The sequence below is a fragment of the Cetorhinus maximus genome, chromosome 8 (assembly GCF_964194155.1).
Source record: "Cetorhinus maximus chromosome 8, sCetMax3.hap1.1, whole genome shotgun sequence".
Lineage (NCBI taxonomy): Eukaryota > Metazoa > Chordata > Chondrichthyes > Lamniformes > Cetorhinidae > Cetorhinus > Cetorhinus maximus.
Genome location: NC_135886.1, coordinates 89150892 through 89222980, shown reverse-complemented (window position 1 = coordinate 89222980; position 72089 = coordinate 89150892). Strand labels below are relative to the sequence as shown.

General features: G+C 45.5%; 1 non-coding gene across 1 annotated transcript; it reads left to right on the top strand.

The window, feature by feature from the left end:
• The first annotated feature begins 43169 nt into the window (after positions 1-43169).
• LOC144684116 (U6 spliceosomal RNA) lies at positions 43170-43276 on the top strand. The gene has a single exon (XR_013577401.1). It is a non-coding gene; the product is annotated as a U6 spliceosomal RNA (small nuclear RNA).
• The last annotated feature ends 28813 nt before the right edge of the window (positions 43277-72089 follow it).

Below are 72089 nucleotides of genomic sequence, written 5' to 3'. Positions count from 1 at the left end.
ATGCAACGAGGGGCATACAGCACTTTGGAACTTTGCCTTGAAATACGTTATGACCTTGTTTGCACATTTGTTTCAATAATAACTTTCTTTTGGGGAAATTAAAGGATTAAAGTGCACAAATGATTGCTCACAGATAATGGCCGAAACAGAAGCACATTGGTGGTTTCTGTCAAAAGGTAGGCAAGTGGGTGAAAAGCCAAAACAGGATCCAGTTATATATTTGATGCAACTAGATAGCATTTCAATTGAATCTTGCAGTATCCCTTGGAACTGCTTGAGAGTTCAGAGCAGAGGTGTGGCCTTCTCTGTTTCTATTATTGCAATGCAGATATTACTTATAGATAGTACACCTGAGCAACAACCTCCCTACTGGAGCAGTCTCAAAATAAACTGGTCTTCTGTCATGTCCAGATATATGAGAATGGGAATGGGCCATTTAGCCCCTTGAATGTATTCTTCCATTCAATTAGATCATGGCTGATCTATATCTTAATTCAATTTACCCACCTTGAATCCATATCCTTCACACTTAACTAACAAAAAATATCAATCTCAGTTTTAAAATTTTCAATTGACCTAGCGTCAGTAGCTCTGGGCAGGGTGGGGGCAGAGACGTACTGCAGCAGATCTTTTGACAAGGTTATTTTGTTCTGTAATTAATGTGCCTCCGATGCCTCATCTGCTCCTGGGCGAACCTTTTATACAACTCCCACTAGATTATGAAGTATCAGATAGTGCTTGGTGCACCCATTTGTGTAATTGGAAATCCTTTGTATCAGTTACTTCTGACAAAGCCATGTTCATACATCCAGGCAGCACTGAGCTTAAAGATCCAAATCTTTCTCTTCATTTGTATGACTAGCTCTCACTGAGAGGGGGAATTCAGGGTTGATTTTTTTTGTCCAAATCTTCCCTCACTGCCATCCTGCAGAATTACAGCAGGCCTTCAGACGGTTCTTCAAGCTTTTTAACAGCTTGTTAGGCTAATTTGATTGCACTTATTCCAGGCTACAAGCAAGACTCTGGGCAGCAGTTCAGCAGCAGCCTGCTATTGTTTTCTACCTATCTCACTCACCAACTTACTGATGCTGACATTTTTGTGCAAATTATTACCCAGAGGAAAATATACCCTCAGATCCCTTCATGCTAACTGTTTTTATATTACTTTAAATAATATCAGCAATGTGTCAAATTTTTAAAAAATGAACTAATCACAAACTAATTAAATAGAAAATGTCTGGAAATAAATTACTTTTAATTATTTCAGTTTTTAATTACTGAGAATTGCATTCTTGACAACTTTAATGACATATCGAGGAAAGGTAAGTCGTTACTGAATTTGCAGGCTCTGAGTTACAAGGTGAGTTTGGCAGCAGTTCACAAGGACACCTGCTGGGGATATATAACTAAATCACTTAAACAATTACATTTATAACAACATCTGTTAAGTTATTATTCAATGAAGGTCAGTACATTTGTTTTATGGTCATCCTTGCATTAGATTACACCAACACATTCCACACAGATAAGCATGCAAAATGGCTTTTAACTGCATTAAGGAAGGGATTGTGCTACATGTGTCCTTGCTATGATTTTTTTTCTATGTTAAACCTGATTCTTAATGGAAGTAAAAGAAAATTAATAGTGACTGGTTGGCAAAGAATAATGGAGATGGGATACACAGTTCTACTATATCTCCTAAAAGGCAGAGAGCACAAAATGATGCAAAATAGCAACCCTTATTCTCCATTAAGCAGCCAACAATTGCAGGGAAAGTCTTTACCTATGTTGCTTTTGTAACTTTGGTTTTATTTCCTTATCTTTGATACAATGACGTTTGAACTTCTACCAGAAGTTGATAGACATACACAAAGTTACACTGCAACGAAAAAATCAGTACACAAAACATAAGGTGATCTCAACTCTCAAAGGATTAAACAAAATGCAGCATTGTCCCATTGTTACACTTTATCATAACAGTGTGCATACATTTTCAGTGTTATTGCATGTTTAAAAGATGAGTTTTCTCTCTCCTAGCCTTGAAGCACCAGCTCACTTTTGGGACAATTATTCTTTATTTGCTATTTTCGAGAAAAATATGAAGCAACACCACCAAGATCCCATTCCTGATACATTATACTATCAGGTTAGGATGATGGTAATGTTGTTGCACTAATGATCCAGGAGCATGGGCAGGATTTTTACCTTGTCGGGCGGGTGCGGCGAGTGGGCCCAAGAGTGGTGACGAAGCCGCCCGCCGCCCACAATCAGGCCCCAACCTCCACTTCATGCTGGCTGGCCAATTAATGGCCAGCCAGCGTGAATCACGCACTGCAATGCTGAGCGCTGCCAGGGCGAGTGTGGATGTTTGCGCATGCGCGTGGGTGCACGCACTGAAAGCTCCCTGAAGGCACAGAGCTGCCTCAGGGAGCTGAGAATGTTTTTAAAAACACAAATAAAGAATTTTAAAATGTTATAAGCATGTCTCTGCTCATGTGACAGAGTCACATGATGGGACATGTTATAAATGAGATTTGAACATTTTTATTGTATTTTTAATTCCTGTCGGAAAACTCATCCCGCCCATGGATGAAGTTTCATAAAAAAATCCAAAGGCTGCCTGGTCGATTCACCTGCCCGCCAACAGTAAGGTTGGATGGGCAGCGAAACATTGAATTTAATCATGACTTTAACGTCCTTAATAGGCAGTGCGCCTGCCAAACGAAATATCGCGCAAGTGTGTGATGACATTGGGATACTCGCCCGACGTCATCGCACGTCATTTTATACTCGAGCAGGTCGGGCGTGCACCCACCCACTCAACAAAAGATCCTGCCCCATGAGTTCAAAGCCCACCATGGCAACTGGGGAATTTAAAATCAGTTAATTAAATAAATCTGGAATAAAAGTTAGCATCAATAATGGTGACAATGAAACCAATGGATTGTTGTTAAAAATAACCATCTGGTTTACTAATGTCCTTGAGGAAAGAAAGTCTGTTGTCCTTATCCAGTCTGATCCATATGACTCTAGGCCCACAGGAATGTGGTTGACTTTTAACTGCCCTCTGAAATGACCGAGCAAGCCAATCAGTTGCACCAGTCACTCTGAAAAAGTCTAATGAGAATAAAATCGGACAAACCACCCAAGATTGATTCAGGCATCAGAAACAACAAAGTCAACAGTGGCCAGTCAACAGTGCAAAGTCGATCTCATTAACATCTCTGCTAACATTGAGAGGGCTGTTCCACAGATGAGTAGAACAATATAGTCACATCCAATGGATCATGCTTTTCAGTCATAGTCACAGACTCTTCCATCACCATCACTGTCACATTGACAGGGCAGACCCAGTAGAGGTGGAGGCTCACTGGTATACAGGAGGGAGTGGCCTTGGGAGTATGCAACATTGATTCTGGGCCCCATGAATTCTCATGGGATCAAGTGAAACATGAGCAAGGAAACTTGCTGCTGATTACCACCTACAGGTCTTCCTCAGCTGTTGAAAAAGTATTTCTCCATGTTGTACACCACTTGGACAAAGCACTGAGGAGAGCAAGGGCACTGAATGTACTCTGTGTGAGGGAGTTCAATGCCCATTATCAAGAAAGGCTCAGTAGCACCAGTACTAGCCAAATCCTGAATGACACATCTGTCACATTGGGCCTGCAAGAGATGTTGAGATAACAAGAGGGGAAAACTTAGTCTCATCCTCAACAATCTGTCTTTCACAGATCCATCTATCCAGGTGAGTAGTGTGGCCTTTATTATGGTTTGTTTAGGGACCAATAACTTTTGTTTAAAGAAGACAATGTTTGAAATCCCAGTTCCCAGTAGGAGAATAATGCCATGAGATTTCACAGGGCGGAATTTTTCCGTCGGCGAGCCTGGGGCGGGGCCCGCTCGCTGACACAAAAATGATGTGGGATGACATCGGGGGGAACCCCCGGCATCATCCGGCCTGATTTAAATATTCAGGCGCAATCAGCTGTCCGCCCGCCGACCTGTCAATGGCCAATTGAGGCCATTGACAGGGTAGTTAAACCAATTAAAGGCCCTGCCCGTTCAACCTTAAGGTTGGTGGGCAGGCCAGGAGCCTGGGCGGGCTTCTGAAAAAGCATGAAACCTCATCCACCGGCAGGATGAGGTTTCATGACTGTTTTAAAAAAGTTTAATAAAGTTTTTGTGATATTTATTAACATGTCCCATCTCATGTGACATTGTCACATGAGGGAGACATGTTAATAATTTTTTTAATTTTTCTATTTTTAAAGTTTCAAACACTGTCAGCGCTCTCCCTGAGGCAGCACCTGGTCTCAGAGGGATGTGCGCTCTTTCGTGCGCTCTTTCGCACACATGTACGAATGAACACACTCTGACAGTTGTGGAATCCCCCCCCCCCTCCCCCCCTTGCACAGGAAGCGCTTAGTGCTTCCGATCGGGTGGTCCGCTGGGCGGGCCTTAATTGGCCTGCCCACTTAAAATGGCGGCGGGGCCCGTTTCAGTGGTGGCGATCGGCTGCCCGGCTGCCCGCCTGCCGCCGAGCCGGTGGGGCCAGCCTGCCCATCAAGGTCAAAATTCTGCCCAGAGTCTTAAACATCAAAATAAACTTTACCACACAAAGTCAGAAAAGTAAAACACACTACAATATTTATTTTAATAGATAAATAAACAAATAGTAAATAAACAGGCAAACTGTCAAACACATCGCACTGCACATAAGATGATAGATGCAACCAAGACAGAGCCCACAGATTTTTTCAGCAACCCACCCAGATGTCAGTAACCACTGTGAGTCACAATACCTCGTTAAAATTCTGTCTCACTCATGAGGGATTTTACCCTTCACTTTTGAAGATTTAGCCTCTGACTTCCCTTGAAAGCTGCTCTGACTCCGACTACCTCAATGACTGCACACCTCCCGATGGTTCAATCTCTCCTCCGGAGACTACATTTCATGGGATTCACAATATTCACAAAGCTGCACTCCTGCTTCTAATTGCCAGCTCACTTCCAACTCTTTTGCAGGCCACTAGCTTCACTAAGCTGACACTGCCCTTTGATTTCTCTGAACTCCAGTCTCTCAGCTGCACTGGGCTATAAATGTCTCCCAGGTCTTCTTCTGAGCCCTAACCCTCTCCAGCATTGAACCAGTGACCTTCTGCCACCTTCTCCCCTGGACTTCTTCTGAGCCCTAAATACACCAAATGGCTCTCAGGGATTCTCTGTGAGCTGCAAACCACATGAGATCCAAGCTGCAATGCTCAGCTACACTGAATGGCACTTGGGGCAAGGATTTTGCCCTTGGCGGGGGTACTCGGTGGGGGCAGTCATGAAGCCGACTGCTGCACCCGATCACCTCTGCATCGTGATTTCACACGGGTGGGCCAATTAAGGCCCGCCCTGTGTGGATTGCGAGCGGCAGTGTGGAGCGCTGCCTGTGCAGGCGGTGGGGAGGAGGGAGAGCTAGGTCTTGCACAGTTCACGCATGTGCAAAAAAAAGCACTTCAATCTCCCTGAGGCACAGAGCTGCTTCAGAGAGATTGAAGTGCTTTTTTAAAAAATTAATAAAGACAGTAAAAATTTAATAAAACATGTCCCCTCGTGTCACTCTGTCACATGAGATGGGACATGTTTTTAATTCCAAAATAAAGTTTTTATTTAATATTGATTTGCTTTAGGAAACCTCATCCCGCTTGTGGACGAATTTTCCTAAAAAATGTAAAGGCTGCTTGGCCTTTTTGCCCGCCTGCCTGCCAACCATAAGGTTGGATGGGCAGCATAGATTTGAATTTAATTAGATTGTTAATGGCCTTAATAGGCCTTTTAATTCTTAGCGGGCGTGGAGCCCACTCTGGTGCACGCCCACCAAATGAAATATTGTGCGAGTGCAGGATAACGTTGGGACGCACACCCAACATTATCGCGCATCATTTTATGCCCGGGCGTTTCAGGCCTGAACTCGCATGCAGAGTGTAATATTCTGCCCTAGAGCTTTTCTGAGCCTTAACTGCCTGGAGCCTGCTAATAGCTGCCCCTTTTAAGTGTAGCCTCTTCTCCTGCTGCAGGGCATTCCCTCTCCCAGCAACACAGAGGTAAATTTAAATTAGAGAACCTTCTTAAGCTCCACCCATCTCCATGACAACATAACCTTTCAGGGTTCACTGAATGCTTTTAAAATAATTTAACTCAACCAAATCATTTTGTAGTACAGAACTTGAGTATTGCTAAAACAAAGAGACATTTCCTTGTTGAAGCTTTTTGTCTTGCATTCAGGGCAATTCGTCAGAAAATATCAATGTCAGGGTAAACAACATATTCATACTGTATGAGAAGAGAGTGCTGATTGGTTGGCAAGTGGACTCTGATTGGTAGAGGTGTTGCCATGAGAATGCATAAGTTAACGGTGACTGACAGTTAACTGCCAAGAATTGTTTGAAATTTAAACCAGGCAGCTTGACTCTGATTGGTCAAGACAATGCTCTTGGGAATGAACCAGTGAATGGCTGTCACATATTTTGTTTAGCTGAAACAGATGCAATGTGTGTACATGTTTTTTCTGTCTGCAAAGAACAGGGCCCTGTTTATTGATATATGTAGTTCCAAAACAAAACATCTTCCTGGACTGCATTTCTTTGCAAGCAGTGTTGGCATCATGTCTCCAGCTTTCCAGATAAGTAACCTGTTGTTTTAGGGTCTTACCTTTCTAGCTGTTAACCCCTTAAGTCAACATGGCCCTAACCTTTTAAGTGTAATAGACTCCGATCTATTTTAGTCGCATTTATTCCATTTTCTACAGTTAAACTTTAATCTTCCCAAAGCTAAAAATTACCCTAAAGTATTAACATGAAATATGAACTAGCTATTCACAACACCTTGTGGAGAGGAACTCCAAAATTCACACTGAGGATGACCTCCATTGTGTTATGTGGAACTACCACCATGTTAAATGGGATAGGTTCAACGCTCAAAATTGGACATCCATGAGGCACTGTTGATCATCAGCAGCAGTAGGATTGTACTCCACCACAATCTGTAACCTAATATCCTGGCATATCCCTCAGTCTATTATTACTACCTAGCCAAGGGAACAACCTTGGCTCAATGAGAATTGTAGAAGAACCCATCAGGAGTATCACCAGGCATAACCTGGTGAAGTGACAGTAAAGGACAACATTCATGCTAAACAGTGGGAACAACATCCAAAGACAGAGTTAAGTGACCCCACAACCAACAGATCAAATCAAAACCTTACAGTCCTGTCACATCCAGTTAGAGACAATTAAACAACTAATGGGATGATGATGAAGTTCAGAATGCTTAGTGCAAAACAAAGGCTGAAATATTTGCAAACATTTTCAACCAGAGGTGCCAAGTGGATGATCCATTTCGGCATCCACCTGAGGACCTCACATAACAAATTCCATTCTTTCGCTAATTCAATTCACTATCTATGATATCAAGAAATGGCTGAGCACACTGGATACAGCAAAGGCTAAGGACCCAGACAACATTTTGTAGTGCTAAAGACTATACTCCAGAACCAACTGTACCCCTAGCCAAACTGTTCCAGTAAAGCTACAAAACTGGCATCTATCCAATGATATGGAAAATTGCCTAGGTATGTCCTGTCCACCAAAAGCAGGGAATATCCAATCCAGCCAACTACCACTTCATCAGTCTCCTCCCAATCATCAGAAAAGTGATAGGAGGTGCCATTGGAAGTGTTATCTTACTCAGAATTAACCTTCTCACGATAAAAACAGGAAATTCTGGAAAAAATTAGCAGGCCTGGCAGCATCTGTGGAGGGAGAAACAGAGTTAATGTTTCAAGTCTGTATGACTCTTCTTCAGAGCTTTTTTCAGCATTTTCTGATTTTATTTCAGATTTCCAGCATCCGCAGAATTTTGCTTTGATTTGAGTGTTTAATTCACTGCCACTTCTCATCCAGGAATGCCAACCCATTGAAGAAGTAGTTCTCTTCTGTCGGACAGGATTTCTATTTGTCTCTTTCACCCTGTTCACTTTCATTGCTTTCCATTTCCCTCCTGATGTTTGCCAAGGCGTTTACCAAAATGTGCTTCCACAGCCATACTTCCTTCCTCAGCAACTGCCTCCATCTCCGACTTACCCCACGTGCATTCCAATTGAAGTTCCATCCTTCATGTTTCAAATCTACCCAGGATTACAGGTATCTCCAGGACATGCAACGTTCCTCGGGCTGCTGTTATACACATGTTACATGTAACTTTGTAAATAAAGAGTGTAAAGATTGGTTCTAGTTCTACTCATCGCCAAATGGGTTTTCTGGGGATAACAATTAAGAAATACATTATTACGACCAGGTAAGAAAGGGTGAACTGGATCCCCTCTATTCAACCTCCTCAGTTGGTCACAACAATGGTTTAAATTTTTTTTTATAAAGATATGCCTTTTCCAAATCAGAGTATATTTAACTATTTAAGCTGTGAGCAATAAGGAGCCAATCAAACAAGGTTTTCTTGAGTAAAAGAAAGAGCAAAATTGTTAACTTCTAAACCCAAGAAAAGTAATAAAAGTGCAACATCAGGCAGCGATTGTCCTTGAAGCATGGATTTTAAATGTTACAGCTGATTTGGACTAACTGGTTTCTTGGATGCGGTCAGATGTAGAAGATGCAGTGATAGTATGAGATCTCAGTAGGTTTCTGGTAGAGTTGGCTTCTCAAACATATTCCAAAAGAGAGAGCAAGGGTGAGAGGGAGCCCTCCACTTGTTTCCTCTGCTGAAGACTTTCTAGACATAGTCTGTGTCACTTGCAATCTCTCTCTCTTGGCTGACAATCTTGCCTTGAAATTCATCACCCATTGTGTATTTCCATGAGGTTTTGGGTGTGCCTGTCTGTAACAGCCATTGTTTCAATATCCAGTACTTTGCTTTTTTAATGTTTCTTTATTAGGAAGCTACAAATTTCAATGGTGTCTGGGTTATAAGAAATGTCTCTCTCTTCACATTTCTCTGAGGGTGATTTCTTTGTTTTTCACTTATATCTTGGAAAGTGGCCTTGCATTTTTAAGCAATTTGCTCTTTCTCAGTTCAAATTGCAAAAGTTTCAATCAGTTGAAAGTTGAAAAACCATATTTTCAAAAATAAAGTGGGAATCCTCGTGACAACATAAAGTGAAAAATAGGGACAAAAATGATTTGGAAAATCAATTGGAAAATTGACTTGGAAAATTGACAAAGTCTCGACCTGGAAAAAGGTTTCCCTCATCAAGTCTTTCCTAATATCCCCAAGGACCTCATTTGGATTTCATGGAACAGCTAATGTGTGTGACAATGTTTTCCTTAATTCATTCATGGACTGCAGCCATCATTAGCAAAGTCAGTATTTATCGCACATCCCTAAGTGCCCTTGAGAAGTTGGTGCTGAGACGCTTTCTTGAACTGCTGCAGTCCTCATGGTGAAAGTAAACCCATAGTGCTGTTAGCTAGGGAGTTCCAGGATTTTGACTCAGTGATGGTGAAGGAAAGGCAATATATTTCCATGCCAGAGTGATTCTCTGTCACATGGATAAGGTACAGGCAGGCCTCCTACTGACAGATACCCTAAAAATCTTATTTTCCTCAAGCTCCCAGAAGAGACATCCTAAAGGGAACACACATCCTATGTGCAGTGGCTGGTGCAAACTCTGACTGTTAATTGGTGAAAGATGAAAGGAGAAATAATGAAACACAGGAGACCAAACTAAACTGAAATGAAACAAAAACAAGTGAAAGTTTTGTTTTTAAAAAACTACCAAACCTAAAAAAAAAACTGTTTATGAGGTATAAGAAGTCATGACTGGATGCTGTCCGGTTTTTTACACCTCAGTGGAACAATATAAACCTCCTGCTTTCCTCATAAGCCCAGTCACAAAATATCAATCAGTATGCTCGAAGAACATACCGGGCATTTACCTGCAGGTTTATGTCCTCTGGGCCCAGTATGCACCTGTTCTGTCAGTGCATGAGAGCAGAAGTTTACGTTCAGATGCAAAAGTAGTGCAAATTCTGCTGGAGATCTGATTTGGAGTTAAATGCTTAATTCACTCTCCTTGGTGTGGTGTTCAGTTGTTCTGTGTTTCATTAGGTGAGTCTGTTTACTATTGGTGCTCAGCGTGCTTGATTAGGTAAGCCTGGGTGTGAACTCAGAGAAAAGTAAACAAATCGGATAAGTTGCTGGAAGCTAAAGCTGTAAACATGCAGCAGCCATTTTAAAGCACAATGAATAAAACCTGTTACACACATAAAAACTAATGTCACCGATGCATAGCACCAAGATATAAAATATACAACACTTGGTTTTGTGATTCTATGTATAACTTGAATACTTGAGAGATGCACAAAACTATGAGAGGACCTGTTTATTCAATCTATTTTATTTGTGAATAAGGCATGCAAGCTGAGGAAATGATAACTCTTTGAAGGAAATTGAATTGTTTTGTTCTGCAGAAGTTGAATATTGCTTGGAATGTTGTACGTCCTTGTTGAAAGTGGTGTTCCATCCCTTTGGGTCCAAAAGACACCACCCCCCTCAAATTTCATTTCATCTCCTGCTCACAGGATTGCACATAGTGCACCAATTAATTGCTGTGTTTGCCTGCATGACAATAACAATTGCATTGCAGATATGATAAAATGCTAAAAAATTGTAAGAAACCATTCACATTTTATGTACACAGAAAGGTGGTAAGAAAGCTGTAAAAATGGATAGCTATTCCAAGTCTTTGTCAAGGTTTTGTTTCTCTAACTAAATTTCTAGCATCTATTATTGACAATAAAACATGTAAGAAGCCAACAAATTGAAAAAGACAATGTTAAATTAAATTGCATTTTTACTAGACTTTAATGCAATTTCCTTGCACTTTAAACGTTAGACTTTTATTTGTTGCACTAAGCTGGTTATTACACAAGAAATGTGTTTAAGACCTCAGTCACATCTTTGAAGAACTAAGCTTTCAAGCTGTAGATTGTGATAATTTGGGTGGCAGTCAGTCAGGGAGACGTTTGGAACACAGAATCAATATAATCTGCAGATCTCAGCCACTGCATTCAATTCTGTTCATACACTCTATCACCTGGGATTCATTACTTTTAAAACAGCTTTATACAAGGCAATTTGATTTGTAGGAAAGGGATATAATAAAGACTGAGACCAGCAAGCACCTCACACTCTCCACAAATTTAGTTTGTAATACAAGGCAAATAGAAATTAGTGAATAAAAGACAGTTTTTTTTCTTTAAATTCTGTCCTTTACTTTTGTCAAAGTCAGTTTATACTTACTCAGCAAGCTTTCTGGTATCCTGTTGAGACACTTCTATTTCATAGTAAAGTGTTTATCATGAGCATTACAAAGACTAAAATAATACCTCGACAATAGTAGAGATTATGTAAAATATGAAGGTGAGTAGCAAAAGTGATTATAATCATGTCTACTTTATTTTTTTAAATCATATTATAAGCAGGAAAGTATCAAACAAAATACAATATTGAACAAATGGGAAGACATTTATGTTATGGTATCAGCAGCTTCAAATCAAACTTCCTTACTGCTTGACCTTGATGCAAAGACATGAAGATTAGACCTATAGGACTTAGAAAGGGGACGCAGAAACAGGCACTGGCTAAACTCAAGGGGATCAGTAACATGGAAATAGCTATGTTGGATTATGTTGGACAGATTTAATCAAATAGTTTATATGCCTTTTCGCATAAGTGGATTGTGATAATCAGATTTTGTTTCTCAGAATGGCTAAAAATAGAGAGGTTGGGTGATTGTTTCCATATCTGGAGCTGTATAAAGGAGAGACAAAAAAACAGTAACTTGTCCTCTGTCACATTGATGACATGTATTGCCTTCTGATAATATGTATGCCCTGAAGTGGCTCCTGTATGTGTTATCCCCAGACATAGTGTGGAAGTACCCAGGATACAGTCCACTAGGTTTGGTTGCAATTCACATCGTATTACTGAGAGATCACGGGGGTAATCTCTGATCGGCAGAGCTTTCATGTTGGGACATCACCAACAGTCCCTACAGTGGAAGCTAGGAGCACTCAGGTAACTTGGTGAAATGATGTGCTACACATCAGAAAGGAACTAAATAAAAATTCTAAGTTATCAAGAGAGCATTGCAAAAAATAAACTTGGTGCAGAAAGGGACATTAAAAAGAGAAGTGATCCAAGATGTCCCCTCCCCTCTCAGGCTAGTGAATATGGGAAATAGTTTCCCAGGAAATGCAGTTCATTTGGCAATTCTTAAGAACTTTTTTAAAAAGCTGGATAAATATCTGATAAGAAATCACATCAAGGATAAAATCAGACCGAGATAAATGGATACCAATTCCAGAGCTACTATGAGCATAGAAATTTATACCCAGTCCATCACAGGGCACACACTCACACACACACACACACATACACACACAGACACACACGCAGGGGAACAATTTATCATAGCCAATCCACCTAACCAGTACGTTTTTGGATGGTGGGAGGAATTATCCTCTAAAAAGCTGTGGATTCTGGGTCAATTATAATTTTGAAGACTAAAATTATCTCTTTGTTCGTTAAAAGTATGATGTTGAAGTACAGGTTCAGCTGTGCTTAAAATGAAGGGCAGGTCGGATTTGAGGGTCCGAATGGCCAACCACTGTTTCAATATTACTACTTTTATTTATGTAAAATGTATATACACATGACTATGGTAATTTATTTTGTGAAGAACGGTGAGAAACTCAATTCAGCAGTGGGAAATATTCCAAATAAGCTTGAGTTTGTTTGTTTAAACAATTAACTACCAGGGTAGAACAGGATACAACATTGCAGCATTAAATGTTGAAGCACAAGTTATGGATCCAAACAGATACAGAAGAAACAATAAATGATAAATACAAGCAACACAAACTGTTTATGGCCAGGATTTTACCGTCGGCGTGTGGACTCGGCAGGAGCGGGCGGGGGCAGTCGGGAAACCGACCGCCGCCCGCGATCGGCTCCACACCGCCATTTTTCGCAGGCGGGACAATTAAGGCCCGCCCAGCATAAGATGCGACAGCGGCAGCAGAGAGAAGGGGCGGGCGGGAGTTCAATGTCTGCCAGGTCCAATGGCGACCCGGCGGCCAATTCTAATGGGAAGGCTGCCAGTGAAGCAGACGCACCTCATCATGGAGCTAGTAAGTGCTGAACAGGGCAGGCGGGAGGGCAGGTCGCCAGGGCAGTCAGCCCTGCGTTTTTCTGATGCGTGTCTCAATGTCCCCCTGGAGGAGGTGGCAGCGAGGAGAGATCCTTGTCCCCAGGGACGGGAGGAGGAGGCCCCCCCACCTCACCAAAAATGCCTGGGAGGAGGTGGCATCCAGGGTCAGCTCCAATGATGTGGTGAGGCGCACATGGGTGCAGTGCTGGAAGTGGTTCAATGACCTCCTGTGACCGGGGAAGGTGAGTACCGTGTTGGCATGGGTCACTTAGCACAGCAGTTAGGAGTGCCCCCTCCTCACCGCCCCATCACCATCCCCCTGGACCTCAGAGTCCTCAGAGTGTGAGTGGCAAATATCCATGAGGCAGCACCTGGGCAAGGGGCTGAGCCCTGGCTGCTGAGAATGAGTGTTTTGCGGCTTCAGGGTCATGAATCGGCTGAGCCCTGCGAGGTGTTCCTCAGGTGGGGTTGGCTAGGCTGCAATGGCAATGCAGGTACAGGGTGGACTAATCAATGCTCCTCTGTCCTTTCAGGAGAGGACATCCCATAACAATGCCGAGAGGTTGCGTACTTGCGGAAGACCACCCCACTTTCTAATCCTAAGTAGATATGAGCAGGAGACCCTGGAGCTGGAGAGGCGCCATGCGCCTAGGTAATCCACCCGGAGTGAGGTTGGGGTGCCACAGGGAAGTAAGAATGCAGTGCACTGAGGTCAGAATGTCTGTCATTGCAACCATTCCAGTGTAGTCTCTATATTGATGTAAGCCTCGAACATGGAATCCCCATTGATAATAGAAAGATGAGGGCACCCTGATCCGGGTGCCAGGAATGCATAGTAACAATGTAATGACTTCAAATAATCACATGTCCTTGTTCTTCCTTTCAGGTTCACCAGTAGCCCATCGAGGTGAGGAGCCTGATGGCCCACCACCAACCCCAGAGGACAGCATCCATGGAAATGCACCTGCGTCATGCCCTCTCAGCCAAGCAGGCACCAGCGCAGATACCAGCACCTCAGTGGGCATTAGGTTGGCGGATAGTATCTCAGTGCACATTGGTGAGGTCACTTCACACTCACAGCTACTAGAGCAGCTGTGACAACATCTTCTTCCTCCACTGTGTTCCCCCTTTCCAGTGCCAGATTGTGGAGAGCGCAGCATGTAACTACTATCAGTGTCACACAATCTGGGGGGTATTACAGTGCGCTCCCTGAATGGTCCAGGCATCGGAAGCGCATCTTGAGAAGACCTATGGTTCTCTCCACTACAGCCCTTGTGGAGGCATGGCTGCTGTTATACCACTGCTCAGCCTCTGTTCTTGGGTGGCGGAGAGGTGTCATGAGCCACCTTCTGAGGGGATAGCCCTTGTCACCCAGCAGCCATCCATCCAGCTGGGCTGGAGCACTGAAGAGTCTCAGCACCTTGGAGTGTCTCAGGATGAAAGCATCATGGGAGCTGCCTGGGTACCTTGCACAGACTTGCAGAATCTGCATCCTATGGTCACACACTATCTGCACGTTCATGGAGTGGAATCGCTTCCTGTTGACGAAGGTACCCGGCTCACCCCTGGTGCCTTGATGGCCACATGTGTGCAGTCGATTGCACCCTGGATGCAGGGAACCCAGCAATCGCTGCAAAACCTCTGGCTCACTCTGCCTGGCTGGCCTCGTCTGTGTGGTAGTGATTGAAGGTTAATGCAAGACTGATCAGAGCGTCTGTAACCAGCTTGACACAACTGTGGACAGCTGATTGGGAGATTCCACAAAGATCACCCACCGACCCCTGGAAAGAGCCGGTGGCATAGAAGTTGAGGGTTACTGTGACCTTCAGTGCCACTGGCATGGGATGTCCACCCACACAGTTGGAGCTGATCTCAGGTCGATCATCTGACAGATGGAGGTCATTGTCTCCCTTGAGAGGTGGAGCCTCCTTCTGCACTACACATCAGACATATTGAGGTAGCTGCATCTGGCAGCAGGATAGTGGCGTCTTCTGCAGCCTCTTCGGCCTTGGCCTTGTGCCCCTTGTGCTTGCGCCTGTCCTCCCACAGGTAACTCGCCTGGAGGCTGAATATGGACACCTGTCCTCCTCCCCTTTTTGGCCCTCTCTTCCTCCTCAGAGGAGGTGCCTCCAGCAGAGACCATAATCCCCATTCCCAGGGTAAGAGAAGGCTGTCTGATGCCTGGAAGGACCCAAGTGGTATTCTCCTCCAGAGTCCTGAACTGCAGCCTTTTATTTTTATCAAAGCAGAATGAAGTTGTCATGTTTATACAAGCAAGCAGCAGCAACTTATCAGCTAAGGTACAAACAACTCGCATTAGCGAGCCCACTCACCCCTCTTATCCCACTCATGGATGAGGTTTTTGAAAATGTGGCCTACCCGCATGCCCATTGCACCCATGCAATGCCCTGAAAATCACATGGGCTGCATAAAATCACAGACAATTGGTGCCTTAAGGGCCTTAACTGACCCATTAATTAATGGCGGGCGTGCCTCCGTTTTCATTGCACGCCTGCCTTGCGAAATATCTCGAGGGTGCGCGATGACGTCGGGATGCACGCCTGACATCGTCGCACGTCATATTACATTCTGGCGTGTTAGGCCTGCCGCCATAGGTAAAATTCAGGCCTCTGTATGTTTTACAACAGTGAATCAGTTCAGCTTGACAAACACTTGTTACAGGGGACACAACTTGAGAACAAACACAATGAAATTAAATGTTACCATTGAAAAGAATAATCATTGCAAAAGGTAGAATTTGGCATAAAGGTTTAAAACCATGCTAACAGTAAAATCTTTGGGGTCTATCGAGATCGCTCTTTCCATTATTACATGAAAAAGAGTTGTGATTTATTTTCAGATTAATGAAGAAAATAAATAATAAATTAACTGAATGACTTCATACATCATTAATTAAGTGGTTTGACATTTGGGACTCCTAGCTGTCCAAGCAGTAATTTTAAGGCCATTCTCCCTTGTTCAGGATTATCCTACTGGAGGCATTGGTTTCTTTGCATCCACCCTCATGAATCTCATTTTCATTTTAAAATCCGAATGATCTAAATGAATATTGGAACAGGACAGTAAGGATTGAATGATCAATTCCCGTTTCTATGCTCCTATTTTCAATTAGGTAAAATATATATGCACAAGATATAATAAATATTATTGTGCCCTGTGATAGCTGGACTGACAGGATGCTTAAATGAGCCTTGTGTTTCCTGATTAAGCTGTTGATGGTACAAATAGAGGCCAAAACTACATCATAACAGTTAAGATTTACTCAAACCAGAAATCATCTCATGTTTCTTAATGGATTGAATGATTTTGCAGCAGACCTGTATGCAGCAATAGAATCCTGTTACCATAATAATAAGACAGCTAAGAAAGTAGCATAGGGTAAACAGAAAGAGAGATTAGTGAAAAAAAGCTGATTTCGGTGCTTTAGTTTCTTCTGAAGGAGAATTCCAAGTTGAGTTACTTTCTCTTGCAGCCTATTTGACCTAATAAACTACCCCGGTTCCTTTTTAATAACCATTTTGCTTTTAATCAGGAAAAAACAGCTTTCTGGCACATTTTAAAAAAATCATTCTCAAGATGTGGGCATTACTGGCAAGGCTGGCATTTATTGCCCATCCCTGATTGCCCATGAGAAAATGTTGGTGATCCTCCTTACAACCTGGCAGTTTGATACAATTAGCCAACTTCAGAGGGCAAGTAAGTATCAACCATCTTGGTGTGGGGCTGGAGTCACATACAAGCCAATAAAGATAAAGGGTAAGGACATATAAAGATGGCAGGTTTCCTTCCCTAAAGGATATTAGTGAGCTGATTGGGTATTTTACAAAAGCTTCATGATTACTTTCAGTATTACAGTACCAGCTTTTAACTTTCAAAAAAAAACATTCAAAACTTGAAACTGCCAAGATGAAATTATATTTTCTAGGTTACTAGTCCATAAGATTCATAGGCTGGGATTTTATGCTCCCCCTAAAAGTGGGCTGGCAGGCAGGGGTTGCAAAATTGGGTGATATGACAGGGGTGCCAGGCCAGTCACCTAGATGCCTTCACTGGTATTTTACCAGTAGTGGGGTAGGTTTTGGGCAGCTAGTCACCCTTGGGCCAATTGGGGCCCTAGTGGACAATTAATAGCCAGCTATGGGCTTCCTCCCTCCGCCGTGAGTTTTCCAGCAGTGACAGGGACACCCTACTATCTGTTGAAGCTGCCAGGTAAACACTGGCACCCTGGCTGTGGGCTCAGGTGGGTAAAGGAGGGAGAGTTCCCTTCTGTTCGGGCACCATACTCAACAGAGGCCCTTTCCAATGGAAATGGCCATCTTTGCATGTATCCCCCCACCCTCCAACCTGGCCTCCCAATTGTGGTCCCCAACCCCCTCTCCGGGGCCTGCCTGACCGGCCCTAGAGAGTCCACCCCTCTTACCTCAGTCCGTAGCCTCCATCTTTGTTCATTGTTGGGAATTACTGCACTTCCAGCAGTGGCCACCACTCACTATGACGCTGCTGGGACTAGAGAGCTGCCAACCAACTGATTGGCTAGCAGCTCTTGAAGGTGGGACATCCCCTCACATGGGGAGGATGGGGGAGGCAAAGCCACAAACTCAGGCATTTAAATGCCTATTGACTATAAAATCTGGTCAGAGACTGGCTAGCCTCTGACTTTTCAGTTGATGGGTAGCCACGCTCTGCAAAAAAGCCCAGCTGTGGGGTCATAATGACGCAGAGCAAAGCCATTTTGCTCATCGAGTCCATACCAGCTCTCTGTAGAACGATTCAGGATCCATTCAGTCCTAATACCCTACTCTACCCCCATAGCCCTGTTAACTCATGTCCCTCAATTACCCATTCAATTTCTTTTTGAAATTATTGATCAGCTCCAACTTCCACTACCATCATCAGCAGTGAGTTTCAGGTCATTACCACTTCCTGCATTAAAAAAGTTAATCCTCACATCCCCACTGTATCTGTTGTCAAAAGCCTTTTACGTGAGTCCCCTAGCCCTTGTACCATCAGCTAATGGAAACAGCTTTGATTTGTCTCCCTTATCTAAACCTTGTACATCCTTGTACAAATATCCCCTCAATCTTCTTTGCTCCAAGGAGAACAGCCCAACTCCAACATAACCTTGTAGTTGATATTCGTTATACCTGGAACCATTCTGGTAAAGTTCCTCTGCACCCTCTCAAGGACTCTTGCATCTTTCGCAAAGTGTGGTAATCAAAACTGGACACAATAGTCCATTATGGCCGAAACCAGAGCTTTATAAAGGTTCAGCATAACTTCCCTTCTTTTGTACTTTATGAAACCCAAGATTCCATATGCTTTGCTAACCATCTCAGTGAGTAGAATTTTCTGTTCCGGTCCTGTGGCAGGGAGTGGTAAGTTGGAGGGACCTCTGCCACAGAGCATGACAGGTAAGTGCGCCGAATTGCGCGATGTTCAGCTACTTAGTTATGCAGCCATGCAGTTCACACCTAGGCCTCATAGCGAGGTGGGCATGATGTTGGCCGCCCTGTCATCATGTGCGGACACCATATTTAAAAGTCACTTAGACAGGCCTTCACTAATGGCACCAGGACCCTGTAGGAAGATGTGCAGTAGAAGGCAGCAACCTCCTGCACCATGGTTTAGCAATGCCTCCCTGCAAGCTCTCTCCTCCAGGCCATTGAGGAAAGGCAGGACATACTCTAACCAAGGGACAGCAGCAGGAGGCTCTCCTGACCAACCACAGTGGCCTGGGAGGAGGTCACCAGAGTGGCTTAGGCCTCTGAGTCCATTGGAGGACCACCCTGCAGTGTAGGAAATGGGTCAATGATCGAATCACACCGCTAAGGTAAGTGAACCTTCTACTCATTCCAAATTCACATTACCATTCATTTTGTGATTCTGTCATGGGACATGGGCATTACTGTATTGTTGCTGCGTGTAGCTTTAATGTTCATGTATACTCTATCCCTTCCAGGTGAAGGACATCCTGGAGGAGCAAGGATGGGCATCCTACTCCTTAATGCATGCCTACGCATGGAGCCATCGCACTTTGACAAGGGTGCTGAGAGCCATTTGCAAGAAGCCTCCCTCTCACACTATTCTGCCTGCCTTCACTGCCCTTGAGATCATGAGAGAGGCCTTTGTCTTGTCATAATAGAAAGGCTAACCACATGAGCTCATATCAGGCATGACCATGAGCCCGGGAGGACGGAGGTTTGCAGTTGGCAACAATTCACCAGCATTCCCCTTGTGACCATCCACCTCCCTCTCTCCATTCATCCCTCAGTCTGACAGCAGCCGAGGGCTAATGGCTCAGAACAAGCAGCAGCTCAAAACATTGCTGGGATCTCATTGCTTTGAGAACCCTGTGGGCCAGACTTGCTGCCTTGTGGGCTTCACCATACTGTGAGGATTTCAAATGATCACAGCAATCATAGTTCCCATTATTATTAGGGTGTTCCTTTAATTGTCCAGTTGTGCTGACCCAGAGCTCCGCCCACCTGAGAGGAGCCTCCTCCCACCTGACTTTTTTGCATTGGACATCAACTGTGTTGCCTTGTTCCTCAGCTGTCTTTGTGAGAAGATAGTGTGTTTCACTTTTTTCATCCACTCCAGTATCTTTTTCCCTCCCCTGTCACCCACTAATTTCCCCCCATCACCATCGTTTCCCACAACATCACCTTCAACCTTCCCTCTGTAACCCTTGAATCTTCCCCTATCACTAGGACCCTATAACTGTAACCCTGCACATGCCTTCCCTCCCTGCAGGGTCCACACTTGTCACCATTCCCATGCCCACCCTGACCCCTGCCCATTCCCCTTATCTGTTCAACCTTTCTTGTCCCCATCCATGATCCTCCCAACTAACACAACACCTGAGAAGCATGAACCTTTACCCTCCCACTCTACCATGTCCCACTTCCACCTGTGACTATAACTGTCCCCTCTGAACAGCAGCACCCTCAGTTTGTCCCCCAAGACTCCAATATCGGTTCAACTCAACCTGCCCTATAACACACTATACCACCCCTGACCCCTGGACCCTCCACCTTAGACTTTGCCTTCCACACCCACCCCTCACCCTTGGACTGCACCTTCCAACCACCCCTCTGCCTCACTTTCTTCATGTCTTCCAACATCCCCACCCCCGCCACATCCCTTCATGTCTTCCAACCCCCTCTCTTCCTTCGTGTATGTGCCATCTGCTGTGCAAGAGATTGCCCGCACCTGGGAGAAGAGCAGTGTGAATGGGGAAGTTAGCATCCAGTGGGCAACTAAGTCTGAGAGGCCTACCTCACCAAATTAAAAACATATATATATTATTCATTCACGGGTCGTGGGCTTCACTGGCTGGGCCAGCATTTACTGCCCATCCATAGTTGCACTAGAGCAGGTAGTGGTGAGCTGCCTTCTTGAACCACTGCAGTCCATGTGGTGTAGGTACACCCACAGTGCTGTTAGGGAGGGAGTTCCAGGATTTTGACCCAGCGACAGTGAAGGAACGGCATTATATTTCAAGTCAGGATGGTGAGTGACTTGGAGGGGAACTTGCAGATGGTGGTGTTCCCATCTATCTGCTGTCCTTATTCTTCTAGGTGGTAGTGGTCGTGGGTTTGGAAGGTGCCATCTAAGGAGCCTTGGCGAATTCCTGCAGTGAATCTTGTAGATGGTGCACACTGCTGCTACTGTGCATCAGTGGTGGAGGGAGTGAATGTTTGAGGATATGGTGCCAATCAAGTGGACTGCTTTGTCCTGGATGGTGTCCAGCTTCCACAGTATTGTAGGAGCTGCACTCATCCAGGCAAGTGGGGAGTATTCCATCACACTCCTGACTTGTGCCTTGTAGATGGTGGACAGGCTTTGGGGAGTCAGGAGGTGAGTTACTCGTTGCACGATTCCTAGCCTCTGACCTGCTCTTGTAGCCACAGTATTTATATGGCTAGTCCAGTTCAGTTTCTGATCAATGGTAACCCCCAGGATGTTGATAGTGGGGGATTCAGTGATGGTAATACCATTGAACATCAAGGGGTGATGGCTGGATTCTCACTTGTTGGAAATGGTCATTGCCTGACAATTGTATGGCGCGAATGTTACTTGCCACTTGTCAGCCCAAGCCTGGATATTGTCCAGGTCTTGCTGCACTTGGACATGTACTGCTTCAGTATCTGAGGAGTCGTGAATGGTGCTGAACATTGTGCAATCATCAGCGAACATCCCCACTTCTGACCTTATGATGCAAGGAAGGTTATTGATGAAGTAGCTGAAGATGGTTGCCAAGTCAATAACTGAATGGCGTAAATGCCCGTTGGCGGGGTGGAAGATTTCATGGGGGTGCAATATTCCAGCCTGTTGCCTCATTAACGAGCATGCATTAGATGGAAAATACATTCCTGATTTTCACTAGCGGGAACAGCGACCCACAATGAACGTCAGGTGAGGAAGATTCCAACCTGATTTCCCGACATCAAGAAAGTTTTCTGGCCTCCTGCCAGATCTCCTGCTCCTGCCCACCACAATTCCTGCCGCTGGCAGGAATGGAAAAGTCCGCCCAATATTTCCTACCACCTTCATGAACCTCCAAGACCCTCTGTCCCTGCATGCTCTTTAGAACTGTACCATAAGTCTATGTTGCCTTTTCTTAAAGCGCTGTGGGGCAGATTAACAAGGGCCTTTGTCTGCCCCGACAAAGTCCTGCTCTCTGAGCTGTCAGCCAAACAGATTGACCAACAACTCCATCAGTCCCGGCAGTGCCAGGCAGACATCAGTGTCCACCATTGGGACTGCTGGAAAAGAAAGGACCACAAGGCCTTGGATCCCCAGAGCATGTAAGTCAGGGGTCTTGGGCCAGGAGAGTTTGTGTAGGTTAGGGAGAGGGGCAGTTGGGGGAGCAGGGGTTGCTGGAGGGATGGGGGCAAGGGATGATTTAAGGGAGGGAGCAGGTAGAAAGGAAGAGGGGATTCAACATAAGAGGGGGGTGGGGCAATCCGAAATCAGCAAAGGGATACCCATGAAGAGGGAACCCCTTTCTTTTATGCCCTTTAACCATTTTAGGTGAAAAATCAAGGCTTCCCACTCCCACCCGGCTGCCCATGCCAAACATTTTATGGGGTGCACAGCTTATTATCAGGTCGAATTGATTTGCCTAATTGACACTTAATTGTTCATTTACATATGGTGGGCTGATGGGCTGACAATTTCAGCCCTTTGTACCCTTGAATATTAAGCACCCAGTCCTCACCATTTTGAAGCCATGATTCTGTTATTGCCACTACATCATATTTCCATATGGCTATTTGTACCTGTCACTCACCGGACTTATTCACCACACTTTGTGTGTTAACACAGTCATCACTACCGCACCCCAAAGATATGAAAATCAGTGGTTGTCATCCCTGATATTGTTTATTTTCCCATTTGAAATGTACAAAGTGCAAAGTGTTTAGTTCTGTCGGATGACCAGGAGCTAATCTCCGGGACTGTTCAAAGCAGTTAAGCTAATTAGATGCAAACTGATAAACAGGGTGCAATAGCGAGTGTCTGTGCCATGGCTGTCCTCAAGTCCCTGATTCCCATTTCCTTAAGGAGCAATTAGCACTAGCAAGACAACCAAAATCTCTGTGCACAACAAAGTCATTTTCTGTACATTGGGCATCATAATTAATTAATAGATTACAAATTGTTGTCACGGACCATTCCAATTACTGAGATCACCTCTACTGCTCCCTGGAAACTCGAGAGAAGGATTTAACAATGAAGCATTCAGCAAAGAGACAGAGGAGCATGCTATCCTGCTTGTTATGAGGGGATTTCAGTTCCAAGATTGGCATGCAAATGAATCAGAAGATTTATGGAAATTTGATAGAGACTGTAGGCAACAACTGAACAGATGCCAGTGCTCGAGGATGCTTCCTAGCCATGAACAATCTCAGAATTCATTTACATTGTATATCCTGTTTATTTCAGTTGCAAAAAATTGTAGAACTCTATGGAATATATTTTGAGGTAATTTGTTACAGAGTGCCTCCTGAATAGAAAGGAAGTAATTTGTTGGGAATTTTGAGATTTTTTTAAAGTGTCCAAGCACAGCTGGCATGAGATGAAATACAGGTTTTGGAGTACTTGTGCATCTATGTGTTATTTGCAATCTGTTTTGAAGGTATCCATTATTTTACTCCAGATTGTCAAGTGGCTTTGCCAGTGTTTTGATTATTTAGAATTTAAATTTACAGTGGTAAGTACAGAAACTCGTAAGTCGGTGACAGACAGATTTTTCTGTTCCCTGACCTGCCACCATCATACTTACAAATGCTCCCTTCATATCTCTCTACCAATCTCATTTTGAACACATCTCTTCCTTGGTGCTGGTGGCTTTCTCTGCAGATCCCTGGCTATGCTACAAACGAAGACAGCGTTTTTACTCCATTTTCCTCAGATGTTTATACATGTTGTCTATGTCTTAAAAGGAAGTGGGGTAGAGAGACGGAGAGATATAGGGAAAGCATTCCAGAACTTAGGGCCTAGGCGATTGATGTTGCGGCCACAAATGATGGAGCGATTAAAATTGGGGACGCTGAAAATGCCTGAATTGGGGAAGTGCAGATATTTCAGAGGCTTGTGGGGCTGCAGGAGGTTACAGAGATAAGGACGGCTGAGCCTTGCAGGGATTTGAAAATCTCGGCAGAAAATGAGTTGAAGAAGGGGCGAAGATTGGCAATGTTTTTTAGGTGCAAGTAAGAGGTCTTGATGATTGAGGCAATATAGGATTGAAAGGTCAGCTCAAGTCAAATGGATTACCAAGCTTACAAGTGGTCTGGTTCAGCCTCAGACAGTGGTTGGGGGAAAGGATTAAATCAGTGGCTGGGGAACAGAATTTGTGATGGAGTCTGAAGATAATGGTTTTTGTTACCCCAATACTTGGAGGAAATTTCTACTTGTTCAATACTGGATGTCAGAGAAGCAACATAAAAAATCAGAGGCAGTGGAGGATTGAGATGCTAAGATAAAGTTGATGTTGTCTATGCATACATGGAAACTGAGCTGTGTTTTCAGATGATGCTGTGCAGGGTTTTATTTTTAACTTCTTTTCTCTTTACCCTTTTGAGACTTTTTTTATCATCATGTCTCCTTTAATTTCCCTCCTCTAGGGTGTTCTCTTCAAATTTCCTACTCTAAACCTTCAGTACTCCTTGAACTTCCTGCTCTCTTGCTGCCAACCCAGGCTTAACTTCCTCTTAAATAAGCCGTACAGCTGCCCTCCGTGTATCTCTTGACATCCTCCGAACGGCTTATCGAGGCACTCAGCACTGACTCATTATGTGCAGCAACCTAATTGCCCTGTCTTGTCAATGTGAGCCTGCTGGGGGCTAATCTTGCCAATCTTCTTCCTGTCTAACTCACCCCTCCCACTGCTGACACTGTGAACTCTGCAGGTGGTGGCCCAGCCAGTGACACCAAAATCCCATGAATGAATAAAAAATGATCAGCGCTCACCATCCATCTATGCATCTTCCTCCAGAATTGTGAACCAGGCACTTGCTATCCATGAATTTATTTTGAATGACTGCATTGACATCATGTCCATAACAAAAACCTGGTTGAGAGGTGATGACAACTTTCCCCTTCATGAGGTCTTCCCACCTGGCTACGTGTTCCACCACCTGCACTGTAAAGACTGTCATGGTGGTGGTGTGGCGCTTATCACCAGATCACAGTCAGGCCTGACCCCTTACTCGTCTGGCATTTCTCCTTTACACACCTCACCTTTTCCACCCCCTCACCTCTGATTCAAAATCATCATCCTCTACCACCTTCCTAAGTATGATAAAAACATTGGACAGAATTTTCCATTAATGAGACTAAGTGCGGTGATAGACGATTTCGGTAATGCCCACCCGGCTGCGTGGAATGGCAGGAACTTGTGCCCGATTCCACACTTGGAGGGTCATTAATTATTCACAGGCTTGTATCAGTCCAAATCACCTGGCGAGTCAGGAGCTGATTCGTCTGCCCACCGTCAGCTGGCAGGTTCGAAGGGTCAGGCTCCATATTTAAAGACCAGTCCAATGCATACCTCACTCTCTCCAGCCCACCAAAGATGATTTGCAGCCAGAAAAAGAAGGCTGAGAGCCTCAAGAAGAAGGCAAAACCCCGCTTCACCCACCAGGCCTTCCAATCATTGATCGGAGAGGTGCTGTTGTACAGACAAGTCCTGTTTCCCGGGGATGGCTGCAGGAATTGCAGCAGCCTTACCTCTCCAGCCTGGGAGGCTGTCGCATAGCAGAGCAGAGCCCAAAATGCATCCAGTGCAGGAAGAGGGTGAATTATCTCATCCATTCCGCCAGGGTAAGTCATCTTTCAACTCGCTCCAATATCAAACTCTCATCATGGCATCATGCACTCAGACAGTTATTCTCTTCAGAGGTTTCACACAACCATTAGTGGGGGACACATATCAACACTCAATCTCTCACCGAGATTTTCACATCACCACCATCCCATCTGCCATGTTGCTCACACAGGGAGGCCTCACCACACACAGGAGACATGCATCTCACCTAACCTCTGTTCCATCCCTTCTTATCACATGCCTTTCATTCTTCTTCATACAGGCCAAGCTGGTGCACAACAGGCACGAGAGAGGCAGAGACCGGGGGAGGGACGGCCAACATCATTGTCCTCACTGAGTTTGAGGCAGCTGCAGCCGAGCTGGCTGGGGAGCACAGGGATCGGTCCTGTGGGGAAGGGAAAATTGGTCTCTTCCCCCAACAACCTAGTATGGATCACAGCTCCATCACTTCATTAAATCCTGACATTCACAATAAGTCACAAGCAGTCTTGTCTAGCTCATGCTCATTAACTGAAACTCTATTTTCTATTTTTTTGGCACCAGCAGATTGAGGCCCCCAGGCCAGTTAAGCACCAGTGCGAGCACCCAGACTTCACTCATAGAGGAAGCTCCGGAAGAACCGTCACAGTGCTCACAGACACCGTCCACCAGCTCAGAGAGACACACATCGGTGGGGCACAGATGTAGATAAGGCTCCAACTCACTTTCTAGGGAGCGCCTGACTGACACGTCCCCGCAGCAGTCTCCAGCACTCAGAGGGCTGCTGAAGACCAGCCACCCACTCAGTGCGAATTAGAAGATGAGCCTCTGGAAGCAGCCTTCAACTCAATGTTGGAGATGCACCGACAGACGGCGGAACATCAGGCAGAGATTCGACAGTCACCCAGCAGACTAGAACGAATGATGGAGGAGTCCGTTCGGATTCTGTCTGATGTCATGTCTCCTACATGAAAGTGCCTCAAGGTCACCATGGGAAGGCTGACAACCACCATGGAGACCTTGGTCCAGCAGGCCTTGCTGGATTTGCCCTTGACCTGGCACTCCATGGCCACACACCCTGGTGGGTACCATCAAAATGTAGGCGACATGGGGACCAGGCGCACACTCTTGCAGGAGTCAGGGCGGGGCGCTCGGGCACCCACAGGGAGTATGAGCTTCCGCTTAGGACATTCCAAGGGTGTGCAGCCACTCACAGCCCCCTCTGCCTGTGACCCCATCCACTCCAGCTTCTCAGGCCGCTAAGAGCACTTCTACCCCTGAGCAGGTGACCTTTATCAGGCCAGGGCCCTCCAGGCCCCAGGCCACCAGAAAATATCTGCCAAGATGATCACAGACATCAGGACGTAGCAGTAAGCAGACTGCCTCTACCTCTGCTGCTGATGCCGGGGCCGCACCCAGGCATAGCGGTAGAGTTAGGAAATGTATGAAAAATTGATGTCCCTTTTTGGTCATGGGTGTGCTATAAAGTAAAGAAATTGTACTTTTGTGAATACATTTGATGGTTCTGTGAATGTTTCTGGCAATTGAAGGCGTTGTGATTTTGTACTTTGAATCCTCTTATTTCGAGGTTTAGCTTTCCTCTCACTCAGTGATAGTGTCCCACTGTGAGATTCACATTGCTGTGATGTCAGCCTCAGTTAAACTAGTCTCCGCACTTTTGTGTGATGTCAGGGAGATGTGTTTAAATCTTTATTTGAAGTGTGTGATGTAAACGTTTCTAACCCTTCTCCCTCAAGGAACACCATTGAGTGAGGGTAGCTCATCAGCATTGATATTCTAGTGGCATTTGTGTCTCCTCAGTGGCAGAAGGAAAGACATGCACATGAGGAAGAGATCCGTCCACCTGTCCACATCTCAGTCACAGCAGTGTTTGCATCATCAGATGGCGGTGAAGCCAGTGAATCTCACAGCCTGGCTATCTTCGTCCAGAGCAAGCCTAACATAATGACAAGCCTTCCTGTAAAGGGCATCTGTGACCTCCTTTATACATTGATGTGTTGTGGACTGAGAGGTGCTACACAGCTCCCCTGTTCATACTTGGAAAGAACCAGCGGCTAAGAAATTTAGCACTGTGGTCACCTTCAAAGCCACTGGCAGGGGATACCCTCCAACTCCACGTGGCTTCAGGTTTTCATGAAGAATATGGCGTATGTGATGTACCGGATCTCGGGAGAAGTGCAGCCGTGCACGGCATTGCCTGTCATTTATTTGTAAATGGGAGACTCTTCTACGATAAACCCTAGGTCTGATGAGTTGCCCCAGTTGTCTGGGCCTCTCCACCTGATCCTCCTGTTCATGCTGTGACTCCGCTTGACCATGTCCCTCCTGCTGGAGCTGTGCGCAGAGTTGCCTCGCCCTCCTTCGTCTCCTCGATTGAATTAGGACCCTGACAAAAGCAGCATTGAGCCTTGGATCCATATGTGCTTATGTCTTCTCTCTGAAAGGAAACATTGAAGACATTAATGATCCAAGGGGCAAGAAAGTGAAGCTCAGAAGATAACACATTTGGAAACTGTAAGGGTCCATAATTTTTCCTGCCCTACTTGCATGGTGGCTAATGCTGCCTCATCCCTGAGACACTAGCACACATACTGAGGTGACCAAGATGGCATCACAGATATGTAACACCTGGAGCCCTACGTGGGATGTTAACGTCTAATTGAGATGAGCGATCCAATTTCTGATGTGGCATATTAATGACCAGTCGGTTGCTCATGGTCAATGAGTGGATGCCCTTTGACCTATTAGGAGTGTCAAATCTGGTGAACAAGTGGCAGGCCTGCATTGATGGAATGCCTAATATGAAACAGCTGTGCCTCGTTCACTATTGCCTGTATTCCCAAATTCTAAATTCCTTTGTGCTACTCTTGAGACGTAGCGACTGTGATGTGAAGCCACTGAGTTCTGAACAGCCCTTTAAGAGTGCGAATGAAGCCATTGGCTTTCAGTGACTTTCATCGCAAGGATGTCTTCCTTCTTTCTTTCTAAGCAGACTCCTGCTCACTCCTGCGGCAACAAGAGGTTAGAGGGTGATCCAGAAAGGTCTCCCTCGTGTTTGCCCTTCCCCCTCACTGCCGTTCCACAGCCTTCCCTCCCCGTTGCCTCCCTCATGTTCATCATCGCCTCACAGCCCACCCCCATTTGAAGTGCTAGCCTCTAAAAGCGGAGGCCTGCATGAGCACAGCAGCACAGTGGTGTTACTCGAGACAGTGTAGGCAAAGGCAGTACAGCCCCATCAGTGTGGCGTTCATCACAATATGACTGGTGCAGCGCTTTGGCAGATAGGCTATCTATGTTCAACTCACCTCGAAGTTACCAGCAAACTGTGGTCGGACATATGCATGCCACCCCTTTTCAAATGAATTTGAAGCCAGCGTAATTTCCCACTGGCGTGATGCAAGATTGGAAGATGTGACAAGGTTCCAGTGAACAGCTGTTTTAATGAGCACACATGACATGTTAATGAATGCAAATGGCATTCACGTCACTAATCGGCGGCATAACCGACCCGTCATAAACCCTCCATCGGGATTGCAAAACTATTTTTACGCTGGTGGATTTCTGACTTTTTGCCTGCCACTGGATTCTCTGCTCCCGCCCACCATTGAAACCTGCTGTTGGCAGGATAGGAAAATTCCGCCCATTATCATTGAGAGATCTTCACTGCTTTTCTCTCTCAGTCTTCGCACAGCATGAAATCTTGACCTCAATGATTTCAACCTCCATCCCAACTCATCATGCTCTCTCTCCTCTGAGTTCATCCCCCTCCTATCCTCCATAAAGCCTCCATGTAAATTCCCCAATCCATATTCACAGCCAGACCCTTGACCTTGCTATCTCACGTGGTCTTGCTAGTCCCACACGAATTAAAGATAAGGCCACCACTGAACACTTCCTTGTATCCCTCTCCTCCCACATCCCCCTTCCACCCATCAGCCCTGCCTCTTTCTCTATCTGCCTCTGAAAAAATCTTTCTCAATTCACATACAACCAAGATTTCATAATCCAAACTGTCTCGCCTTTAGCTCTCCATTCACCTCAGTAGTTCTGCAGCTATTGATTTATTCAAGCACACCCTCACCTCTACCATTGATGACCTAATCCCCAATAAAATCATTACTCTCTCTCACTGTGACTGTTCCCTTGGTATGGTCCTCATCTCTGCTCCATTAAGTCCAAAGGACACAGACTTGAAAGGATAAGGTGCACAACTAATTTGGCCATCCATCGTCAGATCTAGCTGGACTAGATGAAGCACCTTTAGGCCCTGTTCTCATCTGCCAAGATCATCCTGGAATGCAAAGATAACATTCAACAGTTTTCTCTACCGCAAACCATCTTCTTAAATCCCTCTTTCCCCACCCACCTCCAATAATAAGTGCGAGGAGCTCACGAGTTTCTTTGTCACTAAGATCAATACCATCCAATCAGCTGCCTCTGCAGTACCCTTTTTTACCACTAGCCCACTGTATAAAACCTCCTCTGAAGTTCCCCGCCATCTCCTTCCTAACCCTGAACTTGTATGTTTGCCTAGTTTCTTTCCTATCTCGCCTCATGGCTTCTCCAAGCTTACTTTGTCCATGGGACCCACCTAATACTTCCTTGACCCTCATCTCACTAAACTGCTGACCACCCAACTTCCTTCTCCTCTTGATCACCATGTTAGAAAATATTGTTACATCTCTCCTTTAAATCTGCCATCAACACCCTCCTCAAAACAAAAACAACCTTTGTCTCCAACATCGTTGTAAACTACTGTCCCATTTCCAACACCTCTTTTCTCTTTAAAGTCATTGGACGTTTGTTATCTCCAAAATTTGGACCCATATTTGCCTGAATTCCAAATTTGAAACTCAGGCTTCTTTCCTTGCAACAGTAAGTGGCTCTTCCTAAAATCACAAATGACATCCAATTTGATGGTGCTGAAGGTAAATTTTCCATCCTTGTCCTTCTCAACCTGTCTGCAACCATTGATACATTTGATTTCACCATCTTCCTCCAATGCCTTTCCACTGCGGTGCAGCTGGGTGGGACTACTAGAATCTAACTAGAGTTTCACTTGCAAAGGCTTAACCTCCCATTCCTGCATGTTACCTCTGGTGTTCCCCCAAGGATCTATCCTTGGCCCCCTCCTATTTTTCATCTACATTCTGTGTCTTGGTGATACCATCCAAAAGCACAGCGTTATTTTTCACATGTATGCTGACGGCATCAGCTCTACTTCACCACCCGTTATATCAACACCTCCACTGTTGTTAAATTATCAGACTGATTATCTGGCATCCAGTGCTGAAGCAGAAGTTTCCTCCAATTAAATATTGGGAAGACTGGAAGCAATTGCTTTTGATCCCTGCTCCAAACTCCTTTTTCTAGCTACTGACTCCACCCTCTCCCTGGCAACAGTCTGAGATTAAACCAGTCTGTTCATAACCTTGGTGTCACATTTGAACCGAGATTAGTTTTCAACCACCAGTCTGTGCCATCACGAAGTCCATCTATACCCAACTCTGTAATAGCCCAACTTTGACCTTGTCTCTGCTGAGCTGCTACTGAAAACTTCATAGACTTGACTATTCCAATGTACTCCCAGCTGGTCTACCACATTCCACCCTCTGTTAACTTGAAGTCATCCAAAACTCTGCTGCCCCTGTCTTAGGACTCACACCTAGTCCTAGTGCCCTTTCACCCCTGTGCTCACTGACCTAGATTGCCTCCCAGTCAAGCAATGTCTTGAATTTAAAATTCTCATCCTTGTTTTCAAATCCCTCCATGGTCTCACTTCTCACTCTATCTCTGTAATCTCCTCCAGCTCCTCAGCCCTCCGAGGTATCTGCGTACATCTTATTCTGGCCTCCTGAGCAAATTGGATTTTAATTGCTCCGCGATTGGTGGCCATCCCTTCAGTTCCCTAGGTCGCAAGCTCCGGAATACCCTCCCTACTCCTCAATCTCAATCTTTCTACATTTTGTTCCTCATTGAAACCTACCTCTTTGACCATGTTTTTGGTCTTCTGACCTAATATCTTGTTCTGTGTCTCAATGTCAGACTTTGTTTTATAATGTTCCTGTGAAGCACCTTGGAAGATTTTATTACGTTACCGGCGTGATATAACCATGCATTGTTGTTAATGTTGTTTGTTAGAATACGTTAAGTAAGATAAGTTAACAAATAAGATAAGTTAACAAATTAATCAATATCCCAGCATGAATCTTCTCTCCATATATGAACAATAGCCTAGGGAACAGGATAAACCTTTGTCCAAATCACTTACTGCACTCTAAACAAAGTTTGTACCACAGAAGCAAAAACTGAACAAATTATAAATTGCCAGCTCAGCTAAGCTCCATATAATGTAAACACAGGCCAATGTTGCATTATAGTATAAATAAGAATGAAGTCAGAGCATTTTATTTTCAGGGCATTCTCCAGGGTTAGGAGCAATGCAGCTGTGTAGTGGGCAGGATCTGATCTCCAGGGGTTTTGCTGCTCTCTGACAACAGCAAATGTTCTCAAAGATAGTCAGAGTCTGGGAACAGGTCGTAGTATTTGCATGTCATTTCCTATAAATGGAAGGCCAAATCAGCACTGTAAGAAAGTTTATAATTACAAAAAAACACTCATGTGTGAACTATAAACTGAGGTATTGTCACTAGGCTAACAGTCCTTTGCTGTGACAATAACCACTTAGAAATTCAACAACAGGCTGAAACCCCCAACAGAGATTTGAGCACAGAATCACAGGCCAGTGCTCTCGCGATCAAATGCACACTGTCAGGGGTGCCATAGCCTGGATGAAACATGAGACTGCAACCCAATCTGTTTTCTCAAATGGTCATGAAATATGTGTACGAAGATGAGCAGCCAGTTAAAACAGTAAAAGTATTTTTAAAATGCTTCATTGTTGAGGATGCGAAAGGCACTATATAATGTGAGTCCCTTCTTCTTTCCTTCACCTCTCTGAAGCTCCATCCTATATGAGTTCCAACTCATTCAAAATCCCACCATATGCATGAAGCTAGGTTTCCATTGTCAAGATAAATCTGTCAGCTTCAGGTGATCCAGTGGATCCTCATCTTCACATTTAAATCTCTACATTGCCATTCCTCACCCCTATCTCTGGAATCTCCTTCATTTGTTCACACCTGCACACACTGTGTGTTCCTTAGACACAGGTCTACTTCTCATTCCATTTTCATCAGTGGCCATTTATTCAGCTACTATACATATGCCCTGTGGAACCTCCTTCCAAGATTCGTCAATCTTTTCCCTGCCTTCTTAGAACCCTTCTCTTGGTTCATGCATTTGCTAACATTTTTAACTATTTCTTTTCTTTCTGGTGTCCACCTTTTCATAAAATGTAATAAGATGGAGTTTCATTATGTGAGAAGTACTATATAAATATCAGCTACTGTTAAGCTCACTTTCCCAACTTTCATTTTACTGCTGCATGCCTCAATTTTGTTTTCCATGACAGTCACCATTTGAAATCAGAAGCCTGAGTGTTTAAGAACATAAGAAGTAAGAGCAGGAAGAAGGCCATTCAGCTCTCAAGCCTGCTCCGCTATTCAATAAGATCATGGCTGATCCTCTACCTCAACACCATTTTCCTGCACTATCTCTGTATTCCTTGATGAATGAAACTTCAGTGTAGAAATGAAGAAAGTGAATTTAGTTCAGGCTAGGTCCAAAATATTGCTAAATTTAACGTGCTTTATTCAGTGGACCCTGAAGGTATGGGGAATGTGATGTGTGATGAACCCATGTCTGTTGATTGTAATGCAAGCAGCACCATGCTCCCTCCTCATTTCAATGATTTCAGCATGCAGACAGGGATAACCATGCCATTGACTGACTAGACACATCAACAGGGGGACAATATTATGAATGACTAGCATCATTTAAAGCTAGCCTGCACCTCTTAAAGCGGAAGTGCATTGTAGCTGGTGCAGCTGCTAATGGTTGTGCACGAAGTGCATCTGGCCTGGGAAACGTTGAAGAAAGGCGCAACATGGGAGAAAATGGGGTCCAAGGTTTTTAGATACTTATCTAAGGTTTGGTGGTGCAGATGGAATGTAGGAGAGGTATCCTGTATCCCCACAGGGGAGGAGGCCCTCCAGACACATGCTGAAAAGGCAGTCGGAGCCGATGGTCAAGGTGTTTAATACAAGGGGTCAAGCACCCAAGAACATGGATACAGTGCTGAAAGAAATTCAATGTCCTCATACAAATAGTTAAGACTCAGACATTGCTCAAATTACCACACCCCACATCACCACCAACAATCTCAATCAGGTCGCATACATCATATTCATATACTGCACCCCATCCTCACATACTTAGCACTACTGAAAACTTCACACACACATCTCACAGGTTCCACATACTGGTATCTATTCAACCATGACAGCCACATTGCCCAAACAGATTGCACAACACTCACTGACACATTTCCCTCTCTGTTGCTGGACAAGATGAGGCATAACCGGGGGTAGCAGGAACTTACTTCCCTTCCACCTCCTCATGCTTCTGCTCCCCAGTAACATGCAGCAGCACACCACCAATCCAGACAACCTGCTCTGCTGAGTAAGGCAGGGCTGTTCTAGCATGGCTTATGCAGCAGAAATGTTGTTTTAGTATGCTAATGGTCTGTACTATCACATTTCATGCAGCAGCATCACTCTCAATGCATGGGTGCTGTATATTTGTGCATGGACTTTGAACTGAAGTTATTGGCTATTTCAGCAGAAACACATTGTCAACCAGTGGCGATCCTTTGTTTCATTGTGGTGGTTGGATGCAGACTGGTGCAGAATGAACACACCATAACTTCTGCCAGGATACCAGACATTGCCCTGCAAGATTCTCTGCCTATCATTGCATAGCAGCTAGACAGCGAGGGAGTGGAATCCCTTTCAGTTACAATACCGGTCAGAGTTGACATGCAGCTCCTACAAAGCGATTTACAAGCAGTCAATGATATCCTGCACAGTGGGAAAGGAGATGATCTTCAGGTAGTCTTGTGCTCACTTCATCTGCTTATTTCTGGTAAGAGAGAATGAATTGTAGTTAGCTGCCAATGAACAGAGAGCCTTAATAACCTTAGAGGATGCCAAACTGTGAAATGTTGCAAATATCTCCAGCCCAGCCTGGAACAAGCCCAAACAGAAGAATTGTACTTGTGGCAATAAGAGATAGCAGATTTCAGTGAGGACATCTTTACTGAGGTGCAAAGGATTCCCACATTGTTCCCCACTGGAATTCAAGTGGAATTGCTCCCTGAACACCTGGGGCACATATGGTGCCCTGCTGAGAGTCCTTCTCCCCTTACTCCTCCCTATTCCAGCAAATTATCCTGCTCTGTATGACATCTGATCATTCACCAAGTCATTTAGTGTTCCATGGAACTAGTAGAATAGATAAAAGGGGAGCCAGTAGATGTGGTATACATAGATTTTCAAAAGGAATTCAATAAAGTGCTACACAAAAATTGAATACACAAGATAAGGTCTCATGGCATTGGGGGTACTCGATTAATATTGATGGAGGGTTGGTCAACGGACAGGATGCAGAGAATAGGGATAAATGTGGAATTTTCAAGTTGGCAGGCTGTAACTAGTGGACTGCCACAAAGATCAATGCTGGATCTCGGCCATTTACAACATATGTTAATCACTTAAACAAGAGACCAAGAGTAATTTATCCAACTTGTTGACAATACAAAGCTGGGTGGGAATGTAAGCTGTGAGGAGGACATAAAGACATTGTAAAGAGATATTGACAGGTTAAGTGAGTGAGCAACACAGTGGTAGATGGAATATAATGTGGGTAACTATGAAGTTATCACTTCGGTAGCAAGAATAGTAAAGCAGAATACTTTAAAAAGTGTGAAAATAAATGTTGATGTTCAGAGAGACTTGGGTGCACTCTTAAAAAGGAATGCACAAAGTTATCATGCAGGTACAGCAAGTAATTAAGAATGCAGATTGCATGTTAGCCTTTATTGCAAGGGCATTGAAGTACAAGAATAAGGAAGTCTTGCTACAATTGTATAGGGATTTGTTGACACCAGACCTAGAGTAATCTGCACCATTTTGGTCTCTATATTTAAGGAAGGGTATATTTGTTTTGGAGATGGTACTGCAAATGATCACTTGATCACACAGGACAAAAGAGCACGAGGAGAGTGGCAGAGACACAGGATAAATGAGCGCGAGGAGAGTGGCAGAGACAGAGGATAAAACTGAAAAAGTGACGTCACTGGAAAGCTGTGACCTGATTGGTTAGTAGGAAATCTACACAAAATTTAAAAAAAAAACACTGCAAAGCTAATTAATAAATTAATTAACTAAGTAGAGATGGCTGGGCAGGTGATGTGCTGTAGCTGTATGATGTGGGAGCTGGCAGATCCCATTGCGAGCCGCAGTGACCACATCTGCAGCAAGTGTTGGTTGCTGGAGGAACTCCGGCTCAGAATTGATGAGCTGGAGTCCGAGCTCCAGACGCCGCTGCGGCACATCTGGGAGGGGAAGAGTTACCTGGACGCTTTGTTTCAGGAGGCAGTCACACCCGGTAGATTAAGTACCTCAAATTCGGTCAGTGGCCAGGGTCAGCTGGGTGTGACTGCAAGTGAGGCAGGTAGAGGGATCCTATGTTCAGGAACAGAGGAGCCTCAGCTCTTGACCTTGTCCAACAGGTACGAGGTACTTGCTCCCTGTGTGGATGAGGAACAGGGCTGTAGGAAGGATGAGCCAGCTGACCACGGCACCGTGGCACAGGAGGTCATTCAAGAGGGGGAAGCAAAAAGACAAGTGGTAGTTGTAGGGGATTCCATAATTAGGGGAATTGATAGCACCCTTTGTAAGCAGGATCGAGAGTCCCGCATGCTATGTTGCCTGCCCGGTGCCAGGGTGAGGGACATCTCTGACCGGCTTGAAAGGATTTTGAAAGGAGAGGGAGGATCCAGTTGTTGTGGTCCACATCGGGACAAATAACATAGGTAAGACTAGGAAAGAGGACCTGTTTGGGGATTATCAGGAACTAGGAGCTAAATTAAAGAACAGGTCCTCAAGGTTTATAATCTCCGGATTACTACCCGAGCCACGTGCAAATTGGCATAGGGACGCGAGAATAAGGGAAGTAAAAACGTGGCTAAAGGAGTGGTGCAGGAAAGAGGGGTTCTATTTCATGGGTCACTGGCATCAGTATTGGAACAGGAGGGATCTGTACTGTTGGGACGGTCTCCACCTGAACCGATCTGGGACCAATGTTCTAGCGAAAAGGGTAAATAGGGAGGTCAACACGACTTTAAACTAGAAATTGGGGGGAAGGGAAGGGTAAAACTCCAAGAAGTATGAATAATGGGAAACAAAGCAGCAGGTTAGCATGTGGGGGGGTGGATTCAACTTCATGGAAAATTATGAAAAAACTGAAAAGGAAGGAGAGCCCAGGAGAGGCTATTAAAGTCTCCAGAACACAAAATAGGACAGAGTGTTTGGAAAGGGCTAGGAAACTAACTTCAAGCACATCAGATAAAGGGATGACAATGAAAAGGGGGTTGGAAAATACAGGACTAAAGGTGTTGTATCTGAATGCACGCAGTATACAAAATTAGGTAAATGAGCTTGTGGCGCAGATTGAAATTAGCAGGTATGATGTGGTGGGTATCGCGGAGACATGGCTGCAGGGGGATCAGGACTGGGAGCTAAATATCCAAGGATATACATCCTATCGAAAAGATAGGCAGGTTGGCAGAGTGGGTGGGTTTGCTTTGTTAGTAAGAGATGAAATTAAATCGATAGCAAGAAATGACGCAGGGTCAGATGATGTAGAATCTGTGGTGGGTAGAGTTGAGGAACCGCAAAGGTAAAAAAACCATAATGGGAGTTATGTACAGGTCTCCAAACAGTAGTTAGGATGTGGGGCACAAGATACACCAGGAGATAGAAAAGGCGTGTAAGAAAGGCAAGGTTACAGTGATCATGGGGGATATCAATATGCAGGTAGACTGGGAAAATCAGGTTGGCAGTGAATCCCAAGAAAAGGAATTTGTGGAATGTCTATGAGATGGCTTTTTGGATCAGTTTGTGGTGGAGCCCACTAGGGAACAGGCAATTCTAGATTTAATGATGTGTAATGAGGCAGATTTTATAAGGGAGCTTAAGGTGAAGGAACCCTTAGGAGGAAGTGACCATAATGTGATAAAATTTACCCTGCAATTTGAGAGGAAAAAGCTGGAATCAGATGTAACGGTATTACAGTTGAATAAAGGTAACTACAGAGGCATGAGGGAGGAGCTGGCCAGAATTGACTGGGAGATGAGCCTAGCAGGAAAGACAGTGGAACAGCAACGGCAGGAGTTTCTGGGAGTAATTTGGGAGACACAGCAAAAATTCATCCCTAAGAAGAAGAAGCATGCTAAAGGGAGGACAAGGCAACCATGACTGACAAGGGAAGTCAGGGACAGCATAAAAGCTAAAGAGAAAGCATACAACGTGGCAAAGAGCAGTGGGAAGTCAGTGGATTGGAAAGCCTACAAAGACCAACAGAGGACAACTAAAAAAGAAATAAGGAGGGAGAAGTTTAAATATCAGGGTAAACTAGCCAGTAATATAAAAGAAGATTGCAAGAGTTTTTTTTAGATATATAAAGGGTAAGAGAGAGGCAAAAGTGGACATTGGGCCGCTGGAAAATAACGCTGGAGAAGTAGTAGTGGGGAACAAAGAAATGGTGGAGGAACTGAATAGGTACTTTGCATCAATCTTCACGGTGGAAGACACGAGTGACATCCCCAAAATGAAAGAGAGTCGGGGGGCAGAGGTGAGTACAGTGGCCATTACCAAAGAGAAGGTACTAGGAAAACTGAAAGGTCTGAATGGGGATAAATCACCTGGACCAGATGGATTACACCCCAGAGTTCTGAAGGAGATAGCTGAAGAGGTAGTGGAGGCGTTAGTGGTGATCTTTCAGGAATCACTGGAGTCAGGGAGGGTCCCAGAGGACTGGAAAATCACTAATGTAACCCCCCTGTTAAAGAAGGGAGTGAGGCAAAAGCCGGGAAATTACAGGCCGATTAGCCTGACCTCAGTCGTTGGTAAGATTTTAGTCCATTATTAAGGATGAGATTTCAGAATACTTGGAAGTGCATGGTAAAATAGGGCAAAGACAGCATGGTTTCATCAAGGGGAGGTCATGCCTGACAAATCTGTTAGAGTTCTTTGAGGAGGTAACGAGTAGGTTAGACAAAGGAGAGCCAATGGATGTTATCTACTTGGACTTCCAGAAGGCCTTTGACAAGGTGCCGCACAGGAGGCTGCTCAGTAAGATAAGAGCCCATGGTGTTAGAGGCAAGGTACTAGCATGGATAGAAGATTGGCTGTCTAGCAGGAGGCAGAGAGTGGGGATAAGGGGGTCCTTCTCAGGATGGCGGCCGGTGACTAGTGGAGTTCCACAAGGGTCAGTGTTGGGACCACAACTTTTCGCTTTATACATTAATGATCTAGATGAAGGAACTGAGGGCATTCTGGCTAAGTTTGCAGATGATACAAAGATAGGTGGAGGCGGGGAGGCTGCAGAAGGATTTAGACAGGTTAGGAGAATGGACAAAGAAGTGGCAGATGGAATACAATGTGGGGAAGTGTGAGGTCATGCACTTTGGTAGGAAAAATAGAGGCATAGACTATTTTCTATATGGGGAGAGAATTCAGAAATCTGGAATGCAAAGGGACTTGGGAGTCCTAGTCCAGGATTCTCTTAAGGTTAACTTGTAGGTTGAGTCGGTAGTTAGGAAGGCAAATGCAATGTTGGCATTTATTTCGAGAGGATTAGAATATAAAAGCAGGGATGTGCTGCTGAGGCTTTATAAGGCTCTGGTCAGACCACATTTGAATATTGTGAGAAATTTTGGGCCCCATATCTCAGGAAGGATGTGCTGGCCCTGGAGAGGGTCCAGAGGAGGTTCACAAGAATGATCCCAGGAATGAAAGGTTTAACATATGAGGAACGTTTGAGGACTCTGGGTCTATACTCGATGGAGTTTAGAAAGATGAGGGGGGATCTGAATGAACCTTACAGAATGCTGAAAGGCCTGGACAGAGTGGACGTGGGGAAGATGTTTCCATTAGTAGGAGAGACTAAGACCCGAGGGCACAGCCTCAGAGTAAAGGGGAGACCTTTTAGAACAGAGATGAGGAGAAATTTCTTTAGCCAGAGAGTGGTGAATCTATGGAATTCATTGTCACAGAAGGCTGTGGAGGCCAAGTCATCGAGTGTATTTAAGACCGAGATAGATAGGTTCTTGACTGGTAAGGGGATCAAAGGTTATGGGGAGGAGGCAGGAGAATGGGGTTGAGAAACTTATCAGCCATGATTGAATGGCGGAGCAGGCTCGATGGGCCAAATGGCCTAATTTCTGCTCCTATGTCTTATGGTCTTATGGTCTTGATTAGTTTCTGTGTTGAGACAATTGTCCTATGATGACACCCTGAATAAATTGGACCTATACTCTTTGGAATTTAAAAGAATGAGAGGTGATTCTGAAGGAGCTTCACAGGCTACACACTGAGAGGTTGTTTCCCCAGCTGGGGAATCTAGAACACAGGGGCACAACCAAAGGATATGGGGTCAATCATTTGTAATAGAGATAAGGTGAAAATTCTTCACTCAGAGGAATGACTGAATCTTTGAATCATTGGAATTCTCTACCGCAGAGGGTTGTGGATGCTCCATTATTGAGTATATTTCAGGTTGAGATAGGCAGCTTTTATTTTATCTCTCAGGAAATTAAGGCATTTGTGGAGTGGGCAGGAAATTGGAGCTGAGGCAGAAGCTCAGCTGTGGTCATAGTGAATGGCGGAGTGGGTCTCTGATCTACTCCTGCTTTTATTTCTTATGTTCTTAGCTCTTAAAGTCAGAACAACATCCTTCAGTACCTGTCAACCACTCCCTGTAGACTTTTTCAACTTGAAACAACTCTAGAAGCATCAAACACTTGTAGAATCAAAACAACAGCCAAAAGAAATCAGCCAGTAACTAACCCATAAGTTATTGATGATCCCTTTATATCGCACTTGTGGGGGTTCCTTCCTCCTGCTGAACATATGATAAGAGAGGAAAGTAGCTGGAGTGTTAGGTTACAAAATGGCACTGCTGGCATTAAATCAGAGTTGCATGTTCACTGTACCCTCACTAATACCCTCGCCAACATGGCGTCCGGTGTGATTCGCCCACAAATATGCATATATGCTGCAATTGACATTGTGGAGCTCTAAGGGCACTCATAATGCTCAAAAACAAATTGCAAATAATCTCAATATCTTGCCCCTGTGTGGTGGTGATACATGAGGGCAAGTACATATCTCAGTTGCAGAGGTATGCACACGGAAGTTGACAGCCATTCCTAGATAAAGAAAAGTAGAATGACTAACATGTCATCGTTCCTCCAGAGATTTAACATTTGATTTGATTCTCAGTGTCAGTATTTTCCTAAAGGTATTGTATGCTGAGCTAAGACAAAATCTTAAGGAGGTGCATTTTAGCCAAATCCTTACTCCAAAGGATACTGGGCAGTTGCTTTGTGGCAATGATTTGCTTTTATTGCTAATGTTCTATCTTTTTTTCACTTCTTATCAGATTGATTTTTACTTATGTTATAAATTTCAAAAGGCACATTGCCTGGTAGCAGAGGATGCTTATTTTGCCTGTTTTAAATACCTAAACAGGTACAGTTAATAAATATGATATGAGTAAATAGTACATAAATTACAAATGATCATAGGTGCCATTGCTTACTGCATGAATGCGATGTTTCTATTTCCCACACCAGGGGCAGAATTTTGCCCTTGGCATGAGGGAATGGCGGGGGCGGGTGGGGGAGGTTGGCAAGCCGACCGTTGGCTGCGTTTGGCAGCACACCATGATTTTACGTGGGCAGGTCAATTAAGGCCCACCGAGCATAAGACGCCGCTGCGGAATGAGCATGAACGGGCAGGCGGGGGCAGGTGTTCAATGTCTGCCGGGTCCAATGGTGATCCGGCGGCCGATTCAAATGCGGCCTCAGCAGCCCTTGGAAGGCTGCCACCAAAGGACACGGAAGTAATGATGGACAGCGTTGCGGGTGGACACATCAGGCGGGAGGACAGGTCGGCGGGGCAGTCGGCCCGGCGTTTCTCAGTTAAGTGCCTCACTGCCCTCCTGGAGGAGGTGGTAGTACAGGGAGAAATCCTTGTCCCCAGGGGCGGGAGGAGGAGGCCCCCCCACCTCACCAAAAAGGCCTGGGAGGAGGTGGCATCCAGGGTCAGCAGCCACAATGTGGTGAGGCGCCGTAAGCGCTTCAATGATCTCCTGCGATCGGGAAGGGTGAGTACCTTGTTGGCATGGGTCACTTTGCAGAACAGTTAAGATCTACCTATACGCCCGTGGACCCCAGAGGTGTTAGAGTATGAGTGGCAAATGTCAGTGAGGCAGGAGCTGGCCAAGAGAGTGAGCCCTTGCTGCTTGGACTGAGTGCCTTGCGGCTCTAGAGTCACTGAATCAACTGAGCCCTGCGATGTGTTCCTCAGGTGGGGTTGGCCAAGCTTCAATGGCGCTGCAGGTAGAGAGAGGACTAATCAATGCTCCTCTGCCCTTTCTGGAGAAAACATCCCATAACAATGCACAATGTATGTGTGGGGTCCACCACATATACTAATCCTCGCTCTATGAGCAGAACTGCCTGGAGCTGGAGAGGCGCCATGTGCCTAGGTCAAGCGGCCGCGGAGAGGTTGGGGTGCCACAGGGAGGTAAGAGTGCAGTGCACTGAGGTGAGCATGTCAGTAATTGCAACCATTCCAGTGTAGCCTCTATATTGATGTCAGCCTCGAACCTGGAATCCCCATTGATAATGGAAAGACGAGAGCACCTTGATCCAGGTTCCAGGCATGCACAGTAACAGTGTAATGACTTCAACTGATGACATGTCCTTGTTGTTCCTTTTAGGCTCACCAGCAGCACTTCGGGATGAGAAGCCTGAAGGCCCATCACTGAACCCTGAGGACAACACCAATCAGAAGGCACCTATGTCACATCTGCTCTCTCAAGCAGGCACCAGCACCTCGGTGGGCATTAGATCGCTGGCTACTATCTCGATGCACATTGTTGAGGGCACTTCACACTCGCTTGAGCGGCAGGCGGAGGCAGGGAGTGCCCAGGGTGCCGGCAGTCACAGGACAGCTGGGGACCAGGACAATGCTCAGTCAATGGCTGTTGATGGGCCTCTGAAGTCGTCGCTGAGGCAGCAGATGCTGGATGTCCAGCAGGGTGTGCGCGAGGATCTGGCAGAGATACATGAGGGAATGCGTGCCGTGGTCTCTGTTGTGGAGGAATCCTTGCAGAGTGTGAGCACAGCGTTGACCCTCATGGCTGAGTGCACTGTCTCCTCCATGGAGAGAGCGGCAACTCTCATGGAGATGCTCCTCCAAGAGCTGAATGAGGGGTTCCAGGGGATGCATTCGGACCTGCAAGCCCTCACACCGGCAATGACCTCAGGTGGTAAGTGTCAGTGTGGTAGATGGATTGGGCACCCAGTATCCCAGCTAGGTGCCCATCCATCACTAGTGAGCAAGGATTGTGCTCGCTTCAGCAGCACATATACTAAAATTGGAACGATGCAGAGAAGATTAGCATGGCCCCTGCGTAAGGATGACACACAAATTCGTGAAGCGTTTAAATTCAGAACTCGCTGCCTGTGGCCAAGCGCTCACGTCACTCCTTGGGATGAAACGCGTTTTAATTAAAGTCAATATCACCCAAAAAAAAAATAGTGAGCAGGGAGGTTCAGAGCGACTTCATGTTGGCGCACACACCTCCTGTCGTCTCTGTGGGCTCCTCTCAGGGTGCTCCGGATAAGGCCAGTAGCTCCTCCGCCTCTTTGCCAGTGACCATGGCATCTGGTGAGGCTTTGGCGACAGGGGAGATGCCAGCTGTGGCCCTGGCCACTCCCTCCCAGGCGGGGCCAGTACAGGTTCCATGGGCCAGAGGATGCCTGCCAAAATCAACAAGGCTAACAGGACAGCAGAGTGAGCAGGCTGCCTCCAATGCCGGTGCCAGCAAGCGGGGGGCACCTAGACGTAGCACCCGCAAGCAAAAACGTAAAGCACCTTAATCGCAACATGGCCTGATCACGGGTGATATTTGTTTCCCTCATTTTTCAGTCCAGTGTTTATTGGTGTGATGGAAAACACCTCTCAGTGTCAATTTGTAGAATGTATGCCAGGCACTATTTAATTAAATGTGTTTTTGTGCAACTGGCCTCTGGATGTTTCATTTGTTCTGCGGGTGCAGGGTAAGCCATGATATGATGGACGTGTTTCTTCTTAAACTTTGTTGAAATGGAACATACTGTATGTTGCTGACCAAGGAACTGGTCCTGTCAGGTATCGAGTATGGAGTCTGCAGCCCTGGCATATGGTGGTGGCTCTTATTTGGTCGGCTAGCTGAAGGAGCATTGGATAAAAGCCTCCCAGGTGTCCCTGCCTCCCTGGAGGTTGTCCGGGTCAGTGTCTATGCCTTCAGCATTTTCCTGACCATGTTCATCCTCTGACACGCTACAGGACTCATTGTCTTATTCCAGAGCAGCAGCGTCAAGATCTTCTTCCTCCACTGCGTCCCCCACTTTCCAGTGCCAGATTGTGGAGAGCGCAGCATGCAGCCAACATCAGTGCCACACAATCTGGGGGGTTATTGCAGTGGACCCCTGAATGGTCCAGCGCATCTTGAGAAAACCTATGATTCTCTCTGCCACAGCCCTTGTGGAGGCATGGCTCCTGTTGTACTGCTGCTCGGCCTCTGTTCTTGGGTGGTAGAGAAGCGTCATGAGCCACCTTTTGAGGGGATAGCCCTTGTCACCCAGCATCCACCCATCCAGATGGGCTGGAGCACGGAAGAGCCTCGGCACCTGGGAGTGTCTCAGGATATACACGTCATGGGAGCTGCCTGGGTACTTGCACAGACTTGCAGAACCTGCATCCTGTGATCACACACTATCTGCACATTCCTGGAGTGGAAGCTCTTCCTGTTGAGGAAGGCACCCAGTTCACTCGCTGGCACCTTGATGGCCCAATGTGTGCAATCAATTGCATCCTGGATGCAGGGGGAACCCAGCAATCGCTGCAAAGCCTCTGACTTGCTCTGCCTGGCTTGCCTTGCCCATGTGGTAGTGAATGAAAGTCAATACCCACCTGAACAGAGCATTTGTCAGCAGCTTGATGCAACTGTGGACAGGTGATTGGGAGAATCCACACTGGTCCCCCACTGAGCCCTGGAAGGAGCCAGAGGCATAGAAGTTGAGGGCCACCATGACCTTCAGAGCCACTGGCATGGGGTGACCACTCACACAGTCGGAGCTGATCTCAGGGTCGATCATCTGGAAGATGGAGGTCACTGACTCCCTTGAGAGGTGGAGCCTCCTTCGGCATTGCACATCAGACATATTGAGGTAGCTGCATCGCCACCTGTAAACCCTGGCAGCAGGATAATGGCGTCTTCTGCGACCCCTTCCGCCTTGCACTTCCTGTTGGCCCTGTGCCCCCTGTGCCTCTCCTCCCACAGGTCCCTCCCCTGGAGACTGAATAGGGGACACCTGGCCTCCTCCCTCTTTTGGCCCTCCTCAGAGGAGGTGCCTCCAGTAGAGACCGCAATCCCTATTACCAGGGTAAGGGAAGGCTGTCTGATACCTGGAAGGCCCCAGGTGGTATGAATCCTCCGGGGGCTTGGTAAACAACACTGAGTCCTGAACTGAAGCCTCTTATTTCTGTCAATGCAGCTGTAAAGTGAAATGAAGATGCCCTGTTCACACAAACAAGCAGCAGAAAGTTATATGCTAAACTCCAAACTATTCACATTAGCGAGCCCACTGACCCCTCTTATCCCGCCCATGGATGAGGTTTTTGAAATTGTGGCCTGCCCGCCTGCCCATTTAGCGCGTGCGAAAGCCTGAAAATCGCACTGGCACATAAACTCTGAGACAATTGTTGTCTCAAGGGCCTTAACTGGCCACTTAATTAATGGCGGGCACACCTCCGTCTTCATCGCGTGTCCACCTACCGAAATATCGCAAGAGTACGCATTGACATCGGCACGCTTGGCCAGCGTCAACGCGCTTTATTTCATGCTTGGGCGTGTCTGGCGTGCGCCCGCATGCCATGCTAAAAACTTTGACCCAGATATCCTGTGGCTTCAATGGCAAAGACTGCTAAATCGTGCTGAATTATTAACAGTTTTATGTTGACTAGAAACCTGACTGAAAAATATCCCAAAGGCAAAATACTGTGGAAACTGAAAATCTGAAATATCAACAGAAAATGCTGGAAATGCTCAGGAGGTGAGGCAGTGTTTGTGGTGAGAGAAAGGAGTTAATGTTAAACTCTGTGGCCTTTTATCAGAACTGGAAAATGATACAGATCTAATAGGTTATAAGTAGGTACGGAGGCAGGGAAAAGGAACAGGGAGAGGAGGAAAGTGCAGAAGAGAAGGTCTGTGATAGGGTGGAAGACAAGAGTACTTTAAATGGCCAAAGGGATAATGGTGCAGGCAAAAAGGGCTGGTAATGCAACAAAAGATGGGTCTAGAGCAGGTGTAAATGGCGAGAGCAGAACCATTACTTTAGCTGCTGTCTGGAAAAATAGGAGCAATAATTTTGATCTGAAACTTTTGAACACGATGTTGAGCCTGGAAGGCTGGGAAGTGCCTAATCAAAGTGCTGCGTTTTGCTTAAGGACATCCTTTCATTTGAAGCAGTTGAGAGAAGTTTCTCTAGCCTTATTCCTGGCAAGAAAAGTTTGTTATATGAGGAAAGGTTGATTGGGATTAGGGGGAGATGGTGATGTACTGGTAGTGTCACTGGACTAGTAATCCAGAGCCCCAGACTAATGCTCTGGGGACATGGATTTGAATTCCAGTTGGTGGAGTTTAAATTCAATTAAGAAATCTGGAATATAAAGCTAGTCTCAGTGATGGTGAAATATCGTCGACTGTCGTAAAAACCCATTAGGTTCACTAATGTCCTTTGGGGAAGGAAATCTGCCATCCTCACCCAGCCTGGCCTATATGTGATTCCAGACCCACAGCAATGTAGTTTACTCTTAACTGCCTTCTGCATTGGCCAACCAAGTCATTCAAGGGATGGGCAACAAATGCTGGCCTTGCCAGTGATGTCCACAGCCCATGAAAGAATGAAGTTAAAAAAAATGTTGCTTCTATACTCATTGAAGTTTAGGAGAATGAGAGGTGACCTTATTGATACATATAAGTTTCTGAGGCGGGCTTGACAGGGCGGGTGCTGAGATGATGCTTCCTCTTGTGGGGTAATGTAGAACTGGTGGTAGCAATTTCAAAATAAGGGTTCTCCCATTTAAGATGGAAATGAAGAGGAATTTCTTCTCTTAGACAGTCATTCCCGTTTGGATTGCTCCTCCTCAGTGAGTGTTGAAGGCTGGGTCATTGAATATATCAAAGGCTGAGTTAGACAGATTTTTGATTGACAAGGGAGTCAATGGTTATGGAGGGTAGACAGGAAAGTGGAGTTATGGTCATAATCAGATCAACCACGATCTTATTGAATGGCGAAGCAGACTTGAGGGGCTGAATAGCCTACTCCTGCTCCGATTTCTTATGTTCTCATGTTCCTCAAGTTTATTTTCAGCTTCTTTGGAATAGTGCAGCATGGCGAGAATGGAAAGTGAGAGTGAGACAGAGAATTAAAATGGTAAGCATGCAGACTGAACGGTAGTGTTCAGCGATGTGATGACTCATTTCCGCCAATTCCACCACGATGTCACAACCAAACACATCTTCCTTTCAACCCCCCGTCAGAATTTCATAGGGACCACTCCCTCTGTGACACCCTGTCCAGCCACCCTGACCTTGACAATGCAAAACAGGGAAACAGGTACAAATGGCTAGTTTGACATTTTACTCTTCATCACGCTTAGTGGAAACTTAACCCTTTTTTAAATGCAATAACATCTTAGTTAAAATAATGGAGACAAATTTGCACTTAAACATTCAAATCTATTGTCTCAGATCATTTTTTTTCGGGAGTAGGGAACCTGAAAGACTGACAAAGTTGTGGGGTCAGGAGGAGAAGGGGGGATTCCAAATTTAAATAGTCTAGGTGGGCACCAGGTTCAGTAGGGGCACATCTCTGGCACTTATCCATTGGGAAAAGCAAGAACCTCTGGCAGAATCACTCCCACCAGGAAAGAGTTTACAACTTGTCACTCGACAAAAAAAAAAATCCTTCTTGCTAAACTTCTTTGAGGTCCTAATTCCAAACCGGAACCCTCAAATTAGCGCTTACTTCTGTCATTTGATGTCACTTCACATACAAGCCTGCCAATTCAGTGCCATGTTTGCGACATAAGAACTCTTAGCCTAGGAAACCTTTTGCCTCCTCAGCAGCTTCACCTTCAACAATGACAATTGGCTTGGATGGAGGTTTCACCCTCACAAGACCATTCAGAAACTCTGATGAAAAGTCACAACTTGAGTATCTGTATCCTGATCAGAGCCCCTCCACTCTACTTCTGCTGGAGTTATGGGGACTGCAGATTTTTGATGCTCAGTGCTTTTTTTCTCATCAATTTCATTTGCTTAATATCTGTTATTTCCCAATGCTTTTTTCTGGCAAATCCTTCTTCCTTGTTTTTATTTTCATTTGTAACTCTGTTAATATGATTAAAAATGAGGATGACTTTTACCATTTCATGTCATATTAATTATTGAGTACAAATTCTTAATGCGTTTCCACACTTAGTTTTCCTCTGCTAGTTTGGAGTGACAGATATATGCTGCGAGCTGGGCTTTTCATAAAATTACTCAAATACATGACATTTAAATGCCAGTCTGCAAAATGACAGCAGAAAAGAAATGCCTTTTTAGAATGGAATTTCCCCCGAAAACAAAAACACTGGGCAAAAATACAGATCCAAACCTTTTTAAATTATAATTGCCAGGCTATCAGCAGCAGATTTCCTATAAGCTGATTCCCTGTGCAAGGCTCTTGCAGGGTACTGACAAACCTCTGAGAATATGTAGCCTCGCCATTACTACCTTGTGCAATAAGGAAAAATTTATTCAATCATTGGACCAAAGCTGCCACAGGCAACTCCTTCCTAATGAAAGCACAGAAATCAATCGGATTTTACAGGCCTTATCAAAATATTGGAACTCCTGTGTTATAATTAACCTTTTGACAATTGCAAAAAAATTAGTTTTCAACACATGCAGAGATTATTTTCAAACTACCGTGATGACTGTTTTGATTTAAATTATAAACACATAGCTCAAGTATACCCATTTTTATTATTTTCTGGATAACATTTATGTTTATTGTGCAACCTAAATAGATTGGCAGGCTTTTAAAGATTTATTCAAGTTCTCTTTTCAAGTTTTACAGTAGGGTTTAGATAATATAGTTGCTGTTGTAGTTTTGTTTATGTGGCATTTGCTTGATCATATACTAACTCAATGGGGGGGTCCCTCACCTTAGCCCACCAGCTGGAAAACTGACAGGGTTTTACACCCTGATTCTAATCTCTGTTGAAATGAATGGAGAGTAATACTGGGCAAGGTGTAAAGCCAACTTTTTACCTGATCTCATGGATGTCCCATCAAATGAGTTGGCTAATATTATTGAGCACATTGATATGTTTGTGCATGTTTTTTTAGTTAAGTTACGCATTTCAGGAGGGGTGGGGGGAATTTCCATCTATACAGACCAGGTGGCAACCTGACAGATCACATCATCTACCATCTGTAGAACCCACCTGATTTTTATTCTATTAGCTCGGATTGGCAAATGGTTGGGAGATAGTGTACTCTGATTAGTAGAGTGTGACTAGTGATGTTCCCCAGGGATCTGTACTTGGGGCTTCAGCTTTGCAATATAAATATCAATTATTTAGATGAAGGAATAAGAGTGTTGTTTACCAAGTTGGCAGATTACACTAATTTACATGGCACAATAAAGTTATGAAGGGACATAGGAGATTAATTGAGTAGATAAAACTGTGAGAACTGAATTCATCCACATGGGAAACCTAGAAAAAAACAAATTTGAATATCTTTTTCATGGTGAAAGATTAGAAACAATGGAACAACAAAATAATTAGGGTATCTACATCCACCAAATCATGCAAATCTAGTCTACAGATACATAAAATAAGCAGAAAGGCTAATGGAATGCTAGTTCTTATCCCAAGGGGATTGAGTTACAGAGGAGGAAGGTACAATTCAGTTGTACACAGCCTTGATCAGATCCCACCTGGAGTACTGCAAACAGTTTTGGGGACTGCACCTCAGGAAGAAGACATTGGTTTTAGAGAGGGTACAGTGCAGGTTCACCAGAATGATGCCATGACTTAAAGAGTTAAGTTTTGAGGACAAGTAACTTAAAGAACATAAGAAATAGGAATGGAGTAGGTCATTCGGCCCCGGAGCCTGCTCCACCAGTCAATAAGATCATGGGCTGACTTTGAGGTCGGTGGGGGGGGGGTGGGGGGGGGGGGGGGCGTGGGTGGGAGCGGGAGCGACCGGGAAACACCCACCGCCCGCAATCAGCCCCCGGCCGCAATTTTACACTGGTGGGCCAATTAAGGCACATAAAATGCGGTTCCTCACTGATTGGGAAGGGCTGAGCGGGGGCCTGTCGGCTGGTTTAAAAATAGCCCAGGCAGCTCCAAAAAGGCTGCCATGGAAGGAATTCTGTTCTCTGTTGTCTTGATGGAGTCGAGTGCAGCTGGAGACACCAGGTAGGACGGCATGTCAGGTGGGTACTCGGCCCCTCGTTGTTTGGGTGAGTGCCCTGCAGTCCTGCTGGAGGAGGTGGATGCCAGGAGGGACACCCTTGTCCCCAGAGATGGGAGGAGAGGGCCACCACACCACACAAAGAGGGTATGGAAGAAGGTGGCATCACTGGTGAGTAGCCTTGACGTGGTGCGACACATATGGGTGCATTGCCGGAAGTGGGTCAATGACCTGCTGTGCTCAGGAAGAGTGAGTACTATGTTGGCATGGGTCATTGTGCAGAAGTGTTAAGGTGTGGCCTTTCCCCTATGGACCTCAGGTGTGCTAGAGTCTGAGTGCCAATTGTCAATGACGCCAGAGTTGGCCAAGGGGGTGAGCCCTGGTTGCTTTAACTGAGTGCCTTGTGGCTCGAGGGCCACGATTCGGTTGTGCCCTGCGAAGTGTTCCTCAGCTGGGGTTAGTCAGACTGCAATGGTGCTACTGGTGGAGAGTGGACTAATCAATGCTCCTCTGTCCTTTCAGGAAATGACGAGCCATAACTAGGCAGAGAGGGGACGTACAAGCGAAGGCCCGCTCAACTTCCTGCTGCTCAGCAGGTTCAAGCAGGATGCCCTGGAGCTCGAGAGCTGGCATGCTCCCCCTGCATCGGAGCGTGGTGGAGCGGGATTCCCAGACAAAGGTAAGAGCTAACCTGGAGTCCCTGTTGATCATTGAAAGATGATGGCACCGTGATGCAGATCTCCACTGTCTCACCAGGGTGCCTGGCAAGCACAGTGGCAGTGGCCCCGCCACCCGCTTGCAGCTGCTGACCGAAATATCACACGAGTGCGCAATGACATCGGGCAATCACCCGACATCATCGCATGCTATTTTACGCCCAATTGGGTGGGGCACGTGCCCACCCACGGGATGTAAAATTCTGCACCATGGCTGATCTCATGTAGCCTCAACTCCACTTTCCTACCTGTCCCACATAACCCTTGACTCTCTTGTCAATCACAATCTGTCTAACTCAATTGTGAATATATTCAATTACTCAGTACCGACTCCGCACTGGAGGAGATCATTCCAAACGCTCACGACCCTTTGGGAGAAGAAATTTCCCCTTATCTTAAATTGGAGACCCCTTATTTTGAAACTATGCCCCATAGTTCTAGATTGCCACATGAAGGGAAACATCACAAACATCCTCTCAACATCTACCCTGTTGAGTCTCTTCAGAATCCCATATGTTTCAATAAGTTCACCACTCATCCTTCTCAACCTTTCGTCATATGACAACCTCTTCATTCCAGGAATCAGCCTCACGAATCTTCTCTGAAATGTCTCTAATGCAAGTATGTTCTTCCATAAGTAATGTGACCAAAAATAACTCACAGTCCTCTAGCTGTGGTCTCACCGATGCCCTATACAGTTGTAGAAAGACTTCCCTACTTTTATACTCCATCCCCTTGTAATAAAGGGCAACATTCCATTTGCCTTCTTAATTACTCGCTTACTGCTCACTGATGCTCAGTTTGGGTTCTGTCAGGGTCACTCAGTTCCTGACCTCATTACAACCTTGGCTCAAACAAGGAGAAAAGAGCTGAACTCAAGAGGTGAGGTGAGAGTTACTGCCCTTGACATCAAGGCAGCATTTGACTGAGTGTGGCATCAAGGAGCCTGAGCAAAACTGGAGTCAATGGGTTTTAGGGGGAAAACTCTCCGCTGGTTGGACTCATACCTAGCACAAAGGAAGATGGTTGAAGTTGTTGGAGGTCAATCATCTCAGGTCCAGGACATCACTTCAGGAGTTCCTGAGGATAGTGTCCTAGGCCCAATCATCTTCAGTTGCTTCATCAATGACCATCATAAGGTCAGAAGTGGGGATGTTCGCTGATGATTGCACAATGTTATTCACCATTCGTGACTCCTCAGGTACTGAAGCAGTCCATGTCCAAATGCAATATCCAGGCTTGGGGCTGTCAAGTGGCAAGTAACATTCATGCCACACAAGTGCCAAGCAATGACCATCTCCCACAAGAGAGAATCTAACCATCTCCCCTTGACATGGTATCACCATCGCTGAATCACCCACTATTAACATCCTGGGGATTACCATTGACCAGAAACTGAACTGAACTAGCCACATAAATACAGCAGCTATAAGAGCAGATCAGAGGTTAGGAATCCTGCAGCGAGTAACTCACCTCCTGACGTCCCAAAGCCTGCCCGCCATCTACAAGGCGCACATCAGGAGTGTGATGGGATACTCTCCACTTGCCTGGATGAGTGCAGCTCCAACAACACACAAGAAGCTTGACACCATCCAGGACAAAGCAGACGGCTTGATTGGCACCCCATCCACAAACATTCACTCCCTCCACCACCGACGCACAGTGACAGCAGTGTGTACCATCTACAAGATGCACTGTAGGAACTCACCAAGGCCCCTTAGGCAGCACCTTCCAAACCCACGACCGCTACCATCTAGAAGGACAAGGGCAGCAGATACATGGAAACACCAGCGTCTGGAAGTTTCCCTCCAAGCCACTCACCATCCTGACTTGGAAATATATCGGCGTTCCTTCACTGTCGCTTGGTCAACACCCTGGAACTCCCTCCCTAACAGCATCATGGGTGTACCTACACCACAGGAACTGCAGCGGTTCAAGGCAAGTCTCGCTGCTGAGACAAGTGCAGAGAAGAGGAAAATCTCCTGGCTCACTGCAACCACCTCAGGAAATGGTACTCTAAGTGGTGGGATCTTCATTCTGGGGAGGGTAGGTGTAAGATAGAGCTGTTTTTTCCACCCTGAATGCAGATAGGATGTGGCCACAGGAGCTGCTGAGTGCCAAGGTGGGCTGTTTAAAAGGCCTGCCTCGGTTGTCTGGGACTTTGTTCCCAGTAATGTTGAATATTAGGCCCTCTAGGCCTCATCTTTCACCCCCTTCACCCTCCCTCACAATTCCCATGGATATATATGAAATCTCATGTCAACCCATGCCACCCCACCCATCATTCTTTGCCCTCACACCCTGAATGCCAACTCAACCAGTCTCCAAAAGACCCAAGGAGGCATGCTGAGATTAAATAAAATACAATTCTAAATATCTATTATGAACTTCACACAAAAAAACCACATTTATCAAATCCCCTAAAGTACTTAATCCCTTATAAAACAAAAAAAATTTGCATCAATAATCCCACATCAGCTAATCCTTTAATAACCTCTTAGACCTGTAAACTGGGAACTCTAGTCCACCAACCCCACCCCCTACACACACAAACTGTGATAATGATAGGTTGTGGAAGCAGTCAAAGTAGTAACAATGCTCCAATGATAGCATTTAGGGTTATGTCAACAAATTGTTTTTGAAACTGAAAGCACAGATTTTTTACAACTCACAGAAACATTTTTTCAATTTTTAAAGGGCAGTCTATTTAAATAATGACAGCTCGATAGTTCCACAGACCTTATGCAAGCATTTGCACTTACTCTAAAATTTGTAACTCATACACTGCGGGCTAAGGCCCTCACTCCCATGAAAACAAGATTTGTTTGATCTCAGCCCTGAGTTCAATTGGCCCTGCTGCATTTGGATTTCCCTCATCTCTGAGTCACATCCATCCCCCATTCCACTGCCTACAAAAAGAGGATTTGTCAGAAATGGGGGTGGGATCCAGATTCATAGTGCCATCTTGGATACTCTGGGGATTTTCCATGACACCACAAAAATCGAGGCCTTTGTATCCTCATAATATGCTTTCCTATCTTCATATCATCAGCACATTTGGCTACAATACAGTCATCATTAATATCCAAGTCATTAATAAGAGATCATAAATGGTTGAGGCCCCAGCACTGATCCATGTGGCACTCCACTAGTTACAGTTTGCCACCCTGAAAATGACCCATTTATCCTGACTTAGCCAATCATCTATCCATGCTAATATTTCACCCTCAACACCATATACTCTTATCCTGTTTCTTATTGGTTTCTTACCTTTTATGTGGCACCTTATCAAATGCCTTTTGCAAATCCAAATGCACTGGTTACTAGTGTTCTCCTTTATCCACCCTGTTTGTTACATCCCCAAAGAACTCTAATAAATTTATCAAACACGACTTTCCTTTTAGAAAAACATGTTGACTCTCCCTGATTGTGTTATAATTTTCTAAATGTCCTGCTACTACCTCTTTATAATAGATTCTAGCATTTTCCCAATGACAAATGTTAGAGTAGCTGGCCTATAGGCTTCCTGCTTTCTGTCTCACTCCTTTTATGAACAAAGGTGTTCCATTTGCAGTTTTCCAATTCACTGTGACCTTTCCAGAATCTAGGGAATTTCAGAACATTATAACCAATGCATGAACTATTTCTGCAGGCCATCATATCCAGGGGATTTGTCAGCCTTAATTTTAGATGGTTAAGGGATAATCTAGGGATTCCTGGGGTAGATGTAGACAAATAATGTCCTCTGGTAAATACAGAGTACTGCTGGTCATGGCTTTTGTGGTATCCCAGGTAGCTGTCCAGAATAATTATATGGAGGGACAGGGAACATGCAAAAGTACAATTATCTGACTACAGCTCTCTAGAACTAAATCACTCAACAAGAGGTAAATTCTGCAGAACCTGTGGTAAATGGCAATCAAGATGACCCTTTAGGATCTCCGGTATCAATTATATACTGCTTCCAGGTCCCTCCAGCATTTTTTGGTAGCGGTGTTGGGTTGGGGGTTATGGCGATTAGTGATGGTTACAGGGTTGGTCTACACGGAACATTGTTCAGGAATTCAGGCTAGGATAATTCAGCATCTATGGGAGGATGGGGGTGGAAGGAGGGGGGTTAGTTAAGTCCTGCCATGGGAGCGTTTTTGGCTGCGTGGGGGGGGCCACATAAAATAGGTTGGGTGGGTAGCCCACAAGTTTCTCATCCACCCCTGAACCAGCCCTTGTCACACAGAGGCTGGGTAAGGCGACAACTAGGTTGACCACCCTTAAGCCCATTGGGGTCCTTAAATGGACAATTAAGTGGCAATTAAGCACCTAAATCTGTCTCCACTGCCATAATACGCTGGGCAGTGGAAGGCAGGCGAGATTGGGAAAGCTGTTTTTTCTAGCATTTTCCCAATGACAAATGTGAAATGGCAGGAAGGAAGGGGTTGGCTACCTCCTTCAGGGGACGCCCTGTGCACATCGGCGCACCCCACAAAGGTCATTCGCTCCACTTGTGCCTCCCCCTCTGGCTTTCAAATCCCACCCCCTGACTCCATGCCCCCCTTCCTAGGGTGCCTGACCCCTTCCCGGATTCTCCTTGTCCGGTGTCTCTGCCAATTCTTTGCGGGCCTGCTTGCAGTCCCAACACACCCACTAATCTCTTTCTGCAAGAGCTGGAGGCCAATCTGATTGGCTGACAGCTCTCGAGGGCGGGACTTCCTTCCAATGAGGGGCGGAAGTCCAACCCTCAGCTTGTTACCACTGTGGAGCGGCCTTTTTGAAAGTGAGTCAGTTTGCGACTGATCTTTCCTCTAGGGCAGGGAGCAGTATACCCGCCCCCTGCACCCCCAGAAAAAATCATTCCATATATTTGGTCATGAAATAACAATGTGGATGACTCTTGAGTTTAAAACTAACAAATAGTGAGGTTCAAAACTAATAGCCATTTGGAATGCTGCTGTTTAAGCAAAATCATCTAACAATTCTTCAAATAGTTATAAGGAGAAACGTCATTACTTACAGTTTACACTGAGCTAATGCTATAAGAGAGTTGGCTTTCATTGGGCTATGATGGAGGAGTTAAAGTGATTTGGCTGAAATATTCTGTCTCTATGGAGCAAGATTACTAGTTCTCAGTAGTTGTGTTGACTGTACCCTGTCCATCAATCCCTACCATGTCAAAATGCAGGCATTTCAAACAATTGCAGTGGTTGCATTTTCAATTATTCATCTTAGAATTCGCCACCAATGAAAGACCTCAAAGATCATTTACAATAAGGGACACTATAGGACTACTTGGTGCCACAATAACAGCAGAAATTGACAATCTCCCCAAAAGGAATAATATAGGTTGCTTTGCATTTGATGAGCATCTAATTTTCAATACATCAACAGCAAATCTGCAGCTCGCCTAACAGTGACTCCTTTTATCACAGATCAAAGTAGTTCTCATATGTCACAGTAGCAATTTGCAGCTGCTTTGTGTAGTGTTCAGCGGAAGCTCATGTATTGCAGATTTCAGTACATTTTGAATTATATTTGACAGAGACAGTGAAATCCAATAATTTTCCTTGACAATGCCACTAAACATTGAAGGTGACGCCCAATTAACAAAACACACAACGGGAATTCTTGTTCTTTATTTATACATCTTTAGTAGCCACAGTATTTTCTCACATTATTGTATAAAACTAAGCAGAGCTGAAATATTTATATTGACACATTCCAATCAATTAACAATTTCTAATATGGTTTTGGTTGTCTCTATTCCCTTACAAGATTATATCTTAAAACTCTACTAAGCTCATCTATTGTACGATCAAATTCAGGGTCATGCAGTTGAGACTAAACATATTTCAGACATTATTGTAATTGAGAAAATTAGATACAAAGAGGAGAGTTCACATTCCTGAAATTATTGTCAGTCAGCTATTTTGACTATTAACGGGTTTATTTTCAAAGGACTTTATCATTGTAAAGCCTTTATATTCAGTGATGCCATGTACATTGGGGCTTGTCTTTAGTTATTCAACTCAAATGCAGAATATTGACTTGGAAAAGAAAACACACAAGCAGATATTTTGACCTAAATATCAAATAAATCAGCTTCAAGCAAAGCAAACAAAATCAAGGTTTTTTTTTGCTATCCTCATAGATGTAGATGGAATATTATAGCTCTTGTACTTAGAATCAAAGTAGCATAAAAATGTTTCAGTTCCAAATTTTGATAACAAGTATAATTTGTTTTAAAAAAAGTTACCCACATCATTTGATAAACCTTTGAACTTATAGTTAAAAAAATTCAGAATGCTGTTGGATCAGCACAAGTGGGATACGTTGTGAAGACCAGATATCAACGAAAGAGTTTGCTGAACCTTGGCTCCTTAGACCCAGGCGTATAATATGTGCCCTCATTAATATATTTTCCTATTGATTCTCGATGTCTTCCATACAAATAATTATAAACATACTACAATTTAGCAGTGAAAAGGGTGGCTTATTCAGTTTACTACAAACTTTTACGGTGCTGATCATCTTTAATCAGAAGAGGGTGAGAACATTATGTTCCAGAAATTCATTATACAATATTTCTAAAAATATATCAACTATTCAAAAGTTTAAAAAAAAACAGATCATGACCACAACTGGTGTACTGTGAACAGTTCTAGTCTCCATATTCTAACGAGGATGTGAAGCAAAGGGAGAAGGTGCATAAGAGGTTTATAAGAACGATACGAGAACTGAGAAGTTATGCCTATCAGAAAGGATTGAACAGGTTGGGGCTGTTTAGAAAAAAAGAAAATTGAGGGGTAACTTAATAGGGGTCTTTAAGATTATGGGGAGAATTTTCTCTCTGGTGGGCAGGCCATGCGGGGGCGGGCAGGGGCAGGGGCGGACCTGATCGCTGCCCATGATCGGGTCAGCACCGCCATTTTACGCGGGCGGGCCCATTAAGGCCGCCCAGCGTAGTTCATGACTCCAAGGGATAGCTGGAGCGGGCAGACGGCAGTAGGCGGCAGCAGGCATCCACAGACCACCGGGTCCCATGCCGACTCAGCGGCCTGTTTAAATGAAGGCTTGGTAGCCTTTGCAAGGCTGCTCACATTGGCTGGGAGAAGAGCTCTTCAGAGGGGCAATGTGCCTGACGCAAGTCCGAGGCTATCAGGGCAGGCCAGGCTGGACGATAGGCCATCGGGGCAGGCATGGCCGGAGGGTAGGCCAGCAGGGCAGTGTGCCCCTCGTTTCTCAGACGAGTGCCTAGCTGCCCTCCTGGAGGAGGTGGCAACGTGACAAGAGGTCCTTCTTTTGAGGGACGGGAGGCAGAGGCCTCCCCACCTGACCAAACGTGCATGGGAGGAGGTGGCCGAGAGTGTGAGCTCCCACGATGTGGTGCGGTGCACATGGGCCCAATGCCGCAAAAGATTCAATGATCTCCTGCGCCCGGGTAGGGTAAGTACCAAAACAAAAACAGAATTACCTGGAAAAACTCCGCAGGTCTGGCAGCATCGGTGGAGAAGAAATCAGTTAACTTTTCGAGTCCTCATGACCCGATTTCCAGAATCCGCAGTAGCTTTTAGCTTTTTGTTTTTATCTCTAGGGTAAGTACCATGTTGCCTCAAGTCACTTAATGCAGCCATCACCCTTTCCCCCGACTCGCTTCCCCCGCCCACCGCCTCGTGGCAACTCTGAGTACAGTAGCGACATTGAATCCTTCACGGCATGTATCCCTCGCTGGGTGTACCACCAGACATTGCCCATGCCCAGTTCACCCTGAGAGGGTTGAGCTAGGATGTGTTCTGCATCAGCAGCATGTGTGACACTGACACCCAGAGTATAGAATGGGGTTGAAAGTCAAGGATCTGCAGGTAGGCAGAGTGCTGGAACTGCAAAGCATGTCGAAGTCAGGGTGCTAACATGCTGGGAGGGGAGCTTCCAGGTGGCAGGACACCAATCCATCTGCTAGCCTTGGCATTCCATATGCCTGTGCTTCCTTGCTTAGCAAAGTGACACCCTATGGTGCCACATGTGAAGGAGGCAGCATTTGGGCAATGGAGTGGGGTCAGCCCTGGCTTCTGTGGGTGAATGTGCAGCAGCTGCGGGGTGATGAAGAATTGGAGTCCTGCAATGTCCTACTCTGGCTGGGTTGGCAGGGATGCGATGGGGATTCAGATGCAGGCTGGACTAATCAATGTTCTTCTCTCTTTTTCAGGAGAAGACTGCACACAATTCCACAGAACAACTGTGGACTGGCAGAGGCCAGGCCCAGTTGGCAATCCAAACACCTTACCAGCAGCAGGTCATGGATCTGGAGAGGCGCCATGCCCCCAGGTCCACGGTGGCAGTGAGGCTGGGGTGCCACAGGGAGGTATGTTTGGTGAGCACTCAGATCACCATGTGTGTCCAAGAAGCCATGGCACTGCTGAATGCTCAGTGATTGAAGTTAGCAACATGGGTTGACCGTTGATTGTGGAAGGATGAGTGCATAATGACCCGGGGGAGCAGCATGCAAGTCTGCACTGTAATTAACCAAAAGCCCTTTTTCTTCCTTTCAGCGTCAACGGAGCAGGGCTGGGAGGGGGAGGCAGAGGGCCCACCTCTCACCCCTGAGGCCCCAGAGCAAATCCACTCACCAGCGTCACACCATCTCAGCCAGGCAGGCACCAGAGCAGATACTAGCACCTCAGTGGGAGTTAGATCTTCGGCTAGTTCCCGGGGCACAGTGGTGAGGGCACTTCACACTCGCTTGAGGTGTGGGCAGAGACAGGGCACTACAGTCAGAGGACTGCTGGGAGCCAGGTACATGCTCGGTCGGTGGTTGATGATGTGCCTCTGATGTCGTCGGTGAGGCAGTGAATTCTGAAAGGGCAGCAGGGTGTGAGGGACGATACATGAGGCTGTGCGTGGCATGGTGCCCGTGCTGGAGGAGTCCACACAGAACATCACCGATGCAATGAGCCTCATGGCCGAGCGCCATGTTTCCTCCATGGAGAGAGTGGTGACCCTCATAGAGAGGCTCCTCTAGGAGACCAATCAGGTCCTCCTGGGGTTGCGCTCGAACCTGCAAGCCTTCACAATGACATTGACCTCAGCTGGTCAGTGCCAGTGTGGGAGATTGTTAGGCGGAAATTAAAAATGCTAAAAGAGAATACTGTAAGAATTTACTGAAAAACCCTTAAAATCTCCAGGCAGACATGGCTGCTAAACATATTAAGAGTTGATGATTACCAGATGAACATTGCACAGCCTTGAGAGTCAGACTGGAGACAGATTAAGTATACTTCGCTCTCACATAGGGAAGGGGCAGATGGTTTTAGCTTAGACATGGGAAGATATACAATAGACAAAGAGGGGGCTTTGATGAAACACAAACAGTCTTGAGTTGTGAGAAACAAGGTCTTTGTGTGCATGTTTTAATTTTGATTGGATAATATAATTATGTATACATCCTTTAGAATAATTGATTAGCAAAATCTCATGTTTATATACTCAATAGGGTAGAGTTAGCATGGGACCGGTGTGTCAGCTACTGATTGGATGTATTCAAATGTACTCAAATGTATTATGCTAAGAAAAAGTACAAAAGTAATGAAATGTAATCAACCTGGGAACTGGGTCTTCATTCTTAGGAATGATTGCATCTCCCTTGCATATGCTTGAATAAAACCGGTTAAAGGAAGCCTGAGTCTCTGTAGTCGCTGTGTGATCAGAGAGTGTAACTTCTCTTCTTCAACTGGCCTATGTGATAGTTGTGGGATCAGAGGGTGTACCCTTCTTCAGAGATGATTTGAGCACCAAGTATCCCAGCTCGGTTCCCATCCATCTACAGTGAGCAGGGAGGTCCAAAGCGACCTCACGTTGGCGCAGCAGCTGCCTGTTGTCTCTGCGGGCTCCTCTCAGGGCGTTCTGGATGAGGGCAGCAGCTCTTCTGCTCCTCTGCCAGTGACCATGGCATCCGATGAGGCTGCAGCGACTGGGGAGAAGCCAACTGTGGAGCTGGCCGCTCCTTCCCAGGCGGAGCCATCAAATGCTCCATGGGCTACAGGACATCCAGCAAGGTCATCGAAGCCAACAGGACACCACAGTGAGCAGGCTGTCTTAGATGCCAGTGCCAGCGAGGGGACAGCACCTAGACATAGCACCCGAAAGCGTAAATTTAAGACACCTTAGGCACACCATGGGTTTCTCACTGGTGCTTTTATGTAGACCCATAGCAGTTTCTGGAAGACTTGGTGTGAAGTTCAACAAGCTTTTTTTTTTTGGCTTTGTGAAGTTACATTTGTTACCTCAATAAATTTTGACATGTTGCCATGCCTGAGAGTGATTCCTTACTTCTGCAAGTGGATGGGAACCCATGAGTGAGTTGTTTGACATTGAGCTTTATTGACAAGGGCATTAGTTAATGTTACTATCCAGGCAGATTTAGCACTCAGGCATCAAGTGTGGAGCCTGCAGCCCTGGCGTGTGCTGAAGGTCCGCCTGATGTGGGCTAGCTGAAGGTCCTTTGGATTAAAGCCTCCCAGGTGTCCCTGCCTCCCTGGAGTATTCCCAGATCAGCGTCTACCCCCTCAGCGTGCTCCTGCACATCCTCGGACTCACTGCTGGACTCATCGTGTGCATCTGGAGCAACTGCATCTACGTCTTCTTCGTCAACTTCATCACCCCTTTCCAGCGCCAGATTGTGGAGAGTGCAGCATGCAACCACTATCAGAGACACACAATCTTGGGGGTATTGGAGTGCGCCGCCTGTACGGTCCAGGCATCGGAAGCGCATCGTGAGAAGACCAATGGTTCTCTCCATCACAGCCCTTGTGGTGCCGTGGCTCCTATTGTATCACTGCTCAGCCTCAGTTCTTGGAAGGCGGATGAGCCACCTTTTGAGGCCATAGCCCTTGTCACCCAGCAGCCATCCATCCAGCCGGGCTGGAGCACTGAAGAGCCTCGGCACCTGGAAATGTCTGAGTATGTAAGCGTCGTGGGAGCTGCCTGGGTACCTTGTACAGACTTGCAGGATCTGCAACTTGTGATTACACACTATCTGCACATTCATGGAGTGGAAGCCCTTCCTGTTGACGAAGGCACCGGGTTCACTTGCTGGCGCCTCGATGGCCACATGTGTGCAGTCTATAGCACCCTGGACACGGGGGAAGCCAGCAATGGCTGTGAACTATCTGGCTCATTCTGTCTGACTGGCCTTGTCCCAGTGGTAATGGATGAACGTCAATGCACGCCTGAACAGAGCGTCTGTCACCTGCTTGACACAAGTGTGGACAGCTGACTAGGAGACCCCGCAGAGATCACCCACCGACCCCTGGTAAGAGCTGAAGGCATAGAGGTTGAGGGCAGCTGTGACCTTTAGAGCCACTGGCATGGGGTGCCCACCCACAGAGTTTGCGGAGATCTCAGGGCCTATCATCTGACGGATGGAGGTGACTGTCTTCCTTAAGAGATGGAGCTTCCTTCGGCACTGGACCTCAGACATATTGAGGTAACTGTTTCGTCGCCTGTATATCCTGGCAGCAGGATAGTGGCGTCTTCTGTGGCCCCTTTCGTCTTGGACTTCTTGTTGGCCCTGTGCCCCTTGTGCCTGCACCTCTCCTCCCAAAGGTGGCTCCCCTGGAAGCTGAATGTGGACTCCTGGCCTCCTCCCCCTTCTGGCCCTCTCTTCCTCCTCGGAGGAGGTGCCTCCAGTGGAGAGCATAACTCCCATTCCCAGGCTAAGGGAAGGCTTCCTTAGAGCTGTAGGCCCCAAAAATGATCTTTACTGTAGAGTCCTGACCAAGGCTTTTACTCCTGTCCTAGCGGCTGGTATGACTTTTGAAGTATTCCTGCTCACACAGGTAAGTATAAGAAACTTTCACACTTAAATATCTGAAAGATCACATTTGTGACCCCAATCACCCCTCTTATCCTGCCTGTGGATGAGGTTTATACAAATGTCTCCCACCCGTCTGCCCGTTGCGCCCATGCAATGTCCTGAAGATTGCACGGGCTGCGAAAAATCAGATTCAATTGCTGCCTCAAGGGCCTTAACTGGCCCGTTAATTGATGGCAGGCACGCATCTGCACTTAAAGCGCACCCGCCTTCCCAAATATCGTGATGGTACGCAGTGATGTCAGGACGCATGCCCGACGTCACCGCGCGTCATTTTCGCATCGGCATGCGGGGCCCGCCCCACAGGTGAATGGGAAAATTCTGTCCTATGATATGATGTGATTATGATATGGTGTGATATGGTAGACATAGAAAAGTTGTTTCCACTTGTAAGGGAGACCAAAGCTAGAAGCCATAAATATATGAGAGTACTTAATAAACCCATTAAGGAATTCAGGAGAAATTTCTTTACATGCAGATTGACTAGAATGTGTAATTCACTACCACAAAGAGTAGTTGAGGTGAATAATATTGATGCATTTAAGGGAAACTGGTAAACACATGAGGAGAAAGGAGTAGAAGGATATGTTGGTGGATTTAGTAAGATGGGTGGGAGGAGGCTCCTTTGGAGCAAAAACACTGGTATGGACCTGTTGGCTTGAATTATTTCTTTCTGAACTATAGGTACTATGTGCATATGTTATACTATGCTGGTTTCACTGATAAGCCATAAAGATTATTCTTTCTTATCTAACAATTACCAATTTTTTTAAAAAACTGACAAAATTATCACCCTCTTTCCAGCTCAAATCTTTCTCGCTTCCAGATTGTGGTAAGGTATGTGCATTCTATTGCACGAGAAAGCAAAACAAAAAAAAGCCTGATTGTGAAATGGCTAATAAACAGAACTGCGTTTATTTTATTGAGATTCAGTATAGCTGCTAATGGATGGTGTGGCTATACCATTGAGATAAAGCAAAATACTGTGGATGCTGAAAACTTGAAGTAAAAACAGTAAATGCTGGAAATACCTGGCCAGTAGGTCTGGCAGTATCTGTGGAGAGACAAACAGGATAAATGGTTTAGGCCTGCGACCCTTCGTTAGCATTGATAAATGTTACAGACAGAACAGGTTAAAGCAAATGTAGAGGCAGGAAAAGCGGGAGAGAAGAGATAAGAACAAAAAGGAAGGCCTGTGAGAGGGTGGAAGAGGGCGTAACCAAAGGGATGATGATGCAACATGACGGAGCTAGTAATGGGATAAGTAAATAAACAAATGTTGGGTCCAGAGGAGCTGCGAATAGCAACAACAGACAGCATCTGCTGTCTGCAAAAATGGGAGCAGTGATTATGATCTGAAGATAATATCCACTACAGAAATGTTGAAAAGGAATAAAACCGTACACACCACCAGGTGTTGAGCTAGGCTCTGGAGACAGCAATGGTATATTGTGCCCAGTCGACCCTGTCAAGCCCTTCTTCCTAACATCTGGGGACCTGATCCAAAATTGAAAGAGCTGTCCCAGAGAGAAGCAAAGCAATGGCCTGATATGGTCATACTCACCACCGATATACCTTACAGACAATGTCACAGGCACCACCATCACTATCCCTGGGCATGTCCTGTCCCACCGGCAGGACAAACCCACCAGAGATGGCAGCACAGTGATATACAATAAATATGGACCTTTTCTGGGGGGAGAATTCTCTCCCCCTCGGGGGGACTGGTTGAGAGCGGGCATGGGTGGGCGCGGAGTCAATCGCCGCCTGCGATCGGCTGCGCGCCGCCATTTTACGTGGGCGGGCCAATTAAGGGCTACCTGTGCAGGCAGGGGGAGGAGGGAGAGTCGGGGTTTGTGCTCTGAATCTCTCTGAGGCACAGAGCTGCCTCACGGAGATTATTTTCAGAATGAGAATTTTTAATAAAGAGGGTAGAAAATAATTTACACATGGCCCCTCATGTGACAGCATCACATGAGCTGGGACATGTTTATGAAATGTATGAAAGATATTTATTAATATAATAAACTCTTCATGAAACCTCATCCCACCTGTGGATGAGGTTTCATGAACAATGTGAAGGCCGCCTGGGCTCTTCACCTACCCACCAACCTTAAGGTTGGACGGGCAGCCCTGTCAAATTGCTTAATTGTTTTATTAATGGCCTTAACAGACCTTTGACAGGTCGGTGGGCATGCAGCTGACTCCGGTGAGCGCCCCCCAAGCGAAAGATCACCGGGTGTCATTTTATTCATCAGCGTGCAGGGCCCACCTCTGCACGCCGAACAGAAGATTCTGCCCTGGGAGTCCTCAACATTGACCCCAAACCCCATGAAGTCTCATGGCATCAGATCAAACATGTTCAAGGAAATCTCCTGCTGATGACCATCTAGTGCCCTCCCTCAGCTGATGAGTCAAAACTCCTCCATGTTAAACACCACTTGGAAGAAACACTGAGAGTGGCAAAGGGATAGAATGTGCTCTGGTGGGGGGGCGTCAAAGTCCACCATAAAGAGTGGCTTGGTAATACCACTACTGACTGTGCTGGCCGAGCCCTGAAGGACATATTGTCCAGACTGGGAGTGGGCGGGTGGTAAGGGTATCAACAAGAGGGAAAACCTACTTAACCTCATCCTCACCAATTTGTCTGCCACAGATACATCTGTCCATGATAGTATAGGTAGGAATGAGCGCTGCACAGTCCTTGTGAAGTTGAAGTTGCATATTCATACTGAGGACACTGTCAATAGTGTTGCGTGGCATTACCACTGTGCTACATGGGATAGATTACAAATAGATCTAGCAACTCAAAATTGGGCATCCATGTAGCACTGTAGGCCATCAGCAGTAGAACTGTATTGAACAACAGTCTATAACCTTGTGGCCCAGTATATCCCTCACTCTACCATTACCATCAAGCTTGGGGGGGGGGGGTCAACCCTGGTTCAATGAAGAATGTAGGGGAGCTTGCCAGAAGCAGCACCAGGCATACATAAAATGAGCTGGCAACTTGGTGAAGCTACAACACAGGACTACAAGCATGCTAATCAGCAGTAGCAGCATGTGATAGACAGAGCAAAGAAATTCCAAAACCAACAGATCAGATCTAAGCCCGACAGTCCTGCCACATCCAGTCATGAATGATTGTGGACAATTAAACAACTAAATCAGAGGAGGAGGCTCCAAAAACATTCCCATAGTGGAACATTTGCAACCATCTTTAGTTGGAAGTGCTGAGTGGATGATTCACCTTGGCCTCCTCCTAAGGACACCAATATCACAAGTGCCAGTCTTCAGCCAATTTGATTCACTCCACAACATCAAGAAATGGCTGAAGGCACCATATGCAGTAAAGGCTATGGGCCCTGATAACACCCAGGCAGTAGTAGTGAAGACTTGCATTCCAGAATTAGCTGTGTCCTAACCAAGCTGCTCCAGTACATCTATAACACTGGCAACTGCCAGACAATGTGGAAAATTGTCCAGGTATGTCTTGTCCAAAAAAGGACAAATACAACCCAAACAATTACCACCCATCAGTCTACCCTCAATCATCAGCAAAGTGATGGAAAGAGTCGTTGACAGTGCTATCAAGCAGCACTTACTCAGCAATAACCTGCTCATCGATTAGGTTCCATAGGGCCATTCAGTTCCTGACCCCCTTTACAGCCTTTGTATAACCATGGACAAAAAGGCTGAATTCAAGAGTGACTGCCCTTGACATCAAGGCAGCATTTGACCATGTGTGGCGTCAAGGAGCTCTCGCAAAATTGAAGATGGGAATTGGGGAAAACTCTCCACTGGTTGGCATCATACCCAGCAGAAAGAAAGATGGTTGTGGTTGATGGAGGTCAATTATCTCAGCCACAGGACATTGCTGCAGGAGTTCTTCAGGGTAGTTTCCTAGGCGCAACCATCTTCAGCTGCTTCATCATTGACCTTCCATCCATCATAAGGTCAGCAGCAGGGATATTCCCTGAAGATTGCAGTGTTCAGTACCATTCCCAAATCTTCAGATACTGAAGCAATCCATGTTCATATGGCTGGTCCAGTTAACTTTCTGGTCAATGGCAACCACCCCCCCCCCCCACCCCACACCCCCCATCCCCGCACCACCCCGGATGTTGCTCATGGTGCAAATGTTCCTTGCTATTTAACAGCCCAAGGCTGAATTTTTTTAAAATATTCTTTCATGGGATGTGGATGTCACTGGCAAGGCCAGCATATGTTGCCCATCCCTCATTGCCCTTGAACTGAATGGCTTGCTAGAGTTAAGAGTCAACCACATTGCTGTGGGTCTGGAGTCGCATGTGGGCCAGCAGATTCCCTTCCCTAATTAGTGAATCAGATGGGTTTTCACAACAATTGATGATAATCTCATGGTCACCATTATTAAGGCTTAATTCCAGATTAATTAATGGAATTTAAATTCCACGGGCCACTGTGGAGGAATTTGAACCCATGTCCCCAGAGCATTAGTCTGGTCCAGTGACATCACCACTACACCATTGTAGCCCCTCAATGTTATCCAGATCTTGCTGCATATGGACACAGACTACTCAGTATCTGAGGAGCTGTGAATGGTACAGAAGGCACAAGCTCAGACTGATGCCAACATCTTCCCTGGTTCTGCAGCCTTCTGTTACCTTGGCAAAATAGCTGCTGTTCCTGTGCGATCCTGGGTAGTGTGTATTGTGCTATTGCTTTAATGAAATATGTAAATAGTGAGTGTGCATCATAGCTGCAGGAAATTATATCATACAGCATGTTGCAAAGCAGTAGGAGTTGTGTTGATTCCCTAGGAAGATATGCATGTCGAGCTTTCCTGTAGCTTATATACAGTAGTGTGAGCTTTCAAGAAAAATTAACCTAAAGTATTTGTTACGATTCATCAGTATGTAATTGGTAAGTTTGTGTGAAGAACCCCATCGAGTGTTAGAAGTTTACTGAACAGTAAGACAAAGCAATAACACCCAATCCTGTCCTCAAATGACTTCCATTCATTTCCAGCAGGGATCTTTAGATAGCAATCACTCCTAGGATCATTTGCTGATGTTTTGTTTTCTTCACTTCCTGGCTTATGGATGTTGATGCCAATTCATAGAATCATATTTCACAGCAAGAGGCCATTCAGCTCATTGAGCTTGTGCATCCTCTTTGAAAGGGCTTCCCAATTAGTTGCCCTCTGCTGTTCTTTCCTCCTAGCCCTGCAGACGTTTTCCTTTTAATTCCCTATCCAATGTCCTTTCTATCAAATCTACTTCCACGGCTTTTCAGGCTATGTGTTCCAAACATAACATGTGGCTGTGTAAGAACAAATTCTCCTCAGCAACTGTAGAATTCCAATGACTGCCTCAACTAGGATTAGCTATGTCATCATGAACAGTAAAATGGAAACCCGACACTTTCCTTATCTGAACACCTATATAGTGTAAGTGGTGCATCCCCCTGGGACAGCAATTAATAGAGCATTCTTTTCCCTTTAGTCCTTACTGCATCATAAAATCTTCTAAGATCCACAAATGTGCATAGTCCCTGACTGATGCCAATTAAAGGCTGATCTGGCATCTTTTGCCTTTTTATCTCTTTGTCTGTGAAGATGTGTTAAGTTATTTTTTTTTTAAACTTGGCAGCTTTCAGTAATGGCACTTGTGCAACTGGCAAGTTATTGGTCAAAGTTGCACTGAAGTATTCCAGAGCACAGCACAAAAAATCTCAAAGATGTCACGTGCTGTCACATCAAATGTGTTCTAATATATTTTGAATAAGCCAAACTGAATAAACTGTTTTGAAGTCATGGCATTTTAAAATACAATATTTGTGACAAATAATAGCAATGTTAGTTACTTAATTATGTTGAAAGGTGTCACTGACTGTGGCTCACATCTTTAGGAATATATAATTGTTTATTAAGGCTTATTGCATACTTTATGAAGAATGTATGCTTATATCTTGTGATTATCTAATTAGTTTTGCAAACATATTAGATTTAACATATTAATTAAGGGTGACTTTATAACATTTAAATATATATCAAAATACTCTAATTAAAATAGATTGAGATTCTTATTAAAAATGTAACATTTGATTACATATTTGACAGATTGTGCAGACTTGATCAAATGCCCATTAGCTATCAGCTCTGTCAATCACTATAGCTAATGCATATCTTTGTTGATGCTTCTTTTGTTGCTGTTATATATAGTCAGGCCAACTGGGGCTTATGTAGTTCTCCACAGATCAAGTATAAACTAATTGTACTCCTTTCTCCCCAAGTGCTAGCTTCAAGTATCAGTTTATCCCTTAGGAACATAAGAGTTGCAACACTGCATCACAGCTGCAACATTGTAGTCTGGTGTCCAATTAAAATGTCATCATGCATGCTTTAGTCAAACTGGATTGATAACCCTATTTGAGTTTTAACATGTATCAAAATGAACAATTGTCAGTAATTGTGTTAAGCCTTAATAGCCATTGCAGTAGATAAGATAGAAATTGGATTTTGAGTATTGCTGAAAAAATAGACATGCTGTCGAAGCTTTACATCTTGCACTCATCAGGACAGTTTGCAAGAATACCAATAGTAAAGGGAATAACAATTTATGCTGCACAAGAAGAGAGTGCTGATCAGTTGGCAAGTGGACTCTGATTGTTAGAGGTGTTGTCATGGAGAATGCACCAGGGAATAGTTAACTGCCAAGCTGTTGTTCAAGTTCAAATGAAGCATGGTCAGTGAGGAAGACTTTGCCTGAGTGAAACAGAGACCGAGGGAATATAATTGGGAATTTGGTTCAAAGTAGGAATTCTGTGCATAGGGGTAAAGTGGTGCTTTAGGTAAGGTTTACTGCAAGAAGTAAAGTGTGCTGAGTGGGGAGTTTGGTGAAGGGCAGGGAGAATGTGTTTTCTTCTTCAACTCTTTTTCAGACTCTAGTATTCGATTTCCACTTTGGTGCAGCAGAAGGAGCAGGTAAACCAATAACTGGTATTATTAGAAACTGTGGGTAGAATCTTTCTTGTGTCGGGCGGGCTGGGTGGGAGTGGGCGGGGATGGGCGCAAAGCCAATCGCCACTCGTGATCAGCTACACGCCGCCATTTTACACGGGTGGGCCAAATAAGGCTCACCCAGTGTAATACATGTTCTGTAGCGCTCAGCGCTACCTGTGCGGGCGGGGGGAGCAGGGATAGTCGGGGCAAAAGAGCACAGCAATCTCCCTGAGGCATGGAGCTGCCTCAGGGAGATTAAGTACATAATAAAAGTTTTTCAATAATGTTAAAAATTATTTAAACATGTCCCCTCATGTGATGTCACATGAGCTGGGACATGTTTGTAAAGTCACAAAAAAATGTTTATTTATTTTATAAAAGCTTCAGGAAACCTCATCCCGCCCGTGTTTGAGGTTTCCTGAAAAAAGCGAAGGCCGCTTGGGCTCTTCATTTGCCTGCCAGCCTTAAGGTTGGACGGGCAGCATTGTTAACAACCTTAATTGCTTTTTTAATGGCCTTAATAGGCCGCTGACAGTTCGGCGGGTGCGTAGCCACCTCTAGCACATGTCCGCCGAACAAAATATCGAAATGATGCGCGATGACGTCGGGACACACGCCCAACATCATCACGCGTCATTTTACAAGCCGTCGTGTCAGGCCCACCCCAGCACGCTGATGGCAATATTCTGCCCTGTAAGTTTTATCAGTATTGTAATTACTGTATTGTTTTATAAGTATTGTAAAGTTTACTGGCAGTGCCAAAACCTATTGGGAGGTGTAGGCTTTATTAATTACAATGCAGTGCATCCCTCCCCCACTGCTGGGCAGCACTCACACAAATATGCCAGGTGTGTCCTCCCCCCCCAACCCTCCCCCCCTCCTACCTCCCTCTTGGCCACATGCTGTCTTCATCACACTTGGGAGCACACAGTTGTACCTGCCGTTGCAGAGAGGCACAATGACGTGGAGCACAGAGGGCAGCAGATCCATCTGTGCCACAGCACCTTGAACATCCCCTCCCAGCATGTGATCACCCTGACTTCGACATGTCCTGGTGTTCGAGCAGTGCGCCTGGGTGCAGATCCTCCAGGTTGCCCCCACCACAGTCATGTGGGTGTCAGTCCACCATATGCTGCGGGTACAGAACCCATCTCATCACCACCCTCTCAGGCTGAGAGGTGCATAGGGAATATTTGCTGGGCCGCCCAGCTAAGGACACGTACTGTCAATGGCTCATTGTATTCAGGCCACTCAGACATGGGTGGGGCACCAGCTGGGGAGAAGATTACATGATGGGTGAAGTGAATGATGCCAACATGCTACTCACCCTTCCCGTGCGCAGTAGGTCATTGAAACGCTTGCGGCATTGGGTACATGAGCACTGCACCACATCATGGGAGCTCATGACCTCCGCTACCTCCTCCCACGCATGCTTGGTCAAGTGGCATGGCCTTCTTCTCCCGTCCTCGGGGGCGAGCACCTCCCGCCATGCTGCCACCTCCTCGAGGAGGGCAGCAAAGCACTCGTCTGAAAACTTGGGCGCACAGTGACCGCCCGCCCTATCTTCCTGCATGGCCAGCCTCGATGTGTCTTGGGCCCGACCTCTAGCCATGTACAGCAGCCTTGGAGCAATTCTACCCGGTGATGATTGGCGATTCGCCTGCCCATTCCCGCCATCCCTGGGAGTCACCAACACGCCGCCTGCGCTGGCACACCCTGACTGACATGGAGAAAATTTTCTCCCAAATGTTTAAAAAATATTTATTCATTTAATAAACCCTTCATGAAACCTCATCCCACCAGTGGATGAGGTTTCATGAAAAATGCGAAGGCTGCCTGGGCTCTTCACCTACCTGCCAACATTAAGGTTGGACGGGCAGTCCTGTTAAATTTGGTTAATTAGTTTGTTAATGGTTTTAATGGGCCTTTGACAGTTCGGCGGGCGCGCAGCCAACTCCGGTGCGCGCCGTTGAGTGAAAAATCGGAATGACGCGCGGTGACGTCGGGGCAGACTCCCGACGTCACCGCACAGCATTTTACGAACAGAAAATTCTGGTCTATATGTAGCTTCCAAAACATGTAAGTGAGCCATACTGAAATCCCAATTGATGATCTTAAATTGGCTTTCAGTGTAATTCTTAGCACAATCAGGATTATTTAACAAGTCTCTGCACATTTTTTGC